At 47.1% G+C, this 72,089-nt stretch overlaps 1 protein-coding gene and 2 pseudogenes across 1 annotated transcript; all 3 read right to left on the bottom strand.

Moving 5' to 3' along the window:
- Positions 1-7,240: 7,240 nt before the first annotated feature.
- On the bottom strand, positions 7,241-7,421 carry LOC135372985 (U2 spliceosomal RNA; annotated as a pseudogene).
- A 29,504-nt stretch (positions 7,422-36,925) lies between these two features.
- LOC135372838 (uncharacterized) lies at positions 36,926-37,885 on the bottom strand. Its single transcript, XM_064606297.1, has one exon. It carries the CDS (start codon positions 37,883-37,885, stop codon positions 36,926-36,928), a length of 960 nt encoding a protein of 319 aa, XP_064462367.1.
- A 2,148-nt stretch (positions 37,886-40,033) lies between these two features.
- Positions 40,034-40,214, bottom strand: LOC135372937 (U2 spliceosomal RNA; annotated as a pseudogene).
- Positions 40,215-72,089: the final 31,875 nt, after the last annotated feature.

Genomic DNA, 72,089 nt, shown 5'->3' with positions numbered 1-72,089 from the left:
GTCGATCCTTCGAGGTGGAGCGAGATCGATTTTCTCAAGATTCCTCACGATTCGGAAGTGGGTTACATCTACGTAGTAGACTTGACGTATCCCGAAGAACTGCACGCGCTCACCAGGGATTTTCCCCTGGCACCCGAACACAGGTGCGTGGACGAGAACGAACTGTCCCCCTACCAGCAGCACATGAAAGATGCGTTGGCGCTGAACACACCTCCCACAAAAAAACTCTTGCTGACGTGTTGCGACAAAGAACGCTACGTCGTTCATTATGCATTGCTCGCACTGTACGTGAGGTTGGGCATCAAAATGTGTTCACAGCATCATCTCGTTCCGGCAAGACAACTTTTTGCGAACCTTCGTGCAGAGGAACGTCGCGTTGAGGAATGCCGCGTCCACGAAATTCGAGCGACTTCTGTACAAAACCATGTCGAACAGTACGTTCGGTAAGACGATACAAAATGTGAGACGCATGAAAAAGTATGCCCTAGCCTACGACAAAGAAACCGCACTCCGAAAAGCTAGCTCCGTCGACTGCCAGCATTTTCTCATTCTGAGTGACAAGTGCATCTTATACGAGATGAAACAGCGTCACATCAAATGCACGCACCCCCTTTACGTGGGCTTTGCCATTCTAGAAATATCGAAAGTCCGAATGTACAGTTTCATCTACGAGTCTCTCTTTTCTCGCTTGACGTGTCCAGTGCAATTGATCTATAGCGATACGGACAGCATAATTTTTTCTCTCACGTGTGAAAGCCTGGAAGAGCAGCTGATGAAGATTGAGAATGAGTTAGATCTGTCCTCCTATCCACCGGACCACCCACTTTTCAACGACGAGCATGCGAACCAGATGGGGTACTTCAAAGACGAGACGGGAGGTGGTGTTATTCAAGAGGTCGTAGCCATCCGAGCGAAAATGTACAGCATTCTCTTGGCTGGGACACACAAACAGATCGCGAGAGCGAAAGGAGTTAAAAAGGACGTGGTGAGGAAACATTTATTGCACGAAGTGTACCGAGATTCTCTATTCAATGAAAAGGCGGTCTCTCAGAAGTAGTGAACCATCCAGAGTATAAAGCAAACGATGTACACCATTTCGAGACTCAAGAAGAGCTTGGTCCCCTACAACGACAAGCGCTATCTCGCTTATGGAAGCTGCGAATACCGTAAGCTTTGTTATGTTTTGACGCGTATAGGATTACGATAGTGCTCTCTCTTTGTGCAGCAACGGAAAACCCGGAAGAGAGCCCGAGAGCGTCGTCGTCAGGCATCGAGTAACCGCGGAACAAAGAGCTGCACGCGCATGTAATCGAGAATAAAAGTTCTAATCGAGACATGCTTCTCTCTTTCTCTCTCTCTCCCTCAGACAGGAGAACCACGGGTCATCGTGGCAGTGTGGTAGCAGAATGGGTGTACGAAAAGAATGACCATTCCGTCATCGTGCTGGTGCAGTGACCCGCGCAATGACGACGCTGCGATGAAGATTCCCCATATCCTTTCTGTTGAGGCAAGTCAGGGAGGGTGCAGGCATCTATCGACCAACTATTTTGTACGTATTAAATAACCATGTTTCAGTGAAAGAAAACTCAGAGTCTCGTCAAAGTATTTCGGACTGTGTTAGTTAACCAATCGGTGTTTCAATAAATCAATGACAAGGTTGACGATGTAGACTGCTTGCAAATGTCGCTGCTTCCGTAGGGCATGCTTAATATGAGCGATGGCACGCGCGAGAAGGTCCACGATGTTTGCTGCGATGTAGTTGAGTTCTGCGTTAGCCAAGCTCACAAATTCGCTCATCAGCCCCAGGGGTCCGTCCGGAACCGTTATGCAGACGTTCTTGTAATGGGCGTAGATCCGACGCACCATCTCCTGCAGCGGCCCTGGCGAGATCTCTCCTATATTGCCAAAGCCTACCATGTCTATCACGTAGCGAAACGCAGTGATGACGAGCTCGTTGCGGGGACTTTCGCTCTTGAAACATTGCTTCTCCACTTCTTCCCAAGAAGCGTGGGTGCAGGAAGAATTTTGTTACGAGTGGTAGCTGAACATCTTCACGTAGTGATGACGCGAGCGCGGTGCGAGCTGCCTTTATACATATAAACGTGCGCGCGCAAAGAACGGAGAGTGAAACCGAAACTCAAACGCCACCCGTCGCCGCTAGGAGCGCGCGCGCGCGCAGCGGAGAGCCGAAACCGAAAATACCCGCGGGCGGCGCAGAGGGAGCGAGGAACGCGTGCGCGCATGCGCGGACGGGTGGAGCAGAGGGCGGGCGCATGCATAGCTGCCGCTGCGCGTCGCCTCAGTCAGTTTATCTCTGGCTGCCGTGGAAAGCAGACGTGCGCTCCCCGCGCTCGCTCAGTTTCTGCCTGGCTGTCGTACAGAGCAGACGTGTGTTCCCCGCGCTCGCTCAGTTTCTGCCTGGAAGTTGCCGCGGGGGAAAAGGTGAGTGATTTGACGCTCTCCTTTTCTCGTATGTTGGCCGTGTTTAGCGGTGACCAACGAGTGATTTGACCGCGCTCGTGTTAAGCCTTTTCTCGCATGTTTAGACTTGTTTTGCGGTGTCCAAAACTGTTGACACATGTTTAGCGATGCGTGCCCAGTGGTTCCCGCCTTGTGTTAGCTGCGTAGTGTTGAGGTTAGGCCTAAGCGATCGCCCCATAAGCCTTTTTCCTCGTATGTTTGCCGTGTTTAGCGGTGACCAACGAGTGATTTGACCGCGCTCGTGTTAAGCCTTTTCTCGCATGTTTAGACTTGTTTTGCGGTGAGCAAGCCTTTTGTTCGTGTTGACGCATGTTTAGCGATGTGTGCCCAGTGGTTCCCGCCTTGTGTTAGCTGCATAGTGTTGTGACGTTGAGGTTAGGCGTAAGCGATCGTCCCCGTAAGCCTTTTTCCCCGATGTGTACTGTTTTCTCCGTGCTGTTTTAGCAGTAGCGGTTAGACCTTTTCTCTCGCATGCCTAGACTTGTTTAGCAGTGCTGCAATTTTTACCTGCCGCTACTATCTTGTTCTCTGTCTTTCTCCTCTAGAGCTATGCTGGTGGCGCCATCTGGTGTGATGCCTTGCAACTAAGTGGCCACCTGTCGTCGATCTCTCCAACTACTCAACGTCAACAAGCGCTGGTCACCCCGGAGCCGTTTCTTCGCCGCGGCATCGTTGATTTTCGAATAAATTGTTTCTCTCCACCCTATTTCTATCTTTTCATTTTATTTTCTACATATTTTTTTTATTTTTTAGCAGCTCAACTAGCCCACAACTCACACGGTAGTCTGGACACGTCCTAGATGCTCCACAATTAGTGTAATTACTCCCTGAATTATCCTAATTACTGTGGGGGGTCCCAAATTGCTCTAATTGCTCATTAATGGCGTCCAGGCCACTGTGTGAGTTGTGGGCCAGTTGAGCTGATAATATACTACTGCCGTGTCCTAACATATTCAAGGACATCCCTAATCGCACTGAGTGTTGTACTGTTCCAGGGCGTTCAATGTATACATGTTTGTGCGGGATAAATAATATGTTCCAAAACCGGCTTTACTCGCTCCGCAAAAACAGAAGTGACCAACTTGTAATCATTATTTAAAAGTGTAATTGGCCGCCAACTTTCTGGCTTGAAAGTGTCACCACCCGTCTTAGGGATTAAAACAATTCTTCTCTTCCCAAATGAGCATGAAAGTGAACCACTCAGCAAGGACGTAATCACCACTTTATGAAAGAAGCCTCGGACAATTGGCCAGAAAGTGTAATAAAATTCAGCGGGTAAACCATCTGGTCCAGGGGATTTTCTGCGTTTCGCCCTGGCTACCGCACCATATAACTCTTCGATAGTGATCGGTTCCTTCAAAATTTCACACTCTTCCACCGGCACTTTGGGAAGGGAGTCAAAAATAGAACTAGACAGAACTCCTGAGTCTGGCAAAGCCTCTGCACTTTGTCGATAGAACCTCAAAAAACCTTCACGAACGACAGTTGGGTGAGATGATATTTCGCCATCTGAACTCCTAAAACCAGTAACCTCCTCCCGCAGACCTGACTCAAATTTCGTACAATGCAAATACCTGAACATTTCCCGTCCCCCTAACTGTGAACGGCGGTGGTAAAGGCACTTCGTTACCAAAGATGACTCCCGCAGCAAGTGCAAGCGTGTTGCTCTAAGTGTGTCAATATATTCTTGCATTCTGGGTGTCAGAGGTGCACCACGGCGTACGATGTGAATCCTCTCTGCCAGGTCTCGTAACTGGTCCGTTCGTTCTCGAGCTTTACGTTGTTTCCATTCCTTAAGAAGGGAGCTTGCCATATGTTTTAATTCCTCCCACGACTCAGGTCGTGCTTCATGTTGCTTAACAAATTCTGCAATGTGTTTGTTAATGTCGGTAACGACCTCAGTATCTGCTAGGAGGGACACATCCATACGCCATGGTCGCCCTGTGCGACTTCTTTGTTGTGGACATTCAACAACGAAAAACAGAGCGTGGTGATCCGAAATGTAGAAACTAACATCTGGCAGTGGGCGGATCTCACATCTCAAAACGCATTGCGAAAAAGGGCGTGTCAGATAGCAACGATCCAACCTAGATCCCATCCCCCTGGTGTTCTTCCATGTGACTTGGCATGACGTTGGGTGCAGTTCGCGCCACACATCCACCAGATCTAACTGTTCTATTATATTTTTCAATTATTACGTTTCACAATGTCGTCTTCGAGAGCGCGACCTTCCAATGCAATCACGGTTTGCATCAAGGACGCAATTGAAATCTCCACACAAAAGTACGGGGTAGGGCACCAGTAACATGGAATCTAGGTTGGAATAAAACTCATTCAATTGGCCTTTGTCTGCTGGTGCATAAATATTTAGCATTCTGAATTTGAATTCTTTTATCGTCCGATCTATTGCAACAACTCTGCCGTCCGCATCATAGTTACAGAAATATTTCTGAACCCGGTCTGGCCTCAAAAAGATCACTGCAACACCACGTGCTCGGCTGCTGCCAAAGCTGCAGAAGGAGAGCAAGTCAAATTGTTTTTCAAAACATTGTACGTCCGCTTTACAAGAAAAATGCACTTCTTGCAAACACAAGATATCGACCGACCAACGAGCGGGCGAAACTAATCACCTCAACTTGTTTATCAAGGTTGTGGGACCCATGAACATTCAGAGAAAGAAAACTAAGAGTCATAATCTGCCAAAAGATAAGTTGGCAAAACCTAGATAACCTTATCGTTTGTATACAACCTGCCATATCTTTAAGAAAACCAGACACAAGCGTCGAACCGCGTACACCTGATACGACCGGTGTACAACAGATTCAATATTCTTCGGCACTAGTATAGTTTTCATAGTCATTTTGTGGAATATCTTGAATTCTTGCCTTTTTCACACAGGTGGGGGCTGAACCAGGGACTGTGTCCGATGGGCTGTCGCTGCTGGTCGGTCGATCCCTCTTGCCGTCGACTTTACAGAGTGTGTCGCCTGTATCCTCGTCGTCCTCTTGTAGACGTTCGGGTTCCCCGGTCGAAGAACTTTTGGCATCTTCGTCAATCACAAGAGGGGGGGGGGCGTCGACGATCTAAAACCGCCATCTAGCCAGTTCTCCTCAACCGTCTCACTGGCGAGTGCACTGTCATCGGCTTCTTCAACCGGTACATCGGTGGTACTGGAAACACCACTGTCTCCCTGCAAAGGCCTCTGCGGTTCTTCGGTGAGAACACTTTCAGCAACGTCGATGCTCACGTGTCCCTCCTCCATAGGGGTCTGTTGTTCTGAATTGGCATCTCCTGTTTGCAGCACAGCAGAGTACAGCTACCGCCGTCGGCAGTCAACTGTGGCATGATCTCCCTCGCATCAGCGGCAACTTAGAGTGCAACTTTGTGTATCGTGCCCGAAGACAGCACAACGAGCACAGCGGGGTGTCGTACAAGACGACCGGAAGTGGCCTTCAGCTTTGCACCGTCCACAAACTTTCTTCATGCCTCTGTAATTCAGCATGACCATATGGCCAAGGACGTTTAAGAAGTTCGGTGGGGGCTTTTTTTCCTCGAACTTTACAAGAATGTTGCCCGTCCAGAGGTCTGGGTCGTCTTTGTAGCATAGATGAGTGATGTCGAGAACAGTGCCGTACGGCGACAGGGCTCTTACAAGATGCTCGGCACTGACATAGGCTGGTAGTAATGTCACGGTAATAAATATCACATTCGGACCAACCGGTTCAGCTTGCACGACGCCTCCTTCAATTTCAAATCCCTTGACGTCACGTAGGTTCTGCCTGGCAGCTTCATTTCTTACAACAACTTGGAACTTGTCCCGTCCTCGGTGCTGCAAGGACTGCACCGACTTGGGGCCAGCAACTTCACGCACTCGGCGCACTATCGGATCAATCGGAATATCCGACGGTGTAGACAAATTGAAGGCAAAGGCCTTCGGAAGCCCTGACCAGGCCATGCTTACCGAATGCTCGGCAGGAACCCCAGGGGCGCAGACAGACGAAACCCCAGGGCAGTTGATAACGTAGCGAAGAAAACCGGTTGTAGAGCGAAGCTGAACGTCGATCGTCTACACTTTGATCTTAGCCAAAAGGCCGAGAAGCGATAACTATTACACGTCCATCTTTCGCTCTGGTCACGGTCGCGGCACCTGCCTCCTCGGGTGTCACGTCGCCAAATTCAACATGATGTGGTGCGTGTAAGAAGCACTAGAATGATAGTCCGACTGCATGAAATGCGCATGTTAGTGGACGGAACTCGTGTTTCTTTTTCCCTTGTATCCGCCAAAAGACCGAGAAGAGATATACACTGCACGTCTCCCCCTTTCGCTTCTGTCGCAGTCTCGCCTTCTACGTCCGCGCGTGGCACGTCACCAGTTTGGGCATCGTGGTATATGGGTACGGAACACTAGGGTGTTAGTACTAATGCATCACGGCCCGTGAGATAAAAATGATTGATTGGAAATTACAAGAGGGAGGGAGGGAGGGAGGGAGGGACGGACGGACGGACGGATGGATGGATGGATGGATGGATGGATGGATGGAATGAATGAATGAATGAATGAATGAATGTGTACCCTAGTGGCCAGACAGGACATTTCCCAGTGGTTGTCTCCAGTGTGTTCTGTGTCTATGTCTGCTGTAGGTTCCCTGCTTTGCTTGGTGTTGTTTCTACGCTTCCCTCTTTTTTGCCTGTTTCTGGTCATCATGGCTGGTGCTTATTGGTGCTGTTTCCGAATTTTTCTGTTTTGTTTTTGATTTGAGACGGGTGGGCTACACCTGGAGGTAGTGCAATACCAGGGCAACCCTTGACAGTGCCGAGGCGAGCTTCAGACACACTGTCTCGGGCCAAAAATAAGATTAATATCGTGAGTCCAAATAGGGCTCGTATCAGATATTAAGCTGATAAGAACAGAGTGGTTTTATTAATGCTAGAAACATGATTTACAGGTAGCAATAATTACAAGAGTCAAACATGATTTACAGGTAGTAATATTTACAATACTCAAGTCAGTGAGACCTATGTGGGCGACTGTCCAGTCAGGTGATGTGCCGTAGTAGAACCATCCGTAAAAATCTTCTTTGCTGACGGGTGGGCTTCTTCCAGATAGCTCAGTGCAAGTTGCTTTAGCGCCACGGGTGGGAGGTCAGCTTTCCTTTTAATACCTGGGATTTCAGTCCTGATGGCCATCGTCGGCAGAAGCCACGGTGCCTTTTCACGAGTAAGGGTATGTTTTCTGCATTTTGGAAGAAACTTGTGTATAACTCCAAGGTGCCGATGCAATGCAGATTTTTTGCGATCTTGTATTTTTTTAACCAAGTGGTGCTGAGTGTGCCTGGTGATGATTCGGATCAGATGGCGTCGGGTTTCTCTTTTCCGATGTGCTTCGAGTGGAGGTTCTTTTGCCTCGACAAGTACCAACTGTGACCGCACTGCTTTCGGAACTCCGAGGACTATTCTTGCACTGCGAGCGTAGATAGCTTCTAGGGTGTGTTCCTGCTTCGCCGAGAGGTTCTGTATGACGGGGAGGCTGTAGTGTATACTTTGCCTGATCAAAGAATTATGCAAAGCTGCCAATGTTTGCGTGTTTCCCCAACGGTAGCCTCCGCGATACTTCATTAAGTTCATGTAAGCGTTGCATTTGTTGTTCAGGCGCTTAACCTCGTTTGTCCAGGACATCATTCTGTTAATGTGAACACCGAGGAATCTGTGTGTAGTTACTCGCTTAATGGGTTCTCCTTGCAAGGTAAGCTTGATGTTGCCGCGACGCTTGCGGGTGAAAGGGAGATATACAGTTTTTTTCAGTAGACACGTCCATGCCTCGTTCTTCAAAGAAATGTGAGACCGCTTCTATGGCGTACTGTAACCGGCGTCTAAGTGGCTCCGACTGCCTACCACATGCCCAGAGGCACATGTCATCAGCATAGACAGTACAGTGAACCTTAGGCGGTAGTAACGCTATGACAGATGCCATTAGGATATTGAAAAGTGTGGGGCTAAGAACGCCCCCTTGTGGGACCCCTTGTCCAATAGTGTGGTAGGGCGACTCACCATCTGCTGTTTTCATGAAGATGCTGCGATTGCATAGTAGATCTCTGATCCAGATGTATAGTCTTCCGCTTATTCCGTAGTATCTGAGGGCCCTTTTAATATCAAAGAAGACTGCAACTGTGATATTGCTGTTCGCCTTGTTATGCTCCACTGCACTCACTAAGTCCATGATACAATCCATTGTGCACCTGCCTCGCCGGAATCCAGCAAATTCTTCAGGTAGAATTTTTTCCTTCTCTATGAACCATTGTAAACGGGCAAGTACCATTCTCTCCATAACTTTAAGCAGGCAACTAGTAAGGCTTATTGGTCTGTATGAGTTCAAGGCTGCTGGATTTTTTCCGGGCTTAAGAATAGGTATCACTATTGCTGTCTTCCATATCGGAGGTATCTGACCAGTGGCCCAGCTTTCGTTGTACAGCTTGAGCAGAGCTCGAGTTCCGCTCGGGCCAAGATTGGCAATACAGTCGTAGGTGACGCCATCAGGCCCACGTGATGATTTCTTTGAATTGGCTAATTTAATGGCTTGTAAGAGTTCTGTGCGGGTGAAGTCCGAGTCAAGATCTCTGTTCCCGTGATTGGAGGCCAGGTTCAGCCTGACTGTAGCTTCCCTCTTTGACTGCTGGTGTATCAGCCCCTTGGAGGCCTCAGAAGGTGCAAGTATTACTCTTAGAAAGTCATTGGCGATTTCCTTTTCTGTCCGGCTTTCCTTTAGGCTGATTGCTCTGAAAGGGGATATTTGCCTGGGCAAGGATTTCAGACTTTTTACTATTTGCCAGAGCCGGGTAGTTGTGTTCGATGGCGTCATAGCTGAGCACGTAGATCTCCACTTTAGTATGGAAAGGTGTTTCAAGTGCTTCTGTATGCGGGCTTTAAGAGCTACGGCTTCTCTCCAATGACTTACATCCCCTGATCTCCTGTACCTGCGTTCAGCACGGCGCGTTTCTGCCCGTAGCTGTTCAAATTTGGCGTCAATACTTGTATAACTTGTTGGGATGTTTACCCTCTTCGTGGTCGCTTTGATGTTGTTTTGGATTGTTGTAGTAAACTCCTCTGCTGTTTGAGTCCCAGGCAGTGAGGATGTGTTCTGCTGCCGGAACACTTTCCAGTTGGTGAGTGAAACAGTTCTCCTTGTCTTCACTATGTCCTTCACGTCGCTATGTACAATAAACAATGGTATGTGATCACTGCCTCTTGTGTCAGTATCAGTATACCAGGTGAGGTGTTGCACAATATCCTGACTGCATAGTGTTAAATCCAGCACACTTCCATATGAGGGACCACGGATATATGTTGCTGATCCATCATTGAGTATACAAAGGTTGTGCTTACGGATTAGGAGTTCCACCTCTCGGCCCCGCTTGGTTAGCCTGGCACCTCCCCAGAGTGGCGAGTGAGCATTAAAGTCGCCACACACTATAAACGGCTTCTGAAGACTGGCCAATAGGCTGTCGAGGGAGTTGACTTGGAACGTGGAAGATGGCGGGATGTACACATTTGCTACAGTGTAGCTAACCTTCCTGATCTTGATCTTGCATATAATATATTCTATGTCCTTTTGGCAGTAACCTTGTATTTTGGTGCTCGATAATGTCCGATGTACTGCCAGTGCTGCTCGGGATACTCCCGCAGAAGAGTGATACAGTTCATATTGCGAGATGCGAAATGTTGTGTCTATGAGTGGTTCTGATAGGGCAAGTACTGGGACAGGGTAGCGGTACAAAAAATTCCTAATGTCTCCAATCTTTTGTTTGAGTCCACGAGAGTTCCACTGCATGATAAAGGCACTGTTATATATCCTATTCATGACTGGTGTGAACGAGTGCCTTGTACAGGATTGGCTCAAAGGCTAGAACGCGCTGGACATCGGGGAGGTCCTTGGCATTGGGAAGAGCAGCCATTATGGCCTTCAGAGCAGCAAACAGGAACGGCACTATGTAGACAACGAAGTCCGTGTCCTGGGACTTCTTCGGATCGAGCGGGACATTGCTCGCAGTTGGTGGCGGGGGAGGAGGAATTTTGGGGCACGGTTTTTGGACTTTCGATGTGACCGTGGCCCTGTCCTTCTTCCAGGCGTTAAGTTGGGGCTGCTGTTTTGGCTGTTGAGGTTTAGGTTTCCGATCGCGTGGTGGCAATGGGGGCCTTCCCAACTCATTGGCTTCGGGAAGACGTGGAAAGTCACTTGAGTAACACGCTTGTTGGTTTGGCTGTTGAGTACTCTCTGGCTGGCGAACCATCTTGCGATTCAATGATCCACTATTTGCTGCCCCTGAAACTCCATCATACGCTAGCTGTTTGAGGGCTTCGACGGCTGCGCGTCGACACGGACATCCTCCGTATGTTGCTGCATGTGGACTGTTACAATTCGCGCAGCGGCGTTCCCGCCTACATGTGCAGTCCTTGTGACTGTGCGATCCAGCGCAGGATTTACATTTCTGCGTTCCTCTGCAGTTTTTGGCTATATGTCCAAAGCGGAGACATTTATAGCATTGTGTTGGGGATAGAAATTCCCGAACCTTGAAAGTGTTGAATCCTAGGGTAACCTCTTCAGGCATGGACATGTCTGATCTGAATGTGATAATCACACTGTCGTACTGTCTGACTCTTGTGACACCTGTTTCGTCGGTGTTAAAGCCTCGCTGCCGGCGGACTTCGATAGCCCCGACTGGCTTTAGAAAGTCCAGTAATTGCTCATCCGTATAGGGAATGCGGAGACCAGTGATCTTTCCAACATTTCTTGCATAAGACTCTGGTATTCGGGTAGTTACAGCCACATTCGCAATGCTTGTAAGTGCCAGGAGCGCTTTCGCAGCTGTGGGCGACGCCACCGTAATGATGAGGCTACCATCTCGGGAGATGCGATTGCTTTTAATTCGCTCTTGGGTCGCCTTCATAACATCGCTGGCTATTGTGTTGGGGTTCACTTGTAGGAACGAGACATCTGCTTTTACTGGTCGCAGTATGACAGGAATACCAGACTTTCTGTTCTTCTTTGCAACAACAGTTACAAATCCTTCATCGTCTTCCATTTGGTTGTTGCCTTCAAGGTTTTCGTCACGTGATAATAACGGACTTTGACAACGTGAATGCGTTTCAGATGGAGACTGGCTCTCATCTGTTCTGAAGCGCTTGCACGCAGCAGATGACCTACCGCTATTAGCAGCTCACAGCGATGATTCCATGAGGGTCGGTACGGCTAATCCTTCCGAGGTGTCCTGCATGCTTCGGCTAAAAGCCCACAGGTCGTTGCAAACGACCTGACTGAAAACTGCTGTTCAAACTGAAACTAGGCCTAACGTAGGAGCTCGAACAAATGTCGTCTTCTTCACAGTTCTTCTTCTGTGCAGTCTATGTCTCTTCTCGGTCTTTTGGCGGATACAAGGGAAAAAGAAACACGAGTTCCGTCCACTAACATGCGCATTTCATGCAGTCCGACTATCATTGTAGTGCTTCTTACACGCACCACATCATGTTGAATTTGGCGACGTGACACCCGAGGAGGCAGGTGCCGCGACCGTGACCAGAGCGAAAGATGGACGTGTAACAGTTATCGCTTCTCGGGCTACAGGCTCCCCCCTCTAGAAGCTCGGAGAGCGCACACAAAAAGAGTCTAAGGCCGAAGGCAGGTAGGCGGTTTCGAGTCCCATTGCACCCGGCCAGACGGGGAGGAAACCGGGGTCACGGGGCGGGGGAGACGGGGGCTGGAAACGCTGAGCCAGACGGAATGTCCATGTATGCGGGCTTAATGCGATCCGTGGAAACCACCTCGGAGTGCCCATTGATGAGGAGTGTGAAGGATTTCGGACGGCGACTTTGGACGAGGTAGGGACCGTCGTATGGGTTCTGCAGGGGCTGCCGATGGCCGTCGTGGCGTACGAAGACATGTGTCGTGGTTGCCAGGTCGGGGTGCACAAAGACGCGACGATCGGATGAGGGTCGGTAAGACGGCGCCCGCAGGGTGGCACAGAATGAGGAGAGCCGGGTGGCAAAATCTTGCGGGTCGGGCAGGGGCTGCGTTGCGCCGGGAGCGAAGAATTCACCGGGGAGGCGAAGGGGGCCGCCGTACAGCAAATCTGCTGCGGAAACACCGCAGTCTTTGATGGCGCTGCGGATACCAAACAGAACCAGGGGCAAGTGCTCGGACCAACGTTCCGGAAACTCCGAGGTCCTCAGGGCTGCCTTGAGCTGTCTATGGAGCCTCTCTACGAGCCCGTTAGAGCAGGGATGATATGCAGTGGTGAGACGGTGCTGGGCTCCCAGGAATCTGCATACCGCGGCGAAAAGGCGGGAAGTAAATTGGCGACCGCGGTCGGTAGTGATAGTGGCAGGCGCCCCGAAGCGGGATACACATGTGGTGAGAAATGCACCACAGACAGTAGCGGCGGTAACGTCGGGAATGGGGTACGCTTCGGGCCATCGGGAAAACCGGTCAACACATGTTAGAAGGTAGGTGTTACCCGAAGAAGGTGGAAGGGGACCGACGAGGTCGATGTGGATGTGCCGGAAACGGGCTTTGGGTACGGGGAAGGCAGCGGAGGGCGACGACGTGTGACGGTGCACCTTGGCTCGTTGGCATGCTAGACATGTGCGGGTCCAGTGACGGACGTCCTTCTGCATGCTGGGCCACAGGAAACGGGTGGAGATGAGACGCTGCGTGGCTCGTATACCGGGGTGGGCGAGGCAGTGGAACGCTTCGAAGACCTGGCGTCGAAAGGCCTGAGGGACATATGGTCTGGGCGTTCCCGTAGAAGTGTCACAGAGAAGGGGTTGAGTGCTGACAGGCAATGGGACCATTTTGATGGTTAGGTTGTTCGGCTTCGCGCAGAGTTGCTGGAGTTCCGGATCGTCAGCTTGTGCCAGAGCAAGGGCAGCATAGTCAATGGCTGAAGGTGGAGATGATGTGACTGCCGATACATCGAGACGCGACAGCGCATCGGGCACTTGGTTGGATTGGCCAGAAATGTGGCGAACGTTGGTGGTAAACTCGCTGATGAAAGCGAGATGCCGGATCTCACGGGGCGAAAGCGAGGCGCTGGAGGATTTGATGACGAAAGTAAGCGGCTTATGGTCCGTGTAAACGGTGAAGGGTCGTCCTTCGAGGAAATGGCGGAAGTGCCTTATGGTTAGGTAGACGGCAAGCAGCTCGCGGCCGAAGGTGCTGTACCGTTTCTCCGTAGCCGTGAGCTTGCGAGAGAAAAAACTCAATGGGACGGGCTGGCCTTGATCGTCGAGTTGATGCAGGGCTGCGCCTACTGCCACACTTGAGGCGTCAACCACGAGGTACGTCGGTGCATTCGGGATAGGATGAGCGAGCAGCGTAGTCTCTGACAACATCTTTTTAACGTGCTGAAACGCTTGCTCAGCATCAGCTGTCCACACGAGTGTTTTACTGGAACGATTGCTGTCAGAAAGGAGGTCGAAAAGTGGGGCAAGTAGACGTGCACAGCCGGGAAGGAATCTTCGATAAAAATTGATCAACCCAAGGAATTGGCGGAGCTTGCGATGAGTTTGTGGCTGGGGGAAATCGTCAGTAGCTTGGACCTTCGTGCGGAGTGGCGTGATACCATCCGAGGTGATGTGATGTCCAAGAAAATTTATGCTGTGTACGCCGAACTCGCATTTGGCAGCATTTATGACGACCCCGAATTCCTGGCGACGCTGGAACAGTTGACGCAGGTGTGATTCGTGCTCCTCGGGCGATGAACTCGCGACCAGGATGTCGTCGATGTATGCGAAACAAAATGGTAAATCTTTAACAACCTGGTCGATGAAGCGCTGGAAGCTCTGGGCCGCGTTCCGGAGGCCAAATGGCATGCGGACATACTCGAACAGGCCGAAAGGTGTTGTGATGGCGGTCTTCGGGATGTCCGCAGGCTTTACCGGAATCTGATGATAGGCCTTTACAAGGTCGACCTTTGAGAAGGTAGTAGCACCATGAAGATGGCTGGTGAACTCCTGGATATGCGGCACAGGGTAACGATCGGGGATGGTTATGGCGTTAAGAGCTCTATAATCGCCGCAAGGCCGCCAGTCCCCCGGATCCTTCTTCGGGACCATATGCAAGGCCGATGCCCATGGACTGCTGGAAGGTCGGACGATACCGAGGGCAAGCATATGGTCAAACTCCCGGCGAGCGATCGCCAGGCGCTCGGGAGGGAGACGCCGGGGACGGGCGTGAACTGGCGGGCCTTTGGTGAGAATGTGGTGAGTAATCGAATGGCGCGCTGGAGCATCTGGAGGTGTAGGACGTGTGATCTCCGGGAACTCGTCCAGAATGGCGAGGAAATTGGGAGAAGTAGAGGGGCGGAGGAAGGTCAGACTGACGGTTTTCAAGGTGGTTGAGACGCCTTGGACCTTCAAACCGGTGACGGCGTCGACGAGCCGCTGGCGCTTCACGTCGACAAGCAAGTCAAAGTGCCGCAGAAAATCCGCGCCAAGAATAGGGTGGGGAACGTCAGCAACCATGAAGAGCCGCTGAAAGGTTCTGCGAAGACCGAGGTTCAAGGTGAGCGACCGTCGGCCGTAGCATGTAATTGGTGAGGAATTGACCGCCTGCAAGCTGAAATTGGGGTCGGGACGTAGTCGGTGAGGCGACTCTGGAGGCACGATACTGACGTCCGCTCCCGTGTCGACGAGAAATCTTGCGTTGTTAATCTTGTCCCGAATAAAGAACAGGCGGGTTCCCGAAACACCAGCTGCTGCCGCCCTCAGTTGCTGGTTGGACCGTTTCCCGGCCAGCTGCACGGGGGCTTGCATTTCTGAGCTCTGCCACCGAAGTTAAAGTGGTACCAGCAAAACGGGCTGTCCTCCGAATGCACGGGTGAGGGGAAACGCCGACGGCTGGAGTAACGGCGCCGTCGGGTATCTTGGCGACCGACGGGAGAGGGGGACCTGCTGCGGGTGGAAATGCCTGCCACCATTGCCGTGAGATTCGCCATGGCGGCGTTCATGTTCTGTAACGTTGCAGTCATGGCTGCCATTGCAACAGGTATGCCAGACAGGTCGATGCCAAGGCGCGCAGGAGGGGGCGTGTGGTCAAGTATACGGTCAGCAAGCTTGGCAAGGTTGTCTAAGGAAGTGCTGCCTGCTGCAGCAAGGATGCGACGTGCTTCCGCGGGCAGACGTTGCAGAAACAGTTCTTGGAGAAGCGAGGAATCTAGAGTGGCGTCGCCAACGAGAGCTCGCATGCGTCGAAGAAGTTGTGTTGGCTTCTGGTCGCCGAGCTCTTCGTTGGTGAGAAGCTGCTGCAGGCGACGTTGGGAAGACATTGTTGTTCGGGCGATTAATTCTGTCTTAAGGGTGTCGTAGGGCTTGTCGAGGGGTGGTTGGAGAATAATATCGCGGATCTCCGCCGCGGTATCGGCAGGCAAAGTCCCAAGGACATACCCGTACTTGGTAATCTGTCTTAATGTAATAGTGTCTCTGTAATAGTCTTTACTGCGTGGTGCCACTTCGACACTGCTCGAAAGGAACTGCCAGCTCGAGAGGGAAGAAGCAGTCCTCGAGGATCGTGACAATCGTTAGATGGCGGTGGCCCTACAACCACTTTGTGTAAGAGGTACAATTTGAGGATGAAGCAATGGCTGCGAAATGGCAGCCTTACACTATATGGAAAAGGTATCTGCAGGGTTGATGGCACACACTACAAGAAAATGTCTTTTGGCGTGTTCCCCATATGTACTGCAACACTGGACATATCACGGAGGGTGAACTCTTTCATTTTAGTAGACGACATGTTTGGTCGCGTACAGAACATAGTTGCCAAATGTTCGTTGGCACATTCAACATGTACATGTACCAGGGAGATCTTGTTCTCCGTTGAAGTATACAAGGTGTGCCGCAGTGTATTTAACACTATTTGCAGCAGTCCTTACCTTCATTTTGTTGAACTTGAGAGCACTGGAGAACACAGAGACTTGGGAATAACAGGGATAACTAAGTGTCTTGCATTGGCTTCGAGTAGCTCCGCATTTTTATGTGCTCCGAGAGAAACGCATGTTCTGGAGGCCAATTGAACCACTGTATGCAATAAGGGGATTTTTTAGTATTTTGTGCAATGACATCTACATACCAGTATGTACCTGTAAAAGAAAATTTAGGACCGTAGTGCAGTTCATTGACTCTCTATAGAAGGGTAAGAAACGGGAAATGCATGCGTTTCAATGAGATGGACAGCCAGATCAGGCCCTTTTTCTACACACGCATACAAATGGTGTAGCTTAAATTTAGCTATGATGCGGAAATGAATTTCGACTTCCACACAAAAAACATGTTCTTCCTACCTTGCCTGAAAGTCTCGCAAGTGACACTGTGAGCAGTGCTACTGAGCGTTGTAACAGGGAAAACGTGTGCGCTATATGCTAATATGTCATATTTTCTGGCCTTACGAAGCATTATTTTTAAGACTGTGCTCGTTTAGCAGCACGATAATCACGATCTAGGCTGCTCTACTGTACAATGGTAACTTCACCTGGCGTCACCATGAAAGTCGCATTCCTGAAAACGTTTTTTTTTCCTGCACGAAAACCATGTGCGTGCGGTGTCATGCTCCAGGCTTTTTTTCAATTTCTGCTGTCACACACCCAGAAATGATGCTAACAGGACATGGTGAAAAATTTTTTTCACCATGTACCAGCTGGCCTGCACCCTTGCCCTTTTGCCTGACAGGACATGCATGTAGAGTAGACACATGCATATATGTTACACATTGTGCTTTTGCTTTATTCGAGGAAACTGATCCGCAATTACTTTACCAAATATTCGCATGCAGCTTTCTCGTTTTGTGATTTTTCGACTTATCCCCTTATTGCATACAGAGGCTGAATTGGCGTTGTATCATAATTCTACGGACTTAGTGAGGTTGTACCAGAATTTGAAAGGAACAGAAGGAATTCTGCAATATAAATGGCGTAATATGATTATTTATCTGTTTGTAAATATGCATGCACATGATTGAAATACCAAATGTTGCTGGTTTGTTTTTATTGCTATGCTTAAAGTGAGTGTTTTTACAATGGCTTTGTTATGTTTGTGTAGTGTGAAAGTGAAATATGATAAATGTAGTAATTTTGTCTGAACATAAACATATTTTGGTGTCAGTCTATGCTTCATCATTCCAACGATGCATGCTGCTCAAAGTATTTATTTTGAATATGTAAATATATTCTCTAATATATAAAAATATATGTATAATAAAAATAACACCACTAATCTTAGATTTTGTTATCTGAAATATTTATATATGAAAGTAATAATAATATAAATATCAGCACAACCATAACCTAATGTGTTTTCACATTTAAAATTCTACAAGAAAGCTATGGAGCACTCTCAATAGAAAACTTGATGTCAAATGTCTTGTACATTGATGTTGAGACTGTAATGTGAAAACTCATTACATGTTGTATTTCTGTTGAGTTTCTGATGACTCATTAGGAACACATCAAGGTGTAAACAGAAATTCAATTTCTAATTTTATAAGGGATGGAACAGTATCTCCGAGTTGGGATTGTGTTTATAATGCAATATATTGTGTAATTTTGCTTTCGACCATGAATTCTGCTGTATCAATCTCACAAAGAACAGACGTTAGCGCATTCACACTCTGTTTATCATGCAATACTAAATTTTGCTTTGGACCATGCATTTCGCTGCGGCAATCTTGGAAAGAAGAGATGTCACCACATTCGCACTCGACTGGTCTCGGTTTCCTCCGGGATTTGTAGCCTTCATTTATTACTCTCCAGGTGACAGCGACCACCTTATCCATCAATTGATCAGGAACACTTGGTCGCCCCTTGTGCGACCCCGGAAAATCCGTTTGTCCGGTGAAACATGAATGTCACTGAAAAGGTTAGCCAGCTGTAGGGATCGAACCTACATCTTCTGGATTACCGGATTATTTCTGGATTATTTCATCTTTCATCTTTCATCGTTGATTTCTTAGGCAATTTGAGGCTTTGTTTGTATCCGTCCCTTCTATGTTGTTCCAGCCTCAGAACATCAGTTTCTCTCGTTTGTCCGGATTTCTAGGGTTAGGAACCGAACGTGCAACACCTGGAAAACGTTTTGTCCGGTCAGGCGTCATTCATAAGACCACGGAATAATCCCTTTGAAGGTTTCTGTTGACCTCGGGACGATCCATTCATAAATTGAGGGCAAAAACGCTGGGCAGCTCGTAGTTGGCTCCCAGCAATTCCATTCATTATTCGAATATCGAGGTTCATAAACCGAGGGAAAATGAATGTAAAAAGTTTGGTTCCCCGTGCTGGTGTTCATAAAACGAGGGAATTCATAACTATAAGGTTAATCAATCGAGGGTTGACTGTATTCGTTGGCTGCCTTCTTGTGCAGGTACAGGGTGCGCTTAATGAGGCGGCGTAGTTCTTTGTCAAATTTGTCCCACTGTGTTTTTCGAATGGTGCCTGTTCTCATGGTGAAGTTCGGCGCTGGGTAGAGAAATGTACGTATGGCGTCCAGCCGCTGCCAAGGTGCCAGCATAGATGACAAAATCTTCCGACCCAGTTGAGTGGCTGTGCGTATTTCTGAGTCGTCTTTTAGTAGCATGAATCCGTCGGGTTTTCAAAGGTACACCGTCTCTTCGATCGTCAGCACGGGTATGGGTGTCCACATGATGGTAAAGACAGATGGCCTCATTCCGAAGAGGGTCTTGCCGGAGAGGAGCATGGCCGCACATTTTGTGGCGTTGAATTTCATTCCCGGACGCTCGCCTATCTCCACGGTCTTGTTTACTCTTCTCCGCAGGCCCTCGGGTGTTCCAGCAAGTGAGGTGAGATCGTCTGCGTGTGCTAGGCAAGCGTGCTCCACTTTGTTGTCTTGGATGCTGCGGATTACGAGGTCTATAGCCAGGTTGAACAGGAGGCCACTTAACGGGCACCCCTGTCGAATGCCGCTGCATACGGTTATCCTTCCTGTCTGTCCTCCTTGCTTGGAAATTGTTGTGATGTTGTCTTTGTACAGATTTTTGATGATCTCTCGCGACGGCGAACAGCCTCGTCGATCACCTCATGTGGACCGGAGCCAAGGCCGTTGGACAGATCCAGGAATGCAGCACAGAAGTCATTTTTCTTTGTCGGGCCTGGACCCTTAGTCTCTGGACTAGGTAATGGTTTCATATACACCGTCGTAGGGCAAGAACCCTTTCTGGGACTTTCATAGAATGTTATGTTCCTGAAGCCAGAGTTGTAGCCTTGCAGCTAGGCACTTTGCATACAGCTTGTTGATGGTTCGGCAGAGTGATATTGGCCTCCAGTTTCCTATTACATCCTGGTCACCCTTTTTGTGGGTTAAGATGGTCCTTGTGGAGCGCCATTCACTTGGTATGCGCTTTTGGTGAAGGCACATGTTGAATACGGTGCTGATCAATTTACACTGAGGATCAGCAGATAACGAGTGGCGGTACGTAAGACGGTCGGAACCCGGGGCTGTGTTCTCGTATCTTACGGCCTTTTGACGTAATTCCTCTGGCGTAAACGAGCTAAGATCGACTTGCTCTTCCGCAGCGGGGCCGCTGCATGCCGTCAGGTCAGGAGGGTCAGAGGCAGCCCATGACTTCCAGAAATGTTGTTCCACTTCTAGAGCCGGGAGAGCACAGCGCGTCGGTGTGCCGTGTACAATGAGTCGCACCGCCTGTCGTCTGGTTCGCCTGTAGAGACGTTGGATTGCCCTTGGGTTCTCCGTGTTGATGGGCTGCGGTTTTCATCATCGTTCTCACGCGGCAGCCGGAGTTTTACAAAATCTGCCACTGCGGTGCTGCTTGGTCGAGGATCTGCTCCAACTTCCTTCACGAGTCTTCGTTGTTCGTTTTGGCCATGAGGTCGCGTATTTGGGACGCAACTTGCAAAGACTGCGGTGGTGCTGTGACAGGATCAGGAGCGTGGGATGTTGTAGTGGGGCCTTCGGTTTACAACAGCACCGTTTCGTCACTGTGGGTTGCTTGTTCCTCATTCTCGCAGTCTGTGGGTGGCAAGGGTACCGTCGGCCCGATTGGAAAAAACCGTTCGAGTCCGTACAATGAAACGTACGGGAATATATGGATACGAACGGAATTTGAATGGTTTCGTATGAAACCATATGGCTGTGTATGGATTTGCTATGGTATATATACCAAGGCCGTACATTACTCGTACGGGTCTGTGTAGTACCGTATGGATTCCATACATTGGTGTTACGGCACCATACCAATGTCCATATGGACAGCTCGAGGACCAGGTATGGATTCCATACAGCTGCAATGGCTCCATACATTTTTTTTATGGTCAGCTTACGTGCCGTACGGCCGCATACGGACTATATTGATTCTGCGCGTTGTGCTCGCACTCTCAGACGAAGTTCTATGGATCCTTGCAGAACAAACGGAACGGACGCGTATGATAAGCAACCGAAAGATAAATGCTGGTCTTAGTACGAATCATAACATAGCAATACTGATGGTAGGTTTTAGGTCGGAATGTTATTAATATAATCCACTCGTATTAATAATTTTGTTGTTCACTTGTGTTACCTTAGCTGCATGTGGTTAGAAAAGCCAGCACTTTTGTTTTTATAATTGTGATACTGAGAGACTTTTGCAGGGAAGTGCACTGCAGCAGTGCTCAGAAATTTATAGCTGTGTAAGCATATAATGACGCAGTGTGACTGTTTTCCTTCCCTTGATCGGTTGCCAGGGTCATAGCACGGGCGCCGTGAGCACGCGCACTGTGCGCAACGCTAAAATTAATTTATCGCGTTTAAAAAATATAACCCCCAGATTTTTTAATATGTCTGAAAAGAAGTGTTCTAGTAATCATCTGCACTGTCGGAAATTTTCTATCTCGGCCACAACAGCGGGAATTTTGGGGGTGAATGTAGACATTTTTGACAAAGTTGACGTTTTCTTCATTTTTTACTCTGCAACTGTTACGGCCGAGGCGTAAATTTTTCGTATGTAGCTTGGCATGTCTACTGGCTGCCATGTGATTTTTTTTTTCCTGATGATCAGTTTGAAGACATACGCTCAGCGCATCAAAGAAATATCACGTTTTTCCAGCATATTGGCGTATCAGAAAAACTATCGCAATTACAAGCAAGGTTAATTTGCATGACCATGTTATATGAACTTGATCTTTGCACAGAGTTCACAGTTTATAGTACGCTTCTAAGTCTCGTAATAGCTGCAGAAAAAAATTATACGTAAAATACGGTCTGCGGCATCTAGCGGAACTTGGAGAGGGCTGTAAACTCGAGAGGTTAATAATAAGACTCTAGAATTTCTGGACGATGATGTATACGTAATAAAGAGTCCACATGTGTTTTGTTTTTGTTTTTTCATTAAGGTCCGAGTGGATCGAGCGACGCCCCCGGGGCGTTTGGCGTGGAATGACCCTACAGTAGATAGACTGGTACACGACCTGTGAAATTTCCATGCGCACTAAGACTGTGCACTTTGGTGCGCATAGAATGGACTAGCATGCACAAAGCTTTACTATGTTGCACCATGTATGTGGCAGACAAATGAAACCTGTTACCGCGATGACGCAGCAGCCAAAGCAGTGACCGTTCCTCAGTATTTCGTGCTGTCCAAAGTTGTTCAAAATGGGACTCACATGCTTCCTTTGAATCAATTATCCAGTGGATGACAGTACCAGTTGAAGCGCTCGGTACTTTAGTGCTACTTGAAGTACTTTTTTGCGGTATGTTTACCATTGCGTCAAGCAATCTTCCTGAACAATACTTTATACTTTATTTGAAATGGATTTTGCTGTACTTTCCATTGAAGTTCTCTTTCGTAAGCAGGACTGACACTGCACTGCCTCTCAGTTTTTTTCAGCCACTCCACAATTGGGCCTTATATATTGGCATGTCTCAATACGCTTTTCCGTGTAGTTTGATCATGCATATAGTGTCCACACGTGATTTGGCCAAGGCTCCATGGGTTCAATTTGAAGATTTCTCACTGCTTTATACTTGAAGTACCTAGCACTGGTGGGACATCATTTTGCAAGTACTTAATACTATACTTTAAGTTCTTCTCCCAGATTATTGCCCATCATTACAACTTTCATTACTACATGAGTGACACAAAAAGGTATATTCCCTTTTGCTTATTCAAATTTAAAGAATGAACAATATCTCCTGGAACCACTATTGGCAGGGAGTATGCTGGCAGCAGAGTGCTGCATACAGTGTGCAACAACTGAAGACTCCCGATTTATTTGAAGACTGGGTCAAAATTTACGTGTTAGAAACAAGTGCAGCAACACAATTGTATAAAACTAGAACACAAACAATTGCAACATACACCGACAAATAAAGTGCAGTGAGCGCAAGGTCACACAATGAAGTGTGAGCAATTGCTACATTTTAAAACAAAAGCTTCCTTTTTTTCAGTGTTGGTACTCATGAATATATATACAGAAAATGTCATCACTGATATGACCTAGTCTCGTTCAATAACATTTGGCAGTTCACAGACGTATGATTTATCATCTGAAGGAAAGTTGATGAAGAGTGCTGGCCAAATTTCGTGGTCCATTCCAATTGCCTCTAGGGCAGAGGTGTGCATTTGTCCTCACTAGCCTCGCCCTCACTTCAATTTTCTGGGAGAAAAACTTTCCTCACCTCACCTCAAAATTTTTCTTACAATTTTTTCTCACCTCACTCACCTCAATTTTCAATTGAAAATTTTTCCTTACCTCACCTCACCTCAAAAATGTTTTTCGAAATTTTCCTCACCTCACCTCAAATTTTTTCTAAATGTTCCTCACATCACCTCACCTCAATTTTTTAAAGCTAATTGTGTATTCGATGCGCGTTGGCTTTGAGTGACTACCAATGTAAATGCATATATCTCAAGCGTGAGTGCATACAGGGTACGGCACGAAACGTGTCATTTGACCATCATAAAAAGCGGCTTAACGGAAAAATCTGGGGTAAACAACTTTCTTCCGGACATTTAGTTTGTTACCAAATACAAATAGTTTCATCAATTTGCCATTGAAATACATTTTCGAACTTGAACTCATTAAATTGCTTTGTCAATGTGACTTTCTCTCTTTTTTTTTCTTCTTGCTGGAGGAGTTCGCCTAGTCAATCACAGAAAACGCTTCGTGGAACGATTGTTATACCGATACAAGTTGCACGGAAATTGAGGTTCAATTGCGGGTATGCGAACGGCGCGCAAAGTCGGGCGTCAGATCAGCGGCGAGAGAGGAGGGCAGTCCTCGCCCAGATGAGAGACAGAAGCTGCGAAAAGAAGGAAATATTTTCATAAATAATAGTTTTCATAAAGTTTGCGTTCATAAATTTTTCCTCGCCTCACCTCAAAAAAATTTCCCATAGTTTTCCTCACCTCACCTAAAATAATTGAAAATTTCCTCACCTCACCTCAAAATTTCTTTTGAAGATTTTCCTCACGTCACCTCACGTCAAAAATTTTTTGAAAATTTTCCTCACCTCACCTTACCTCAAACATCACCAGAAAAATTGGCCCTCACCTCACCTCACCTCAAATATTGTGAGGTGAGGGTAAGGAAACCCTCACCCTCGCACGCCCTCCTGAAGGTGCCCACCTCTGCTCTAGGGTTGCCAGTGGAGAGAGAGACGCCTCCTTTATGTGACGAGGAAAGTGTGCTGCTGGTCTTTCTGAAGGAACTATTTGAATGGAACTAATGAAGGAAGAGAAGGAAATAATTGTCACTATCACCCACTGCCATTTTGAGCACCCTTTGAATCTGGTAAAATTCAAAAAGTTTTTGACGTTGTCTTCTAGGAACACATTTGAGAACACCATGTCAAGTTCCTGTGACACTCTCTCATGACCACTCTCATGACCACTCTCTTTATCACTTGGAGAGGTGCACCTTTAGGTTATTGTTTTTAGCAGTGAGCCATTGCTGCCCTCAAAAACAAAAGCAGAGTGCGCCCAAAGAGGTCCCAAGCGCTCTGCTGTCCTGGTCAAATGAAGGAGTTGGTGCATGTTGTAGGTCATGGCCGTGCATCCATAGAGGTGCTTTGCTCGTGACACAAAGGACCTCAGCAGATCATCTGAAAATAGAAGAGAAATGCTAAGTAATGAACAATGCAGGAGAGGGGTGACAGAGCGGTCAGGAGTAAACTTTGCAATATTGCACATGTTGTCACACGTGGAGCAATGTTTAGCTACATTCGTTAACATCATTATAATATTGTATATCAAAAGTGGGCGAACGTTACTGTACGTTTTATGATGTTTATGCAACGTGGCACTACAATGTTTCTGAAATCCCATGGCTTAGGAACAGTGTTTGAACATTCCTCAGTCACCTTCAAGGACCGTTAATCATCTTAGCATATGAACATACCCTAGTATAGAACAATGTTGCAAGGCCGCTGTGAAAATGTTACCTCAATGCAAAAAGATGGCTAATGTACTCTCACAATTTCTTATGGTAAATGATGCTCCATTGCAGTCATATTTCCTCAACACAAATAAAATATGGCATCGACATTTCTCGCACTTAAGTGCTGTCACAATGTCGTGGAAACATTTTCCAGCAAAGTTACTATAAAATATTTCCAGAAGTACATGAGCCACATTGTTGCAATGCTTCAAGAAAACATTGTTAAGATGTTCTGGCAACAAATTGTGTTACTAGGGTACCGGTATTGTGAGACGTGGTTGTTTACTACAGCTGAATATTAAGTCATAGATAGTGTGGTCATCCAGTCAGCACCAATGATTGCTTTTCCAATAACCAGGTTTTCTCTAAAGCGGAATTTCCTGAAAAAAGTTCTACTGTACCAGCGTGACGAAGCAGACTTGGTGTCAGCTCCATGGAGAGGAGGACGTACACTGCTTCAGCAAGCTTGCTGAAGTGCTTCCACACATCTGCTGGCAAGAGACCCAGCATAGACGGCAGACTGTAGAAAAGCAGCCAGTGGCGCCACTCGCTCGCTTTCCAGTAGGCCCTCTCATTCAAGGACCGTGGCAACCTCCCTCTAGGCGGCGGTTTACAGCTGCAAGTGTCGATGAGGTGCCTGCACAGAGTAAAGGCATCAGTACTGCAATTAGATGATAAATGGCGAAACCCTCTTACTTGACAGTGCATCAGCGGAATACTTACATGAAGTCAGGAAAGACTCGGTGATTTGTTTGGTGACCCCCAGCAACACAAAGTGCATGTAATCCACTGTTTGGCCCCACACGAGGTCGAAGTGTGGCAGGTTCAACAATGGTGACGGCCCCTTTACACCCGTCCCCATCAACTGCAAGAGCCATGTCACTCTGGACCGATGCATGCGTGCGTTCTGCATCTGGCGAGGCCGAGATGAATCTCATACTTCCTGCAAAAGTAGACCGCGAAGAATAAGGAACTGATAATGCATACACAGGACTTTCAGTTAGCAATGACAAGTACAAATACGTGAGCATTCCCCAAATACCTGCAATATTTACTAGGATGTGGGTTGATTAGGATGTACGTGTTTATTGCAGTATCATCCTAAAATAAGAGCTATTCCATCATACTTCCCTCCGTTATCTATGTGACGCTAGACACAAATTCTTTACTGGAAGCTGTAGGATCCCTTAATGCGTATGCACTTACTGCTCGGGAATGCACGAAGGCTACAAAATGCGGAGCCTCATTATTTAATAGTCACACCTCGTATGCTTGTTTGTAAACATGCACTTTTACAAATAAAATGCTAAAATATTTACCTTTTATGTGCTCCCCACACACCAGGCACCACGTGCATGGAAAAAAGCCGTTGAAGGAGATGTGATTTTGCACAAGGGCACCTGCTGGTGTGTCAACACAGCAGCAGAGGCAAAAAGCACGTGAGGAGATCATATGCAAGGCATGCTGCCAAGCAACTGGCGGTGTGTTCCTAACTTCCTCTACAAACTTCATCAAAAACAATGTCATATTGGGATGGGACTTCCCAAACCATAGTACCGCTAAAACAAAATTCTTGAATCGTATGGCAGGTGGAAGGTCATTGATTATAAACTGTATCGGCCAAACCGATGTTTTTGACGAGTTCCAGACAGGACTTATGTCGGTATTGAAAGTGAAGGTTATGTCGTGTGGCAGCATTACACCTTCCCTTTTTAACTTCTGACAGAGTCCAGCAGTTGTGATGTCAGTTATATTGCCCAAAGTTCCTGCACGCTCTATCTTGCTGAGGTTTTCATAGAGGGAGTCTTTATTTTTTGATATTACAAACTTGAGCTGTTGGTGGAAGTTCGTGATGCTGAAGAACGTTCCAGAGCTCCTGAGGAGCGATATCTCCCTGGATACACCACAGGTGGCACATGTGAAATGTTCATCTTCCATGAGGAGAGCCTTGCAGTCTTCACAGTAATAGTAGTGCTTCACATATTATCTTTTCGCGACCACAGTTTCCTAAGCATGTACTTGCTTCTTCGCAGCACATCTGAGCCAAAAAGGTGGTTTAGTAGCCTTAGCAAGTCCTCCACACTTGTCCATGTCAGACTGTGTCCAACAGCAAGTGACATAATTAGTGCTATTGCATCCGATATTTTCACTGTAGAATGAGGCAAAGTTTCGTCACCAAACTGCTGAAAGCAACCAGCCAACAATTCTGCTTCTTCAAAGGCAGGCAAAGCCTCCTGCTCTTCACTTACTTCTGCTTCAGCGCTGTTAAGGAGCCCGTGGTGTTCTGGACTGTTGTCTTCAAAAGCAAACAAGTCCTCCTGCTCTTCACATGGCACTGTTTCAGCGATGTTACGGTGTTCTGGACTGGTGTCTGAATTCTGTGTATTCGCTGCCCCATGAATCCAAGTCGTTTACCGGTTGCACATCCAGGGGCGGAGTGGAATCTTCGTGGGGATGGTAGCACGCCGTGCGAGCCGAAAGCTGATCTGTATGTGTGTCGTCTGTGCTCGGCCTTGGTAGCTGACCCACTGTTCGCGCTACATCTGCGGTATGGGTCGCATTTATGGCATCTGCTGCACATCGCTCTGTAGCGTTCAATGATGCAGGGCTTTGTTTGGCCCTGTAGGCCAGCGTTGATCGTGGAACTGTCAGTCGTCTGCCCTCGTACATGTACAGCCTTTTGAGACCCCTGTGTCTTCCGCCTATTTCCATCACACATCTGTCTGAGTTCTATTCATAAAAAGCGCACCGTTCGAAAACGTTCAAACCACGTCAGATAACGTAAACAAATGGAGACAGCCATGTTGGGTGACAAAAACCCTGTGGCCGACACGAATGCAAACAGGAACAAAATGCAACGTCCAAACGACTAGGAATATGCGACGCAATAAACCATTTTTTTAATAAAATAAAAGACCAGCATTGAAAACATTACGTATTGTCAACCAGAAACAAGAGAAGAACCATTCTTCTCCCGTTTTTTACGTACCGTCGAGTATTGCCGTCTCATGTTTTAAGTGAGTGAGCGGACAGCGCGGTCCGTGGCGTGTGTTTCCCTGTTTTGCTGCTGCTTCGTTATCCGTTTCTTCCTTCATTTACAATATCCGGGTTGATTCGTTTTCCCTTTTTTCATTTCCCAATTTGTGTGCCGTGTTGTGCATTGTTTTGTCCTAAATGCGATGTATGGTATTCTGCCCACTTCCAAGATAAAAAAAAATTAAGCCGAATAACATAGACGACATTGGGGCCACTCCAAAAGAAGTCTTCTGGACCGATGGCGTTTTACAGGGGTACTACAGTGCCCGTGTCATTCTTTTGAGAGATGAGTGAATATTCGTGACACATGCGTTTCGTTTTTTGCTAATGACAAGACGGACACCACCCGCTATTCTGTTTTACACCGCTCAGGAGAGGACGATTATACATCACGCACGGCAGGGGCGAAAATCACAGCCGCTCCAATATGACAAGTGCTGCTTGTGTATACAGATATGATCTTATTTTCCGTGCACTGCATTCATACAGAAACCAAGGAGGAGCTACGCCAGAGGAAACACATACCGACTATTTTTGATGACATGTTTGACGAGGAATCTACTCAGGTACGTTAATTGGAAAACGGGTTTTCTGGGATCATGTATCAGGCATTATGCAGATAAGTTAAGTTTTTGTGTGTTTTTTTACAGACATCTCAAGCACTCTGTGTGAGGGAGAAGCGTGCAAACTCTCGCACTACTCACAACAAGAATCTGAGGGACATCTTCAAACAGGGCGGAAGTGAGGAATTGGTTCCTAAGAGGCTGCTCGGAATAGCACAAGAAGAAAATGGGAGGCTTCGCAAGGAGCTTCAGGAAATGAAAGCCCAACTGAACTGTGAAAGAAACTTGTGCCACCGCCTGCAAGGGACTTTACTTGACAAGATAGGTATAGCTTATTGTACAATCTTTAGCTGAACAATTAAGAAGCAGATGCTGTCAATGTAACCCTATTTTGATAACTATCTTCGAGCCTTCATCCAAAGGCCGATGAGAGAGAGGTCGGTTTTCACGTGTTCACTAATTAAATAAATATGGCATCTTAAGGTTATTTTGGGCTCATTCAGTGCCTTTCATTCAGTGCATAAGAGGAGGGAAACTTGTACTGAGCACAAATAGTCTTGATCTAGAGGCTTTAGTCTCACCCTCTTGACTCGTGTTGTCCATGCTGCTAATACCTAATAGCTAACACCTAACAGCAGTGCCATTTAGCCCAACATGCATATTTAGTGTCCGTCTACACTGTTGTATCCTACAAACCTCTCCCGCAGACCTGTTATTTTGCTGTGCTACCATGTGGCCGGTTAGCCAAGCTGTTACACTTTGCAACGGCTTAGTTTCTTCCTGCCAGCACACATCACCCAACATTTTTCTGCTTGGCGTGCACTATGTATTTCGTGTATGTATGTATTTGATATAAGCACATTCCTGAGAACAGTTGGTTTTTACCCCATCCATGAAAGGCCTGAGAATGCACTGTACAGTGCATTGTGCAACATCACAAGCAATAAGCATATTAAATAACGTGCCACTGATTACCTTTATTACCTAGACGCTGTTTTCAAGTCACACGAGCACTGTATGTGCACCCCCACAGTGCCCCTGCAGACAGTGTGGCACAACCAGGAGCCTTCGAAAATCTGCAGACGGCGTTACGATGTGTTCGTGGTGACGACCCGCTTGGACAGGATATGCTTTTAGTTGAGTATTTGAGTCATTTTGTTTGAGTTTTACTTCATACACAATGATGTTGAAAGAAAAGAGCACTGGAAGTATGAAAGGGGGTGAGTAACGAATGCCACATTTCAGGAACACGAGCAACCGCTGCCTACCCCAGATATTCCTATGCAGTACAATACTGCCCAAAGATTGGAAGAGGAATCATTGCTCTTTATAATCTGTAATGACTTTGCTCACGGTGTTCCCAATAGAAGTTAGCATGAGAAATAATTTTGGTCAGGCTGAGCTTGCACGGACAGCTAAGGCCCACCTATAGTAAACTACAAAGACCAGGCTTCTCGATTCAGTGTAGCATTAGTGACAGAGTGGCTTCACAAAATGAGCTCAACAAGAGCTGTAACATCCCACATCAGTTTTTTGACGTATTGGGTTTTGAATTTATCCGTAAAGCATGTTGTCATTGTCTTGCTACAGTTTGCGGCCCTGTTTTAGCACCCCTTTTGTGCATTTAAAGTGTAGACACCTGTTACATTTATGTTATTTTTGTTATTTTACTGGCAGGTTGATGATGTGCTGGAAGATGTGCCAAACTTCCAGAATATTGCTCAGTTAAACACCACAGTAGGCAACGACCTGACTGCAAGCACCTCCTCGGCTCAGAGACAGGTTTGCTTGAGGCCGGTCTTAAATTGTGTTTTTCTTGTTTTTCTTTGTCAGCAGTCCGCATGTTTACTTTCCAAAGCATGTGTTTGTCTCAATATATGCAGTGTTTGTAGTGGCTGCCTACAAGATTTTGATGGCATATTTTATTGTTTATCCGTATTCTATCAAGTGTCACACCAACGCCGAATGACCATGAATCGAAACCAGAGATACAAAATTGTAGTTAGCTCACACATGTATTTGAATAACGTTTCAATAATTTTAGTGACATAATTTTGTCTAATTAACTAAGCGAACAGAAATTTTTGTAATGTTAGTCATCATTACTTTATGAGAGTTGAGTAGTAGTACGTAGTTGAGGAATACTTCATCCAGGTTCATATTTTATTCAGACAAACTGCGTCAAGTAACTGATTTAATGTGACCAAGGGCATTGTGTTTCATGACAACTGCTAGAGGTTACTGCCTTGTTTTATGCTAAGAATCAGATTCATTACTGACAGCAGCTCATTTGTATTACATTTGTAGGTCCAAGAGACAGAGGCAGCTGTGCCTAGCCTTCATGGGGAGTTGCAGTCTGCACTACAAGCAGCAGGGACGTTGCAGGGACCTCCACCTCAGCCGAATCTCAGGTAAGCGCACATCGTGTTACACTTGGTGGTACAGTAGATTCTTGACGATATGAATCTCACAGGGTAGGGGAAAACATTTGTATCGAAAGAATTAAACCAAAATAAAAATTGAGGCTCGAAAATAGACCTTTCTGAATGTCATATGTAGTCCCTTTAAGTCTTATACATAAGCAACAACTTTGCAATGCCCCCTTTTTCTTTTATAAAGCACAGCTTATTAATGGGGAAGGTGCAACGTCGGAAGGTTATACTGCACTGCTAATTGTGTTTAATTGTGTGTGTTAATCTCCTTTTTATGCCTCAGGTAACGTTGGGAGCAGAGGCATGTATTCCCAGGGAAAAACTGGCCCTCGTCATGGGCCTCGTCAGATTCCATTTTTGTAGCGAAGTGGGTCGTGCCCTTTGGACGCCTGAAGAACTAAGTAGAACTGAAGTAACTGGCAGGCCATGCCAGCGATTTCTTAAACAAGGCACAACAGGAAAACGTGCACTGTCCCCTCAGAAACTTGCTGCAATCAAGAGTAAGTGATGAACACACAACTACTTGTTGCTATACAGAGTGCTTCATGAAAATGCCTACTTCAATAACTCTTGAACCCCTAATGGTGCCTTGAGGAACTTGCTTTTCGGTGCTTCCTGCATTGTCAGGAGCCAACTGGTGAGTTACTCATTTGCACTTACAAAAGAGTGTCAATTGTGCAACCTATGTTGTGCAGCACATTCAGTGCAAAATGTTTGGACCATTCAAAAAAAAAAAAAAAGAAACGTTGCTGTAGATAAATTGAAGAACAAATTTGGGCTCACTGGTATTCTTTCATCTCAACGTACAAGGTGTGTCCCTCCCATTGAAACAGTGACTGAATCTGTCTCCACAGCTACCACAGCGCTATCTCTGAATCAGTGTCAACCATTATGTCAATCATTATGTAGTGACACCGTTTAGCTATTCGGCGCAACAATTTATTGTGGCCCCAGTGCGTTTACTTCATGCGTTTTGACATGAAATGTGAGCGTACCATCCGTGTCATTGTCGAAATCCGGCGAGGGAACAACATGCCAGCATTAAATTTTGTTTTAATTTGAGGAAAACTCGCACTTAAATGTTTCATATGATTCAGACTGTTTATAGTTTATGTTTAGTTTAGTTTATAGGGAATTTTCCCCAAGTTGAAACAAAATTTAATTTTGGCATTTTGTTCCATCGCAGGATTTCGAAAATGTCGCTGATGGTACGCTCACATTTCTCGTCACAATGCGTAAAGCAAACATGGTGATAAAATATCGTACCGATAAAAAGGACGCACTGCAGTTTCAAGAAATGTTTGATGAAAGTGCAGTGCGTCCGTCCTGTTATGTTCTTTGTGTTTTTAGCACTGGCATTAGCTGTTTTATCATGTGCGACCAACAGGCCCAAATTGATATTTTATCTAAACATGCTGGCAACGACAATGTTATTACTGCGAATAGTTATATGTCATTTTGTAATGCGTCCACCAATTCATAGATAGTGCTGCAGTGGCTGCGGAGACAGATTCGGTCACCTTTTCATTGGTATTCACCTTGTATACTGGACAAGAAGAAACCTGAAAGACAGCGCCCTGGATCCCTGTATGTCTTCCTGATTTCTGCTTCTCCATGTTGCAGGGCCCCTGTGCGTCTTCCTCGTTTCTTGTTGTCCATGTTGTTGAACTCCATATTATGTCAAGATCTAGATAAAGATGTTGCTCAACACAAACTTGTTTCTTGTTACAATTGTAACGATTTTTCTTGTTATCATCATGTAGCAGTTAGTCTGTACTCTCTCACTCCTGTTGAATACAAAATATGTTTCAGGGATTTAAGTAATTCATCCATTTAAATAGAGTGCACAACTTAGAAGATTTCTCAGTGAACTTTTGTTGTAGTGAAAAACAAAAAAGAAGCTTATGTTTTGTTTTGTACATTACAGGTTGCTTTGAGGTGTATGCGAAGAAAAAAGCATGCAGGAAAGGCAGTAGCCTCAGTGAACGTATCCACTCTGTAAATAGCTACTTAGCACATTTCTTAAAGAAAACGTAAAGAATTTCTCTGTGATTATGTTGACATCTATTGCCTGTCTTGCTCTCAGATCGGAAACACTATGCATATACGTTACATAGCTATTCAAAATGGTAACAGGCTCCGTACAAAGCCACATGGCCACGGAGTCCGTGTGTGGCCATCCTATGGACTCCGTAGATGAAAACATCTACGGAGTCCATAGGAGGCCTTACATGTATGGACTCCACACAAGGCAATGCATCCTATGGTGTCCATAAGAGGTCGTTCAGTTCTACCGTACAACTGCCAAACGGACAGTTGTATGTTTTTTTTTCCAGTAGGGGGGCTTCTACTTCCGCTGGGGCTTCTACTTCGCTACTTCCGTGTTTTCGTCGGCGTCGTTGACTGAAGATATGCGTCCAGGTTAGCGATGTACATTTCACGCGGATGGGCAAAACCTGTGCAATGGATGGAGTTCTTTGATGCTGTGATGTGTTGTTCGCCACTGCTGACTGGTTTGGCTGATCTGGAGCGACCGAAGGAGGTTGTGGCACACCATCTGGCTCGTCTTGTGGTCGACTCGGGTTATCGTGTCGGGTGGGGGAGGGGGGTTTCGGTTGCGGAACCTCAATGGCATCTTCCATGGCAGATTCGGTCCTTGAGGTGTTAGGGAGAGCGTCGTTTTCCCGGAAAGCTTCGATCTCGTTTTCGCGCAAGTTGGCCTCGGAAGTTCTGCTGCGCGCTCTTCATTGTTTTGACTTCTTCTCGCCTGTGCCACGCCAGGTTCCTAGATGATGGTGTCCTCATGGAGGACATAGAGGCAAGCACCTCCCCGTAGTGTAGAGGCCACAAGGCTGCGGTGACTGTAGATGATCGGGGGGGGGGGGGGTCCGAGTAAGGTCCAGGGAGAGAGCATGATGTGGACCGTCGGTGGGGCTGATGGCCATGATGTCCACTGAGCAGTCGGAGGCGGTGGTGCGGCGCCTGGTTCTCATGGCTGTCGATGTGGTGCCCTCTTCGTCAGGGTACTCCTGGGCAGCAGAAGGAGCCGGGATCTACGGCGAGAGGTCGGCCGCTTCACGGTGAGCGGTGGTCGTGAGGCGCTTCTCCCGAGGCATGGGCATCGGGACCATGATAACAGGGTGTCCAGCACTGGGTCAGGCTGCTTCAGAAGGGGGCCATGGACCACGCCCAGAAGAGGGCCCTTCTTCAGCTAGTGTACAACGCCCTGAAAGGGGAGGTAGGTGGCGAGCCACCTACTTAGCACCACCTGCGAGAGTGGCTGCTTTGCAACGAGGGACGATGAAACCGAACCCGCAAGCGGGCCTCGTCCTCGGCTGGCACCGTATTCGCCGCCATTTCAGGTGTTTTTCGGGCGTTAGAGCAATAGAGCTCATAAGCCCACACTCATCATTAATGGGGGGGGGGGGGTGACGTTGGCCCACAGGTCTGTGCTTTCGTTCCTGTAAGTAAATTCAAGAGAAACTTTAGTGATCGTCATACACTCAGCCTACATGTATGTCGTTCATACGCACAGTCACAAAATGGGCAGAGCCACATTTTCCATGCACACCTCATTCTTTCTCTGATTCGTTCATGACAATTTGTTTTGTTACAGCCCCTGGGAAAAATAAGATAAGGGGACTAAAAAGGGTATGAAAGTCTCATTTGCTGGCTGTTTGTGTACCTTACGCCGCGACAGTCGCCACTCACTCACTGGCTTGCTAAGCGTTACGCCTCCGCAGCTGCCACTTTTTCACGCCAGAAAAATTTAAAAAGAATAAAAGAAGCTCACATTTACTGCCTTATGAGATTGACTCTCCGACAGGGGCCACTCTTTAGTACTACTACAGGGGCGTCAAAACATTGCCTGAGGTGCATTCACGGTGGCTTTTCAGTCACCTTACTCATGTGCTGGCTTGCGTGCTTTACGCCGCAGTAGGGGCCACTCGTTCGTTCCTGCATACACGCGCCATTCATACTGGAGTGGTTATGACGTTTAGTTCACTAGTTTTCTTGTTTTTCGACCTGCTTTTATATTGTTTTCTTTTTCCTTTATACAATATCGCTACTCTCTGCATAATGTCAGCAGTGAGTGATGATTATGGTGTAATGAGTGGTGAATTCCTGAAGGGTGATTGATGACAGGTGATAGCGATGAGGTAAATTGCATAAAAGTAAGTAAAGGTGAAAAGATTAAAAGTTTAGGGGCTCAGTTAAGATAAAATTTATGGTATGAAGATGAGAATGGTAGAAATAAAGGGGAGGTTAAAAGGGACTCAATATAACTAGTTAAGAGTTAAAAACCACGTAATAAAATAATGTCTGTAAACTGGACAGCAGCAATAACACCACTCTCATGTCCAAACCCGAACAACATTAGCATTCAGGGTAAAAGATACGTGAGTAATTGAGCAAAAATTTAAAAAGAAATGTAGGGGGAAAAGGACACGAGGGGGTTAGATTTTTGTAGTTGGAGTTTCATAATAATTCGATTTTCGTGCAACTCAAACAGTGCAGCAGGTGCCATCCATTTGTTTCCAAATTCAGAGCGTTTAAAGGGACAGTCCGGGAAAACCGGAAGTTGATTTTTGCCAACTGCCACGGAGGCTTAGATGCTGTGTCGAAAGTTTCAGCTCAGAAAATGGCGTGGTTTTCGAGATATCGAATAAAAAAATACTCCTCTGAAGACATCCGGTTTCGTTTTTCTCCCTCGCATACTCCTTGCCCCAAGGATCCTCTATGTACGTCAGCCGTCACGTGAGCATGACGTCCCCAATGGACAAAGTGGAGCGGAGGACTGCGCCGTTGCTGGGAATGCAGAGAGGTGTTTTTGTGTATGAGTGTACTGAACAGAAGGCTGCGTCGTGATACCTGTCTTTACATTGACGCTACTGTGCATTTTAGTCTACACAACGCGTGATTACTACTCAAAAACATCATAATGGACAAATGCTAGCACGCAACAATCAACTATCGCGCAAACGGGCTTCCGCAAGTCACGTGCGGCATTGCTCTTATGCACGTCACGCGAGAGCTCGCTGCGGCCTTTACTGAGGACCAACTGCGGCATAGAAAAAAATCGATTATAAATCGTGCGATACAATTTCTTCTGAAATATTTTGCACAGTTGTTGTGAGGAGTATTAGAAATCACAAGGTGATGTTTCCCAGACCTATGTTTTCGACCGGACTGTCACTTTAAGTCCTTTTTGTTCTCTTCGTGGGGCCCATTTGATTTTTTGCTTGCACCTTGAGAATAGTGTTACAGCGTCTACGGGAGGCTTGCCGTGAGCAACATTACACCTCATTCTCCACGCCTGGCAGGTAAAATTCTCTGTGCAAACCTCAAGGGTGGCACCGCAATCGCCCTGAAAAGGGCGGTACACACCGGCAGTACTGGTGTCACCTCTATCACGCTTTGATCTTAGCCAAGAGGCCGAGAAGCGATAAATATTCCACGCCCATCTTTCACTTCCGTCGCAGTCGCGGCATCTGCCTCCGGGGGTGTCACGTCGGCAAATTCGACATGATGTGGTGCGCGTAAGAAGCACTAGAATGATCATCGGACTGCATGAAATGCGCATGTTAGTGGACGGAACTCGTGTTTCTTTATCCCTTGTATCCGTCTTGCAGACCGAGAAGAGATATAGACTGCACGTCTCCCTTTCGCTTCGCTGCTTATTGGTGCAGTTTCCGAATTATTTTTTTTTTGATTTGAGACGGGTGGGCTGCACCTGGAGGTAGTCAAGGCCTGGCAAGACCTCGGGCTGATTCTCGATAGGGCAGGTTACATCCAGGATGATGGCTTCCTCCCCTCTTGCCAGGATCAAGTCAGGACTCAGACCAAGCCCTCCGGTGTCTTGATTTTCCTCTATTATAGTGAACCAGGTCAGAGCAGCCTTCTTTAGTCTGTCTACAACTCTGTTGTGCCTCTTTGTCATGGCCCTGCTGTGCACCATGCAATGGTTCACGACATGTGGCAACGTCTATGCAGGATGGTTGCCGCGCCTGCATCTGTTATCGTTGGCTGGGGCCCACTGCCTGGCTCCATTCACCGTGAGTAAATTCAACCTCGCCCGATGTACAAACCGCCAGTGCGCAAAGCGCGTGTAAGCACCAGTCCTGATGAAGTGGCTACTCGCCCGGTCTGCTGCAATGCAGGTCATCACCTTTCCCTGGCTTGGTAGGGACTGCAGGCGGCAATCCCTCTCAGAGTTGAGCTGGGCCCGTATGCTAGCTAGTAGTTTTGTACGCGTTCGAGGCGTAATAGTAGTACTCCGCCGGCCTATGCATGGGTCGCTCTCCACCAAGGTCCAGGTGATGTTCAGCCGTCTGGACGCTTTTCTCGCCTCCGTCCAGACACTCCGTAGCTGGGTGGATACTGCTCTTAAGTCTCCCTCGGTGTCCCCATTCAGGTATGCCTCGGCGTCGGCTGTATTCACTGGGCGCCGTAAGTGATCCCCCACAATGTCAATGAGATCTTCCATCGACAGTCGGGACAATCCCTCATCCCTCGAAGTTAGTAACTTATATGCATTGTCAACATGGCAGATATCGCTGAGCTCAGCAGCGATGGGGACTCCACACGCTCCTTTCTTTGCGCTGCCATAAATGTATTCATTTGATGCATTTTTAGGGAGGTATAGAGTGCGCTTAATGAGTGGTCGTAGCAGCGCGTCGAGTTTTTCCCACTGCGTCTTGGCGATGATGCCTGTTCTCATGGCAAAATTTAATGCTGGGTACAAAAATGTTCGTATGGCATCCAGTCGCTGCCATGGAGCCAGCATCGAGGACAGCAGCTTTTGCACTAGGTATATCGTGTTGTGCACTTCTGAATCGCCGTTGAGCAGCGAAAACCCCACCGGCTTACCGAGGTACGCAATTTTTTCAAAGTCCCTCAGCGGAGGAATGGCGTTTCCATTGACGTTGAAGATGGCTGCATGCATCCCAACTGGCATACACAGCATGTATCCATCTGTGTATGATGTGGCATTCCACATCATACACAGATGGAATACTGCAGCGAGAAATGTGCACTGCGGGTCGGCTGCGAGTCAATGACGGTATGTAAGACGATCGGAGCCCGGCGCAGTGTTCTCACAACGTGCAGCTTTCCTAGGCACCTCTTCCGGCGAGAACGGGCTGAGGTCTACTTGCTTTTCAGCCCTAGGCCGTCGGCAGGCCGCAAGGTCCGGCGTAGAGCTCGCGCTCCATACTCCTGAAAAGTGTCGTTCCACCTCGGCTGCTTCGATGGAGTAACGCGTATGTGCTCCCTGTACGATTAGACGCACCGCCTGCCGGCGGTTCCTTCTGTATAAGCGTTGAATTGCCTTCGGGTCCTCCGGGTTAATGGTCCTGCTGGTTCCTTCATCTGCTTCCCGCAGAGGTGGTAATTTTACATATTCTGCCACAGACGCAGTCGCATCTTCAAGGAGGCGTTCAAACCTCTCCCACGATTCTTCTGTTCGTACTCCGTTCATAATTTGGCGGACCTCAGCTGCCAGGTCCCGCAGGAGCTGTAAAGGGCCTGTACCTTCACCATGATTATTTGTCCCCGTGGTAAGGCCCTCTACTTCCGTGGTTGATTGTTCTTCTGGTAGATCGTTGTCATCGTTGCCGATCACTAGGGTCGTCACGATGTGCGAAGGCAGCATTCCATCTTGGCTGTTGCGTATCTCGTACGCTGCTACGTTGTCACGTGGAGTCAGCACAGGCCTTGGTTCCTCAGTCAGCGTAGGGGCCAGGGAACTGAATGGGTTCGCCTGAAGTGCGCCGTTTATGGTCTCGGCGGGCTCCACTGGATCGCCGTCCACGTTCGCCGAACCGGTTTGAGCCCGTTCCGCGCTCGCTGGTGTTCTCTCCGGGTCATGCCCCCCATATGGTCAGGTAGGCCTACTTGCTCTCGGGATAGAGCAGGCTCCTGGTACTCCGCACCCGCGCCGGATGACGGCGGAATGCATGACGACGGGGCGGAAAACACGGCGGCGCTTTCCGGTGTCCTCAGTCTATTTCCCGTGGGGCACGTTGCATCTTCTTGCGGTGACGTATGGTCAAGGCACGACGATGTTGGAACAGCTCCTTGCGAATATATCAGTTCATGACCTGAAGAAGACCTATCGGTAGTTGAAAATACAGTCATGCTCTGACGGGCGGCAGCTGGGCTGACTGGACTGCGTGGGTCATGACGGAAAGGGGCGTTGCTCCCCTGTGGGGGTTGAGCATTGCCAGCTGACTCACATGTTCTTGTTGTTGTTGCTCGTCCGCCTTTCTCCTCTTCCTTTTGGTGCCAGAGCATATGATTCGAGAGTCCTTTCCTTGAGGGGAATGAGCGGTCACACGTTGTACACAAGTGCGGGAACTGTCGTGAGGCCTCATTAGGAGCGTCGTGATCTTGAAGGCACTGGTGGTAGAGTGGCCTCGGCCCCAACGTGCGGTTGCATATGCGGCACCGGTATACCGTGCTCGTAATACTTGCCTTGTGGGCTAGCTCCAGGTGCCGTTCCAAGGAGCGCCGCTGAGACGTCTATACTCCTGTGCGAAAGGCAGTAGAGCAGTCATCCTCGGGGCAGGTGAAGTCGTCCGGAACAGGAAACCATACCGTCAGGCAGCCACCAGAGCATTGCGGATGTCGCTGCTGAACGCTGTCTCCAGGACTACGGGCTGCCATCCGAGTGATTCGCAGCTCTTGTCAACATCTCTTGTACTTTGCTTTTGCTTGTACAGCTTTGTATTCCGATCTTAGCCAAAAGGCCGAGAAGCGAAGATATTGCACGTCCATCTCTCTCTCTGGTCACGGTCGCGGTACCTGCCTTCGCGTGTCTCACGTCGCCAAATTCGACATGATGTGGTGCGTGTAAGAAGCACTAGAATGATAGTCGGACTGCATGAAATGCGCACGTTAGTGGACGGAACTCGTGTTTCTTTCTCCCTTGTATCCTCCAAAAGACCGAGAAGGGATATAGACTGCATGTCTCCCCCTTTCGCTTCTGTCGCAGTCTCGCCTTCTACGTCCGCGCATGGCACGTCGCCAGTTTGGGCTCCCTTTCGCTTCGCTGCTTATTGGTGCAGTTTCCGAATTATTTTCTTTTATTTGAGACGGGTCGGCTGCACCTGGAGGTAGTGCAATACCGGGGCAACCCTTGACAGTGCCGAGGCGAGCTTCAGACACACTGTCTCGGGCCGAAAATAAGATTAATATCGCGAGTCGAAAGATAAGATATCTCGTATAAGATATTAAGCTGATCAGAACAGAGTATTTAATAATGCTAAAGATATTTCTTAGAGCAATAGTAATAGATAATAATAATGTAGAATTAATATTAATAATAAATTCTAGTAATACAAGTAAAGACAATTCTTAGCGGTAATTGCTGCAAGGTGCAGAGGTCATGGGAAGCATTAAAAGGTATTTAAGGCCCTTCTTTCCCAGTTACGAGGTGGACGTATATTGTCACACAACGCAGCGATGATTTCACTCACGGCGAGCGGCTTCATCTTCTTTAAAGTGACAGTCCAGTCGAAAACATAGGTCTGGGAAACACCGCATTATGATTTCTAATACTTCTGACAACAACCGTGCAAAATATTTCAGAAGAAATCGTATCGCACAATTTATAATCCAGTTTTTTCTATGCCGAAGTTGGTCCTGAGTAAAGACCGCAGCGACCTCTCGCGTGACGTACATAAGAGCAATGCCGCACGCGACTTGCGCATGCCTGCGCGATAGTTGGTTCTAGCGTGCTAGCATTTGCTCATTATGATGACTTTGAGTAACAATCACACGTGATGCAGAGGAAAATGCGGAGTAGCGTCAATGTAAACACAGGTATCACGACGCAGCCTTCTGTTCAGTACACTCATAGAAAAAAAAAAAAAAAACTATCTGCATTCCCAGAAACGGTGCAGCCCTCCGCTCCACTTTGTCCTTTGGGGACGTCATGCTCACGTGACGGCTGACGTACATAGAGGATCCTTGGGGAGAGGAGTATGCGAGGGAGAAAAACGAAACCGGATGTCTTCAGAGGAGTAGTTTTTATTCGGTGTCTCGAAAACCATGCCGTTTTGTCGTTTTCCGGGTCCCCGCTTCCCAGGGATCCGACAATCACCGCGTCCAAGTGTACCGTTTGGAATCGTCTCAGTACGTGGTTGCTTACGGGTTGGTACTTTTGTACCTTAGCTTCTCATGCTTTGGTGAAGGCTTCCCGTCTGTTTTCAAAGGGGATGGTCACGTCTATGATTAGTGCTTCCTCTCCTCTTGCAAGGACGATGTCTGGACGAAGGCCTGTGTCGCCTTTGTTCTGGTTTTCCCTGATGACAGTGAAGCGTCCCTTGGCTGCTTGCTTTACCCTCTCGACGAGTTTGTTGTGCCTGGCGGTGTAGAGCGTGCTCATGCGCATGCAGTGAGCCATGACGTGGGGTAGTGTCTCTCAGTCGTGGCCACATCGCCTGCAACGTTTATCGTGCGCATGACTCCAAGGCTCCGTTGAGTGGGAGGAGGTTTAGGCGCGCTTTGTGGATAAACCGCCAGTCTGCGAACGTAGTGTAGCTGCAGTCGTTATAAAGTGGAAGCTTGCACGGTCTAATGCGACGTGTTCCATGGCTTTACCCTGGTAGCGCAGACGTTGGAGCTGGTATCTCTTTCGTCTAAGAGCTAAGCTCGGAAGCGTGACATCAGCCTTATGCGGTGTTTCTTGGTTAGGGACGTGTCCGCACGGGTGACTGCGGGTCCAGCTTCTCCACTCAGCTCACATTTCACTGCATGCTGTCCTGATGCTTTTCTTGCCTCAGTCCACACGCTTCCTAGGTGGTTGCTTGCTTCGCGAAACTCGCCTTCGTTTACGCCATTTACGAAGGCCTCGATGTCGTCTGGTCCTACTGAGCGACGAAGTCGTTTCACGGAGTTCATTGCTCGCGAGATCGGCCACCGTTGGGTCCCGAGAAGTGAGGAGCTTATAGGCGTTATCAATGCGACAGAGGTTGCTGAGTTCTGCTGCGATCGGAATTCCGCAGGCGCTTGATGTTCTGCTCCCGTACATGTTGATTGTGGCTGCCGATTGGGGAAGATATAATGTCGTCTTCAGGAGTGGTCTGAGGTGGTCGTCGAATCTGGACCATTGCGTCTGGTCAATCGTCCCGCATCGCATGGCAAAGTTTAGTGCAGGACAGATGAAGGTGCGGATTGCGTCGATGCGCTTCCAGGGAGCCACTGTTGAGCTTAGGATCTTAGTGGCTGCTTCCTTTGTGGCCTTGAGGTATTCGCCGTCCTGCAGAACTTTCAAGCCAACCGGCCGTCCAAGGTACTTCATCACCTCAAACTCCACGATGGCTTTGAAAATGACGCGCTGTTTACGGAAAACGCCGTGTTCCGCAGACCAACTGGTTGCTGTCCAGACAGATGGAAACTGCGGCATTTTCTCGCGTTCAGCTTTCGGCCCCAGTCTTTTGGCCATGCTTGAGATCCTGTCGATGGGTATTTGGAGTGCGTCCGGGTCTTCTGCCATCGGTGCCCGGTTGTTAGCGTATGCCAGGACGTTGTGCGTGGAGTTGTCTTCTTGTACGGCTGTTACGATGACGTCTACCACGAGGTTAAACAGGAGACCACTCAAGGGGCAGCCTTGCCGAATTTCAGCCTTAAGAGGGATTGGGTCTGTTTGGCTCCCTCCTGTGGATATGACAGTCCTGTTGCCGCTGTAGAGGTGAATATGCTGCCTGCTCCACTGCGCTTTGCTGCATGGCCCAAGTTGCACACAATATTCGGCCCATATTGGCTGGTCATTGGCGATACGGGTCCAATATGGGGCCCGATTCGCCAAGATTCCCCTCATATTGGCTGAAACTGGGCAATATGGACGCCATATTGCCCAGTTTGAGCCAGTATCAGGAAAATGTTGGCAATATGGGCCCCAAATTGCCCGTGTACACCCCATATTGACTGGAAATACAGAAATGGTACGTACCCGTGTTGCACAAATCCCCAAGCAGCACGGCAACATTGGACGTTGAAGCGTGTGAAATGCCCAATTCAGTACGTATACATCCAACAAGTTCCAGCAGATGATACATATTATTCGAAACAATCAACATACGTGGCAATCCCATTGTAACGTTCACTAGAAATCGACAACTCAACTTTCCACGTTATGGAAGCAGCCGCCACCTTGCTTCGGTCCAATGCCAATCGGTCGAGCAAAGAGAACGTCGTATCGCCGTCGAGCGAAATCCCGCGACCTACAACTAATGCGCGTGCTCGACAGTCCGATCGGACGTTTCATACGAGCTAAAATATCGCTGGTTCCTGTAATGATAACGGAATTGCGCTAGGTGAAATAAAAACAATGTTTGATAGGAAGGAATGGCTCTTCTGTAAAGTTTGGTGCCTTCAAGTTGCTGCAACGAGGAGTGAATTGCTCTGGCGTATGTCCGTCACCGTCACGAAAGTGTTTCGCTCCTTTGTACTCTCGGAGTGGGTTGGAAATTTTTGGTGCATAGACTATTGGGGTCCCAACAAAGGCCTCTGAGGGACATTTTGCATTGGTAGTTCCGTGCGACAATGTGTGCCCTTCAGCAAGACGGGCGTAGCACCAGTTCTTCGTTGTTGGGGCGATGCAGTGTTTTCTTTTTCTTTTCTTTTTTGCACCTGTACGCAACGTGGACGAATGAGATCTGCAGAAATGAAAAAGCAAAAAGAAGAGAGAAGTAATATCAGTGGTGGAAATTAAGCCAGATAATGCTGTATTATTACGCAGACTCCCCGTTTACGTTATGACAGAAATATTGGCCATATTGACGCAAAATGGGCTTGCCAATATGGGCAGCACATATTGGACCAATATGTGACACAATATTGGACCCATATTGGCAGCCCATATTGGCAATCTTGGCAGCTCATATGCGTCCAATATTGGACCAATATTGGTATGCTGCTTGGGGGATTATCGCTTAATGAGGTACCGATCCGAATGCGTTGCTAAGGTCTAATAGCGCATGGCAGATGTCCTTGTTCCCGGTGCGCGCTGCGTCGAGGCGTGTCTTGAGGACGAAGTTGTGCTCGAACACACCGTCATATGGTAAGAACACTTTTTGACAGAGGATCATTACATTCTTGTCAAGTATCCATTTCCTGAGTCGATTTGCTATGCAGCCCGTGTAGAGTTTGTTTATCGTCCGCATTAGAGAGATGGGACGCGACTTGTTGAGGTCGTGTTCGTAGCATTTCTTGTGGATCACAATCGTTCGGGATGTCTTCCACGTGGCAGGGACTTTTCTGTATTGTGGACAGGTGTTGAATATCGCTACCAGGAACCTGCATTCTGGGTCAGCTCTCAGCTAGATGTAGTATGTCAAGCGGTCGTCTCCAGGAGCAATGTTTTCACATTTGCGAGCTTTCGCAAGGACTTCCTCCGGAGTGAACGGGTGCATTTGTAACTCATTGTCAGTGGCTGGGTGTTGCTGCAGGATCTCAGTGTCTGCCTCCTTCCAGTCCCATAGGTCTCTATAGAACATGTATGCGTCTTGCGGGGGTATTCGGCACTGGGAACTAGTGCTGTTTATGATTAGGCGCAGCACTTGTCTTCTGTTCCGTCGGTAAAGCCGCTGGATTGCAGGTGGGTCCTCGGGGTTTGTTGTTTGGCGTGGCATCAGGCTGTGGAATGTTTGCTGATGTTATCACTGCGGTGACTGCCCTTGCGACTAGATCCTCGAAGAGGTCCCAGTTGTCATCGTTTTTTTGGGGCGGACTGTAGAACAAAAGCTTCTTCCGCGAATGCATGTAGGGGTAGGGTGGTAGGTGCGTTGCCCACTGTTTCTGTGCATACAATTTGTGACAATTATGAACAGCATAAGTGTCCCAAAAAAAGGCGTACGCCTACCGTTTTAAACAAATCAGGGCACATGGCGATATCATTCGAGTAGTTGGTTGGCTAGGAGCGTGCTATGCGGTGAAGCTCATTTTTAATTATGTAGGGCTGGCTCCCGTTCTTTTTGGGCTCCGTGTGAGTCATTTCCTCGCTGGTCTTCGGATATTGGTGATTGTGTGTTACCGCTTTCGTCGAGTGTGCCTGCTCCAGCCGGATGGTTAGGGTGCGGCTCCTCCTCGTAGGTTGTGTCCGGTGACAGTGGTGAAGTTACTCCACCTTCTACTGCTGTAGTTCCCGGGTCCCGTTCCTCCTCGCAGGTTGTGTTCGGTGGCAGTGGTACAGTAAATCTGTCCTCCAGTGTCGTATTTCTCGGTCGTGCTGCTCTTCGTTGTCGGCTTGTGAAGGGTACTCCGGCTCATCATGACACGTATCCGTAGTTCGAGGGGACCGTGCGCGCTCTTCTCTTCGTAGCTCATTTCTTCGCAGTGCACGGGCATTTTCCCTTCGATGCCATACTAGGTGGTTTTCTAGACCTCTCCTAACAACAACAACTTTATTTTGAGATGGAGAGTGGGGAGGTTCATCGCCAGAGACGCTAGATGGGAATGTGCCGTTGCATTCATTGAATTTGTGGTCATGTGTTCGTCGTGGGGGTGGATTCGAGGAATGGCTGGCGTGGCTGCCCTTTTGCGATGTAGGTCTTGAGTTCAGAAGTTCATTACAGTCCGCGCAGATGTACCTTAACGTGCCGATCCGGATGCTGTGGTCTCGTTCAAGATGCCTCGTTAGTGAGCTTCTTTGGAAGGCCCAGGTGGTCGATCGGCACGCTGACAAACACGCTTCCTCACAGCATTCCAAATGGTCATGGAGCGGGAAATATAATGTGAACGTCGTAGGCCTTGGACAACGTAGAAATATTGACTTTTTTCGGCGCGTTGCAGTGGCGTCGTAGGCCTTCCCTCGTCGTAGAACAGACACATTCCCATTTACGAGAGGTCTAGAAAACCACCTAGTATGGCACCGAAGGGAAAATGCACGTGCACTGCGAAGAAATGAGCTACGAGGAGGAGGGCGCCCACCGTCCCCTCCAACTACGAATACCTGTTACGATGAGCCAGAGTACCCTTCACAAGCCGACAACGAAGAGCAGCACGACTCGGGAAATACTATACTGGAGGGCGGAGTAACTGTAAAACTGCCACCGAACACAACCTACGAGGAGGAGCCGGAAACGGGAACTACGGCACTAGATGGCGGAGTAACTGCACCACTGCCGCCTGACATAACCTACGAGAAGCAGGAGATTGAGCGCATAAACAGAGGCGGCCTCAGAACTGCTCTTGGCTTACCACGAGGAGCAAATAACGCTGAGACTTATCTGGAAGCTAAAACCCTCCCCCTCCAGCTAAATGCAACCGAAAAACTACTCCTCTAGTTTGATCGACTTCGGAGAACACCAGTTGGGACAGACATTCATCAACGCGTCAAGGCACACAAGCACTCACGCTTCGCAAACCTCGTGCACACCTTCTCCCTGTTAGCATAGAATAAGCGACATCGAACACCGCTTAAAATAGGGGTAAAAAATTTGACGATTTTTGACCCTTACTATCAGGTTTCTGTGTGAGAGTGTACAAAGCTGCCCTCACCTGACAATACGTGGAAAAAATTCAGTTGGATATATCGCATAGTTATGAAGATACGCGTTGTTAAACTTTGTAGGAAGCGCAATGGTAGAAATGCCTGAATGACGATTCATTAAAAATAACCACCAATTATTTTCAACTACTTTCAGCCCCAATATGCCTCCAAGGGACAAGGCTTTAATATATGTCTGAAAGAAAAAAATTGGAGAGGTTGATTGGTCCACCCTGCCTGGTTCGGTGTGAAATCACCCTGGTACAGCATATGACGTTGCTTGTCTGGAATCGACAGCTTGTGGTTTATCCTGTCTGAAACCTACAGGTGGTGCAAGAAAAATTCTTCTGACTAATAGACACGTACGGCATGCTTCCCAGTAAGTGTATATTAGTCGAAAGAAACAATCTTGCTATGCCTGGAGATTCCAAGCCAGATAAACCGCAAACTCTCGATTACAGACAAGTATGTTGCAAGCCCTACACTACTATGAAATCTGACACAGCAAGGCTGGCAGACTTATTTTCAGCATGCTTCTGGACAGTTTCAGATCAACTGACACTGTGAAAGCAGTGTGCCGCACCAGTACCTCAAAATGACGCCCGTCTTATTTGGCTTCCTTTAAGTATATCTTTTTTGCATTGTGCATGCGAAAAGAAAAAAAAGCCATTTTGAGAACAGACAGCAGCAGGACTAGACCGCTTCATGAGTGTGGACGTTGTTTACAGGTGATCATCCATTTCTCCCGCTAAACGGAGTACATGGCCACTAAAAACGTCAAGGCAGACATCAGCAGCATCGATCAGTATTCGATTTTTCGTACAGCGGAACGTGAACTCAACAGCAACAAAATCCAAGTAACGCGAACCCAAACCCGTATTTTTTGCTGTTCTACAATCTGATTTGAACAAGGATCAAAGGAACCCTTAACTTTAATTTAACAGTTAATACTGCTTCACTAAAGGTACTGATTGTCAGTGAAACATTCATCACATCAACTAACGTTTGCAAAACAGAATTCACTTCAGTTTAAGCAACCCTGATCTGGGTTCCAAGACCTAACCGGGCCTAACTTTTCTAAAACCACTGGTATTCCTTATGTTGCATATACTCCATGGAGTAATACTCACGGATGATAAGCTGTGGAAGTTTCAGCTGTCCAAATTTCCGCTTGCCCTTCTGATCTAACCAGCTGAATTCAGCTGCAACGTAGTCTGTCAGGAGATACTCAAATATCTTTCTGGTTGATTGCCTCACTTCGCTGCCCCCAAGCTGAGCAAGCTCTTCAACTTGAAAGTAGTAAATGTTTCAAAAGCTCACCACACCAACACAAAAAAGATTATTACTGACTTAACACAACACAAAACTGAGACTTTACGTGTCCTATGCGAAAGACTGTGTCCTTGCGGTCTACATTTTCTGCATATATTTAGTGCCTGATTTTTTTCGGGTTTTATTTTTCAGCAAAATGTAGTAAATATTGGGTAATATTTTGCTTCAATAATTCGGCTGTAACTGGGCTTAACTGAACCTGATTCAGCCCAATTCTTGTTGAATCGGATCCAACCAGGCATAAGTCCTTGGTTGTGTCAGCATAATACCAGTAGACAGAGTCCATGCATGTAAGACGCAGCAGGGTCTCTGGTTTGAACATTTGTATGTGCATATTTATGAAATAACAAAGGTTTCTAAAGTTCTGTGTTGGCTGTGATGACTTCAGATCCCCCTGGTCCAGCAGTTTTTGGTCAAATATCAGGTAAAACCCTGTTCTTGCAAATTTGATTCGGGGGTAAATATCGGGCGTAGTCTGGTATGCCTCCAAGAAGTCAGGCCCTACATCTTTCATATATATTTAGGTTTGCCTTTGTTGAGCAGGAGACGTCTTATGAATGATCTGTTGTTCTTGTATAAGCTGGACCATAGCCGTACTAACTGCTCTCACCTATTATCTAATCCACATTTTTACTGTACTATTCGTCTTAGTAGAAAGCTCGTATTATTCTACCCACCAGTTAATGAGGAAATGATCCCTACGTTTCGTATCCAGTTTCTCTTTAATGGCTTTAACCATCTCGACATTGCTATTTCCATGAATCTTCATCAATACAAATGTTCTGCCCATCGTCTATTTTGCAACTGACTATTTCCCGATTGTTATTTTCTTTAATCCTGAATTGATATTCAGCTGCTCTTTCAGCTGGTTGTACGTTCTTCATTTCTTATGAATTCAATTGCATATGATATTTTTATAGTGCACTGCCCAGTAGGCTGTTGTCAGCCATTGGTAGGCACGATACAAATAAATCAAAACAAACAAACAATATATTCTATTCACCATGAGTAGAGCCTGAAGGTTTAGGGTTCACCTGATTATTCCCTAAATTTGCACCCAAAAATGAAGGTTGCCTCTTTAGGGTGAAACTTGAGTTTACCAAGAAAATTGTATTCGCTGAAACCTACCGATATTGAACTGGAAAACGTGGAACTGAAAAGATGCACACTGGCTTGTTTTACAGCGAACACAACTATATCATATTTCGTATCAAACCATGACTGTTCGTTGAATTTCCGCCAAAATTTAGCATGAAGGAAGGTTTCTACCTGGAATCTGCATCATTTTACAGCATATTCTTATTTCTTCTCTTTTTACTCCCCAAGTGCGGAAAAATTATTTCTCACAATCTTCTGGCTTGTGAGATAAGCTCATGTATTAAGAATTATGTATATAATATTATAATTATTAATGATAATTATGTACACTAATAGTTTTTGCAGTTTCTGCATAAGTAGCAAAAATGCCTGATATAAATGATTCACTAGTACCACAATGCTCGTAGGATTATAGAGTTGGAAAGAAACTATGCAATGCAAAGTAGTATTTTCAAACTGTGTACACAGAACATAAGCATTTCATGCATTATTGCATCATGCAAAATGTTGGGAATTGAACACATTTTAAGAGCTACGAATGGTGCACGACTACAGCATTTACAGGCAGCTCGGATACAACTCCTTGTTGTATTAACGAGCAGCTAGGGAATGTTAACAGAATTGGTCCAAGGAAGAGCATACTGCTGAACTGTGGTTTACAATGGAAAGCTAAACACGTATAGAATGCTATGCTATTCTATGTTATAACAGCCGTTGACTAATTTTTCGGGCATGCTCGATTATTCGGACAAGTTCGCGGACGGAAACAGCGCCCGTGAGTTAATGTATAATAACTTTCAAAATTTCGGTTGCCGCACAGCCCCAACACTCGATATTTTGGACTCTCTTTGTCCAACCAGCGAGAGTCCCGAAGGGTCACCAGCCCCCGACATGTGCATGATGCAATGCAAAGGTCAAGGTATATCACATATATTCCTTGTGACCCACTGACATCAGATGATCTACATACGAAACGTGTCTCCATTTGCTCATTAAGTGAGTCGTTGAAGTCCTCCAGAGCTTCACAGGATGCAAATCGAGTTGATACTAGAGGGGCTTCAGCAACAATGAGGTCTGAATGCACAAGTTGCCTAGACACTTCATGAAGGAGATCGCCTTGCCCCTATTGTGCAAGTCGCATGATGTGAAGGATCCGCAAAACTTGTTTCTGGAAATCTAGTGCAGTATAGGAAAAGAAAATTGTGAAACAGCTCAGATTTACATTACACGCAAGGGAAGGAACACTCCATCCCATCAATTACCTCCACAGTTACAGCAACCAGTCAGTTCAGCACCAAATAATTATTCTTAGTTGTTGCCACTGTTCCTGTCTTTTATGGTACTACCACTAGTTTGCATCAATTGGTTTGCTCTAATTGGTAGTTGGCTAGACGCACAACGTCAAGGCAATGTAAAGTCACCCGTTGCAAACAAGAAGGGCCAACACCAATAAGACGGTGTTCATGCAGCCCACTGCTGACAGTTCCGATATGCTGACACAGCTATAGCTCGGCCTTTCGGGCCTACGAAACTTACTATCACAATCATCTGATAATGCGTGAGTTCGGGCCCTGCTACGAGCTCAAGCGAAGGTCGACATGGCGTGTCGGTGTGCTCGATCATGCGCATATAAGTGCACTCACCAGATAACATCACACTTGCAAAACAGAGCAGGTGTTGCGTTATTTGGTGAGTGCATCAACATCCGGCATGATCGAGCTCACCGACACGCCATGTCGACCCTCAGGTGAGTACCTAGCGGGCCCGAACTCACGCCTTATCAGATGATTGTGATCGTGAGTTTCGAAGGCCAGAAACGCCGTGCCATGGACACAGCAAGACCGGCCAGAATCAGTGTATGCAGAAGCCAAAGTGGTTGACAAAAACAAAAGTGGTCAGAAATCTAATGAATAGCCCTTCTACACTTTTAGTATTGCAATCCAGAGGCACACAACTGGAAGGACGAATGGCAGCACAGAGACACTCTCGTTGCCAAATTTAGTTCTACACTTAATTTTCGTGCAGGAGAGCGTATATGTAATGCAGGGTCTAGAGCCACATGCATGAAACATATGCTTAAACTTGCGATGCCCTTCGGATTAAGCAATTACCTTGGAGGTGACATACCTGACTGTGGCATGACTTCATGCTCGTTGGCTCGTTCAGCTGCTAGTTGTACTGTTGAGGACCTACCACTTCGTGGGCTGCCGGGGTCTGCAACGTGAAATAAAGGCTTGTAACAATTTGCCTCAAAGCACCTGAAATTAGCCACATCCCACAGATGCCATCCAAACACCGGTGAAACATAGCAGGTCTCTGCTTACAGGAAGAATGTGAAGAAGCTGCTTGTCTTTCCTGCCTTTGGCACTGGATATCTGGTGGCAAGCTTGAGCAGTATTCCACCATGCTACCTAAAAATGTGCAAGAGAAATAATATTAGTACTTAGCATCGATACTAGACTCGGCAGCAACACATGATGTGCTTTAAAGGGGTTGGGACACTTTCATAGATGTGGTGCATTACATTTTCGATGCATCGTTCTGCACGTCTGAATCAGAATACTGAAGAAAAAAATACTCTATGTATTTTGCTTAGACAGGTAAAAACCCAAACACACTCCCGAACAAAGTGCTGACAGAGCTGCATCAGTTTGTATTCGCGGCGCACATTTTCACCACTTCCATTACTTTTCGCTGTGGAACTTCCAATGCATGTTCATATTGGTACAAAGAACAGTCACCTACTTTCATGTGAGATACTGTCTGTCTCAACCCCTTTAAGGTTCACAAAGCTAAGCCATGAAGAATACAAATCCCACTGATGAAAAAAAAAAAAAAAGAACTGGCAGCAGTGGGCTTCTGATATGGTGAAAAACAGTAAGTGACACGAGCACAACAGCGGACAGGCTCATACTAGGACCAAGCCAGTCTCAACCTATTCGCATGTGTATTCACTCAACATTTTTCGACATATCTGTTAACCAAGTAGCCCAGCTCTCCATTACCACTGCGGGCTTGCAATACAATGTAAGAACATTAAAAAATTATGCTGCAGAATGAAACTGCACCACATGCTTACCATGATCTGCATCCAGAGAACCACCAGCAGGGGTAGGGCATGGGAAGTTTGATGGCATTCATGATGGTGTCTATGTCATCATCAGATTCTGGTGGCAACTGTCTCGACTTCTTCTTTTTGGCTGCCATCATGTGTTGTGCAAAAGTTATACAGGATGTCCCAGAAAACTTGTCATTGAATCATAATAAAGAGCTACATCACCTAGAATCATGTGGTCAACGACATTTGTTCTTACTAGGATTTTGCCACAACCTGATGGGAATCTCATCTAACTTAAGTTTTGTTATGTAAAATTTTACAAACAGACCTCAAAAGTTGGATCAGTAAAGCCCACTTTTTTACCCAACCAATGTGAAGTACCTGCTAAATGTAATCTAACCCATGCTAATTATTAGGAACCGAACTCAAAAATTTGCCAAGCAAAGGTCAACCGAATGCCAAATTTACCCAAATTCATGATGAATAACAAGGGCATTGAGCAGATATACCAGCTGAAAAAAAGAAAGATGAACATCATGCATTTGGAGCGTCCAGAGCATAGTGCCCGATGACTTCTTAGGGAGCCTTGTGCAGTTCGATGGAAGGACGCTGCTAAACCCAGCCCATAAAGGGATAGTAGAAAAAAATTTCATTTTTGAAACTGAGAGAAGAAAAGCATGATTCCGGCAGAAGCCGAATGCGATAGGCCATCCCTGTCTTATCTCTTTGTACTATGCCTGTGTGGGCTGAGCATAACAACCTCCTTTCATTGGGCTTAAAACAAAGGTACACAAAGACTCCGCACAAATGCTCCGAAAAGCATGGTGTTGAGCTATGTTTTTCCCAATGAGGTAACTCTTCAATATCAGTGTCAATTACCATGAACTTTAGTAAACTCGACACGCACTTCATATTGGCGGGATTAAAAAAAATACCTTGTGAATTTTTTCAGTTCAGTTTATAAGAATTGATACAAAACTTAATGTAATGCATTCATGCCAGGATGTGGCAAAAACCTAGTACAAACAAATGCTGTTGACCACGTAACTCCAGACGGCACAGCCCTCTCAACAATGGCATATAATTCAATGTCACGTTTTCTGGGACATACCAGGTAACAGTACTGTGCCATTGGTAACACTGACTATACAAATACACAGTGGGAAGAAGGCTGTTGAATTACAGCAGCTGGAAACAAGGGAACATGCATCTTGCCCATACACATGCGGCCACTTTAAAGGGACTACGAAAGCTTAATTAGAATGAGCTTCAGAGAAACTAGTGTGTCGGAGTCGTTCCGTACGCTGCAGCTCCCAAAGACATGGCGATGCATTTTCTGACGAAGCAGCAGCTCAGAGAGGAAAAAGTGCTCCAGTAATAGTAGTGACGATCAACAGCCACATTAAACTTTCGGTAGGCTTAATTGTCAGTCAAATGCCATCTTACCTCCAACTCAAAATAATATAGTAAAGTTCGCAAGCCACTTATAGATTTTCAAATTTGGTCGCATATGACCGTTCGCCAATCGGCAAAATCACCAGTGTTTGACGCCACGGCCAGATTGCCTCTGTGCCGTGTCGTAGCAGCTGCAATTCACAGCATGGTTAATACAGATTATTTTTGCTCTCTGAACGATTTTGTACATATTACACAGGATGCATTCTTCAATACAGACGTAAGTGGTCATGCTTTTGTGAAATATCTCTTCATGGTCGCTTTAAATATTGTGGTTATTTCTGACCCCTCAGCTTTCAAAACTAAGCAAATGAGTATACACTTTGCAAAATTACCCTTCCTTGCTTCATGTGACTTCAAAAGGCTCTGGTTCACATGTTGTGATGATAAAAGGTGTGAATGCTTGTCCGTTTCTGTCAAAAGTGTGAATTTATGAAGAAAGAAGACAAACATTCTGAATTCAAAAAGATGTATTTACCTTGCATGAGCTCCTCAGAGACGTCTTCAATAAAGCGTTTTGGTGGGAAGCAGTTCAGCAGTATAGTTTAAGACGGCATAATAACCGTACTGTACAACGACCACTTTTTCTAATCCAAGATGGCCTATTCTAATCCAATTCTAAGCCAAAATCCAGCTCTAAGCCAACAGAATCCAGTTCTAAGCAAACACAATCCACTTGTGATCCAACACAAGCCAAATCCAAAGCCATCTGATTGGCCGCCGTTAGCCCCGCCCACTTCACGTTGATTGGTCCACGCCAAGCCCCACTGATCATCATTGATTGGCACGTTATTGGTGCACACCGAGCCTACTGATCGTTGATTGGTTGATCGTAGCTCCACCCCTTTATGCTAATTAGTTGGCTCCGCTCACTTCACGTTCATTGAACCATGCTAAGCCCGCTGATCGGTCATTGGTTCACGATAGCTCTGCCCCTTTTATGTTAGTTACTTGACTCCGCCCACTTCAGGCTGATTGGTGCACGCCGCCCCCGCTATGCTAATTAACCGGCTCCGTTGATTGGTCCTACTCTCCACGCGCTCCGATTGGCCCAACGGCAGCCAAGCTGCGGCTTTATGTCAGATGTTCAAACTTACCTTGTGGCGTGCAACTTTCCGCCCACTTCATGCTGATTGGTCCATTCTAAGCCTACTGATTCAGACGTGTAAGCCAATGCCTACTGATCACCCTCCCAGACTTTCCTGACGCTCTTATTGGCCGTCCCCAATGTAAGCCTACCGATTAGCCCTCGCTGGCCCGTTCTAAGCCCACTGACACCAGATGGCGCAACTCTTTACTGGTTTCGCCCACTTCACGCTGATTGGCCCTTCACAACAATTGGTCCATTCTAAGCCTAACGATGGCTGGGCCTGATTGGTCCACGCTAAGCCTACTGAACGGTGATTGGCTAACCTGAATTTATCGCTCCTAAGCCAGGCAGCACCTTCAGACAAGACACGCGACAATTGTTGATTTCAACCTTTATTTGGTACAACAGCCTCCTAGTCCAGCCGTGGGTTGGTTCAGCTGCATCAGAGAGATCATTGGTCCCGGTCATCTCTCACGCTCATTGCTTACTCAGCTCCCTCGGTAGATTCCAACTGTTATTGGTTCATCTAACTGCAAGTGGTCTGCTCGTTAGTCCATCTGACTGCAAGTAGCCGCTCACCCAGCTCCTTATTGGTTCTAGTTGGTCACAGCTCCCTCATAGGCTCCAACTCCGATTGGTGCATCTAACAGCAAGTGGTCACTGACCCACTGCTATTGATCCATTGTACAGCAAGCCACTCATTGATCACTCACACTCATCTCTAGATGAGATGTAAATTTAACTGTGGGAGAGAGAACTTTTACGATAAGATAAGTTTAGTGGGGTCATACGCTGGTAGGTTCCAACTGCTATTGGCCCGTGCTAACCGCATGCCTCCACCCTGCTGCTGATTGGTTCATAACGTTTCTGCACATGCTCTGACTGCGCCAAAGAAGGTTCCCTACACATTTAATAGAAATTATGCTATTGGTCCAGCTGCGTCATAGGGCACGGCTTGGTTCTGCTGTGTCTGGCCCTGATTGGTCCATGCTACTTACCTCGTGGCGCAACTCTTTACTGGCTCCACTTCGCGTTGATTGGTCCATTTGAAGCCTACTGATCACTCTACCAGACTTTCTAAACGCTCTAATTGGCTGCTACCGACTGGCCCTCACTGGCCCGTTCTAAGCCCACTGACACCAGATAGCGCAACTCTTCACCAGCTCTGCCTACTTTATGCTGATTAGTCCATTCTAAGCCTACTGACTTCTAAGCCGAACCACGCTAAGCCTTCTGAACTGTGATTGGCTAGCCTGTCGCTCCTAAACCACAATGCAGCAGCTTCAGACAAGACACATGACAATTGTTGATTTCAACCTTTATTTGGTACAATAGCCTCCTGGTCCAGCTGTGGGTTGGTTCAGCTGCATCAGAGAGTTCATTAGTCCTGGTCATCTCTTGCGCTCATTGGTCACTCAGCTCCCTCGACAGACACCAACTGCTATCGGTTCATCTAACTGCAAGTGGTCTGCTCATTGGCCCATCTGACTACAAGCCTCTCATTGGTCACTTATGTCTAGAGCTCCCTAACAGGCTTCAACTGCAATTGGTCACTTCCACTCATCGCTAGACCCAACTGCTACTCCCTCTAATATCTAGATGAAATAATATAAGTTTAACTGTATAAACTTTTACCATAAGATAGATTTAGCCTGGGGCTGGTAGGCTCCAACTGCTATCGGCCCATGCCTCCATCCGGCTGTTCACTGGTTCACAATGAAACTTTTTCACATGCTCTGACGGCGTCCTTACATATACAAGAGATGGCGCCGCTTGTGATTACCATCTTTGCAAAGATGGACAGCTGCGTCGCGCCATTGCATTAGTGACTCATTTCTATCCAACTGGTTCATACTTCTAGAGAGCCAGCGTTAAAAGGCTGAACAGCTTACATGCCGCCGCCTCCCGCTGTTCACATAGCCACAGTTGCTAATGGGAAATTAAAAAACGTGTTTAGGGTACACATCTCAAAACACACTCTACACGAGTAAAGTTGGCTTCATCTGGTTGCATGCGTGCGTTAGGTCAAGCCCACCCCTGAGATCAAGCTTAGGATCGTTTAGGCTGTGTGTGCTTTGCAGTTCAACCTAAAAATTATTTCAGTCAAGCAGAATGGCAAATGATGCAATGGAGCGCGTTCATTCTTGACGACGAATTTTGTGACAGAACCACGAAAAAAATCAACGTGTATTAAACAATATGCAAAAAACTCATCGTGATGCTAATCAGGGAAGCCAGCAAGCCAGCACGAAATAAGCAGGAAGAAGCACATGATCGAGAAAACATCGATAGTTGATGGTGTGCAGAGAAGCTGGTTTGAAAGAAAAACAACTTGAATGATCAAGAAACCCAATAGAGCTTGGGTCCGTTTTTATTTTAGACAGCGCGCATTCAACACACGGAATTAAATAAATCGAGCAGAATGACAATAGCATAGTGGCGCTATGTGGTGAATCTCAAGACGCACTGACTCTCCAACGCTTATTAAACAATGCTATGCATGCACGTACTGAAGCTTAAAAAAGAAGACTCAACCCAAGCTGAGTATGAAGAAACACAATTTCACATTGCTCTCCTCAGAATGCTCCTGTTCAAACATAGCCAGCGCACGCGACACAGCTCGTACGCAGAGCACATCTGGAAGCAGCCTTAGAAATATAAGTTCAGGGCACAACGTCGCGCTATGGTCTTCATGAATGTCTTCTATGAAGTTCATCTCGGAAAAAAAGCGCTCACCTTCGCAGACGGGCACATAGATTCACGAGCACCATGCAGCAATATCTGAAACATGCGGCGCGTGGTCAGCTCATAGATTCACGAGCACCATGCAGCAATATCTGAAACATGCCGCGCGTGGACAGCTCACGCGGCTTTAACCAGCTCATGTTTACGCATATTGCAGTTTTGGACGGTGCACTTCAACATAGGATATTAATTAAATCGAGGACAAAGCACAGTGATGCTATGTCGTGACTGACGCTCCAATGCTTATTAAACAAATTGCTTGGTGCTATGCACGCATGTACTCAACTCAAGCTGAGTATGAAGAAACACAGTTTCAGATTGCTATCTCCCCGAACATCCCGTGCAGTCGCACCTCCGCGTTCCTTCTCTATAGTGGAAACACCAATATTAAAAATATTAAGATCGCCGCACTATGAGCAAGTCCATCTCATAAAAAAAAAATTGGCTTACCTCATCACACCGGTATGACGCACGTAGATCCTTGTCGCGCGAAGTGCTACAGCAGGGTAGGGAAACACGGGCGCGTGGACAGCTCACACGATTTCAGCCTGCCCGCGCACACAGGCTCAATATGCGCCGACACACCAAAATGCCGCGCACGTTCCTGGTTCACCCGCATGTCGACCACTTACCGTGCCAGCCGCACGGAAAACTTGATAGCCGAAACACAGGCGCGTAACACACCCCTCCGGTTGGGGCCATCTGTTTTATATCAATGCTCGCTCGTTTCCGCAAGGTTGCAAGTCCGAGAAATTGGGTCGCCTTGAAGATGTGTTCGAGCCATCTGTTTTATATCAAAAACGCACTTCCACCCGTCATGGCCAAACTGAGTACTCTGCGGCGGACCCTAGCGGAAAAAAATGTTGCGTCATGTTGCGTTCGTGCATCAGCAGGGCAGTGCTATTCCAGAGACACTGTCGACTCTCTCGTTAAAATCAGTGTATGGCGAAAATACCTGACAAAAAAAAGTCATCAGATAAGCCGCACCGGTGGATAAGCCGCACAGCGCCCATGAGAAAAAAAAATCGCGCATAAGCCGCGGCTAATACGCGTGAAATTACGGTAGTCTTTCTCCGAGAAACTGGGTCACCTCGTAAATCATGTTTTCCGAGGCCGCGCGTATTAAAACCAAAAGTAAGCAGTGATCACACCACGCTATGCGAACAAAAAAAATATCCCTATGAGCCCACGTCACCACCTGCTCATTGCCGAAACAAGCACTAAAAACAAAGGGTTCGCTTATGAAGTTTCCAAGAAGTTCCAAATGTCCTTCGCGCGCGCGCATCGGGCCGTTCCTGCGTGATTGTGTAAACAAAATCGTACCACCCTCCATGGGCGCATTTGAGTTCCGTCCGTGGGTCGACTCTGGGTCAAGCGCACAACGAGGAAGATAAGGAAAGTTCTAATTTTCAGTTCATTCGGTGTGCGTAGAAACTGAGAAGTCGTCTGTTTTCGAAAAGTCGGATAAACCCAGTGATGGGAGCATTGTTCCGGAGAACGAAAAGCTGGACGCGTTGGACTTACGCAAGGTCGACACGGGGAGGCGTACTCCTGATGAAAAGCGATAAACGCGTTTTAAGCGATTCACAGATGAAGAGTTGCAAGAAATGCGTGAATTACCGGATCTGAAACTGGACAAGGGACTCATGGATGGATCGGCCGAAATCATCTTTACTCACACGAAGTGACGCATCCCACCGAGACGAGCGAAAGTGCGCGCGTCTCATATGTAATCATCAGTAAAATAAAAGTATTTCCTGTTTTTGAGGGGGAAAATTCTGTGTTGTGTGATGGGGGGGGGGGGGAGAAGGTATATAGATAAGTGATAAGGAGAAGGATTATATAGCACGTACTCATCGACTAAGCGAGTATAGTTTGTAGAGAGCGCCACGCTATATTAAAGCCATTTTATATCATATCCCAAACGCTCTGCGCGATCAAACAGCATTATGGAAAGAAGAAAACCGTTTCACGCATCACGGTGCGTGCGCGTTTCAGCGTGTTCAAACAAGTACTGGCTATGAGTAAACGAAGTAGTTTTGGGTTCCCAGGCGGGTTCTGCATGGTGTTTCCAGCGCATCAGGCGATATTCTACAACAACGTAAATTGTTCTGCGCGATCAAACAAGTCCCGCTCCCCTTTATACACATGACGCGCGTGCCATATCATATCTTGTTTCAGCGTGCTCAAACAACTCTGGCTTTTGTGGTGAGACGTCGGACTCGTATGATGGTGCAGATTTGTAAGAAACACTGAAGAGATTCAAGGGATGATCCTCCGACATGAGAAAAGTGATGAGCAGCGACTTGACTACCGCGAAAGTGCGAAGCCCCGGTGTGTCGTGTGAGATGGATCAGTTCGTATGTAAACGCATGCTGGGAGATTTACAATGCCTACACAACTTTTTAAATCGACGCGGAGAAGAGAGTGATTTTAGTGACATTTTGAGAGCTATTCCCGTGCAGAGTACTCATAAAATGAGACAGTTTGTAAGATACAAGTTGGAACTGTTGGAGCGATATAGAAACGGAGAACCCATCAACGAGACAATCATAAATGCCGGGTTTTCCATCCCCGTGGTGCGTGACTACTGGAAAAAGAATCACACGAGCTTGCACATTACCGTCGTCGAGGGAAAGGAACGTTTTGTTTGCACGTTAGAAGACATCCTCGCTAAAGTGTTGTGAATAGCGTGTTTACCACAAACAATTTTTTCATTATCTTTATTGATTTTAGCAGCGAGATGGGAAGCGTATCTTTGTGACACTATGCTCGGCTTCTCGTTGAACGATTTATATGCGAGCGGAACCAAACCATACGGTTGCGAGAAACCTGTTGTTGCTACTGCCTCCGCGGAACAGAAAAAATTCTCGATGTTGCCGTCGCTCCGCAAATCGCGTACTGGTGAACGCGCCATTTCGCAAAATCGAGCGAGAACGAGGAGTCTCAATTCTATTCAAAATATCACGTAATCTCAATGAAGTCCTAAAGAGGTCGGAATACGAAGACATTGTACCTGTAGATATCTTTCAAGCTCTCCTTCAGCTATGCGTGCCCATCTATCGGTGGAATCAACGTTGTTGTTCTATGATTTACGAAGCGAGCGGTCGGTTATCTTTCCAAGAATTGAGTGAAATGGTACTTTCGGCAAATAAACGTTCAGTTGCATCAAAAATCTCTGAATGATCTCAATGTGCGTAAACAATGAAGAAGAAGATGTCGAAACAAATGTCGGAGGGTAATCCCCCTGAATATCATCAGTGTTTCTTACAAATCTGCACCATCATACGAGTCCCACGTCTCACCACAAAAGCCAGAGTTTGTTTGAGCACGCTGAAACAAGTTATGATATGGCAAGCGCGTCATTTGTATAAAGGGGAGCGGGACTTGTTTGATCGCGCAGAACAATTTACGTTGTTGTAGAATATCGCCTGATGCGCTGGAAACACCATGCAGAACCTACCTGGAAACCCAAAACTACTTCTTTTACTAATAGCCAGAACTTGTTTGAGCACGCTGAAACGCGCACGCACCGTGATGCGTGAAACGGTTTTCTGCTTTCCATAATGCTGTTTGATCGCGCAGAACGTTTGGGATATGATATAAAATGGCTTTAAAATAGCGTGGCGCTCTCCACAAACTATACTCGCTTAGTCGATGAGTACGTGCTCTATAGTCATTCTCCTTATCACCTATCTATATAGCTTCTCCCTCCCCCCATCACACAACACAGAATTTTCCCCCCTAAAAACAGGAAATACTTTTATTTTACTGATGATTACATATGAGACGCGCGCACTTTCGCTGGTCTCAGTGGGATGCATCACTTCGTGTGAGTAACGATGATTTCGGGGCGATCCATCCATGCATCTCTTCTCTAGTTTCAGATCCGGTAATTCACGCATTTCTTGCAACTCCTCATCTGTGAATCGCTTTCCATCAGGAGTCCGCCTGTCGACCTTGCGTAAGTCCAACACATCCAGCTTTTCGTTCTCCGGAACAATGCTCCCATCACTGGGTTTATCCAGGTTTTCGAAAACAGACGACTTCTCAGTTTCTACGCGCACCGAATGAATTGAAAATAAGAACTTTCTTCATTTTCCTCGTTGTGCGCTTGACCCAGAGTCGACCGACGAACGGAACTCAAATGCGCCCTCAGAGGGTGGTGCGATTTTGTTTACACAATCACGCAGGAACGGCCCGATGCGCGCGCGCAAAGGACATTTGGGGCTTCTTGGAAGCTGCATAAGCCAACCCTTTGTTTTTGGTGCTTGTTTCGGAAATGGGCGGGTGGTGACGAGGCTCATAGGGATATTTTTTTCTTCGCATAGCGTGGTGTGATCACTGCTTACTTTTGGTTTTAATACGCGCGGCCTCGGAGAACATGATTTACGAGGTGACCCAGTTTCTCGATACATCACCTTGACGCAACATTTTTTTTCCGCTAGGGTCCGCCGGAGAGTACTCAGTTTGGCCATGACGGGTGGAAGTGCGTTTTGACATTACACAGATGGCTCGAACACATCTTCAAGGTGACCCAATTTCTCGGACTTGCAACCTTGCGGAAACGAGCGAGCATTGATATAAAAGAGATGGTCCCAACAGGAAGGGTGTGTTACGCGCCTGTGTTTCGGCTATCAAGTCTTCCGTGCGGCTGGCACGGTAAGTGGTCGACATGTGGGTGCCTGGAAGGTGCGCGACATTTTGGTGTGTCGGCGCATGTTGTGAGGTGTGCGCGGGCAAGCTGAAATCGTGTGAGCTGTCAACGCGCCCGTGTTTCTCTACCCTGCTGTAGCGCGTCGCGCGACAAGAATCTACGTGCGTAATACCGGTGTGATGAGGTAAGCCATTTTTTTTTAATGAGATGGACTTATTCATAGTGCGATGATCTTAATATTGGTGCTTCCAGTATTGAGAAGGAACGTGGAGGAGCGACTGCACGGGATGTTCGGGGAGAGAGGAATCTGAAATTGTGTTTCTTCATACTCAGCTTGAGTTGAGTACGTGCGTGCATGGCACCGAGCAATTTGTTTAATAAGCATTAGAGCGACAGTCACGACATAGCATAAATGTGCTTTGTGCTTGATTTAATTAATATCTTATGTTGAAGTCTAAAGCTGCAAGTAAACACCAACTCGTTAAAGTCGCGTGAGCTGTCCACGCGCCGCATGTTTCAGATATTGCTGCATGGTGCTCGTGAATCTATGAGCTGTCCACGCGCCGCATGTTTCAGATATTGATGCATGTTGCTCGTGAATCTATGTGCCCATCTGCGAAGGTGAGCGCTTTTTTTCCGAGATGAACTTCATAGAAGACATTCATGAAGTTCATAGTGCGACGTTGTGCCCTGAACTTATATTTCTAAGGGTGCTTCCAGTTGTGCTCCGCGTACGAGCTGTGTCGCCTGAAATATACGCTGGCTCTGTTTGAACAGAATATTCTGAGGGGAGCAATGTGAAATTGTGTTTCTTCATACTCAGCTTGCGTTGAGTCTTCTTTTTTTAAGCTTCAGTACATGCGTGCATAGCATTGTTTAATAAGCGTTGGAGCGTCAGTGCGTATTGAGCTTCACCACATAGCGCCACTATGCTATTGTCATTCTGCTCGATTTATTTAATTTCGTGTGTTGAATGCGAGCTGTCTAAAATAAAAACGGAACCAAACTCTATAGGATTTATTGATCATTCAAGTTGTTTTACTCTCAAACCAGCTTCTCTGCACAGCATAAACTATCGATGTTTTCTCGATCATGTGCTTCTTCCTGCTTATTTCGAACGCGTGCTGGCTTCCCTGATTAGCATCACGATGAGTTTTTTTGCACTTTGTTTAATACACATTGAAAAGCTTTTTCTTTGTGGTTCTGTCACAAAGTTCGTTCTTAAGAATGAACGCGCTCCATTGCATCATTTGCCATTCTGCTTGATTGAAACAATTTTTAGGTTGAACTGCAAAGCACACACATCCTGAACGATCCTAAGCTTGTTCTCAGGGGTGGGCTTGACGTAACGCACGCATGCAACCAGGTGAAGCCAACTTTACTCGTGTAGAGTGTTTTGAGATGTGTACCCTGAAAACGTTTTTTCCCATTAGCAACTGTGGCTATGTGAACAGCGGCAGGCGGCGGCATGTAAGCTGTTCAGCCTTCTAACGCAGGCTCTCTAGAAGTACGAACCACTTGGATAGAAATGAGTCACCAATGCAATGGAGCGACGCAACTGTCCATCTTTGCAAAGAGGGTAATCACAAGCGGCGCCATCTCTTGTATGTGTAGGGCACAGTATGTGAAAAAGTTTCATTGTGAACCAGTGAGCAGCCGGATGGAGGCATGGGCCGATAGCAGTTGGAGCCTACCAGCCCCAGGCTAAATCGATCTTATAGTAAAAGTTTCAATATCCCACAGTTAAACTTTTATTATCTCATCTAGAGATTAGAGGGAATAGCAGTTGGGTCTAGCGATGAGTGGAAGTGACCAATTGCAGTTGGAGCCTGTTAGCGAGCTCTAGACATAAGTGACCAATAAGAGGCTTGTAGTCAGATGGGCCAATGAGCAGACCACTTGCAGTTAGATGAACCGATAGCAGTTGGTGTGTATCAAGGGAGCTGAGTGACCAATGAGCGCAAGAGATGACCAGGACTAATGAACTCTCTGATGCAGCTGGACGAGGAGGCTGTTGTACCAAATAAAGGTTGAAATCAACAATTGGCGTGTGCCTTGTCTGAAGCTGCTGCATTGTGGTTTAGGAGCGACAGGCTAGCCAATCACTGTTCAGTAGGCTTAGACTGGACCAATCAGGGCCAGACATCGGTAGGCTTCGGTGTGAAGGGACAATCAGTAGGCTTAGAATGGACCAATCGGCATGAAGTAGGTAGAGCTGGCGAAGAGTTGCGCCATCTGGTGTCAGTGGGCTTAGAACGGGCCAGTGAGGGCCAATCGGTAGCGGCCAATTAGAGCGTTTAGAAAGTCTGGTAGAGTGATCAGTAGGCATAGCGTGGAATGGCTTAGAAGTCAGTAGGCTTAGAATGGACCAATCAACGTGAAGTGGGTGGAGCCAGTAAAGAGTTGCGCGCCGAGCATGGACCAATCAGGGCCAGCCACAGCAGAACCAAGCCGTGCCCTATGACGCTGCTGAACCAATCGCATAGTTTCTATAAATGTGTAGGGAACCTTCTTCGGCGCCGTCAGAGCATGCGCAGAAACGTTGTGAACCAATGAGGAGCAGGGTGGAGGCATGCGGTTAGCACGGGCCAATAGCAGGTGGAGCCTACCAGCGTATGACCACGCCACAAGGTACGTTTGAACATCTGAGATAAAGCTGCAGCGGGGCTGCCGTCGCGCCAATCGGAGCGCCTGGAGAGTAGGACCAATCAGCGGAGCCGGTTAATTAGCATAGCGGGGTCGGCGTGCACCAATCAGCCTGGAGTGGACGGAGTCAAGTAATTAACATAATAGGGCCTGAGCTATGGTGAACCAATCAACGATCAGCGGGCTTAGCATGGTCCAATGAACGTGAAGTGAGCGGAGCCAACTAATTAGCATAAAGGGGTGGAGCTACGATCAACCAATCAACGATCAGTAGGCTCGGTGTGCGCCAATCAACGTGAAGTGGGCGGAGCCAAGCCAACTAATTAGCAAAAAGGAGCAGAGCTACGATTGACCAATCAACGTGAAGTGGGCGGGGCTAATGCGGCCTATCAGATGGCTTTGGATTTGTCTTGTGTTGGGTTACAAGTGGATTGTGTTGGCTTAGAACTGGATTCTGTTGGCTTAGAGCTGGATTTTGGCTTAGAATTGGATTAGAATCGGTCATCTTGGATTAGAAAACGTGGTCGTTGCACAGTACGGTTATTATGCCGTCTTAAACTATACTACCCAGTTCCGCTTTCTTCCGTCCCCTTCACAATCAGAGTTAACATCAAAGGTGTATTGCAGGTCATTAAGTTTCCTGCGGGCATCTGGATACATTGCTGAAAAACAAAGCAAACTTATAAAACTAAAGTTTAGAAAATTTGCCATCCAGACTCACAGATGTAGAATACATGCACAGCTATTGTCTACAGGAATTCAACAAGCCCTTCCAAATACTTGGTACACTGAACGGAAACATCTCCTTGAGTCTCAGGAGCAACGAAGGGGGGGGGGGGAACTACACAGGACGGACACGGGACAAGACCCATCCTGTGTAGGTTCCCTCCCTCCCCTTCGTTGCTCCTCAGACTCAAGATGTTTCCGTTCAATCGTATACACCAGCTCGATTGTCTACTCTACTTATGTTAAACTTAGTACATTGCTCAGCATATGCTTGTACCACAGAGGATTGATTGGGAAAGCCAAATGAAACTAGAACATGCAATCACCTTTGCCGTGACAAAATGCACTGCTGCGAAACAATTAAACACCGTCTTTTCTTGAGAACGTGATTTTCTGAGTTGATGTTCTGTGCACGTCTAAAGCATGACAAGCTACCATGCAGACCGACGTCCAGCTGAGGTACAGTAAATTCCACGTACAATGACTTTGTACACATCCCATGATTCCTCAGGAGGTGCTGACTTCATGACCAACTTTTTGGCCTTGTCCGATGAAACCTTTGGCCACTTGCATGTTGTACCGGTTATCCAAGATGCAGGAACAACATCAATTTCATTGTTCGTCGGGAAGTGTGCAATTGCAAACATTGTGGCACGGACCTTCACCAAAAGCACACATCACAACCACGTGACGGCCCTTAAAAGGCAATTTCACCAATTTTTTCACATCAGTTAGTCGCCACCATTTCAGGTCAGAGAGCTTGGAAATGATGTGGATGCCAAGGCGTGATGATTCAAATGGAAGCACATACAAATCCTCTTTGTGGCAGAACTCTCGTCCAACCACCACCACCTCCTACGTAGAGTGCAAAGTTGCAAAGTTGAATATCACAACAATGTGACCTCCCACTGCGCAGCAGTTATCCCCTTCATTTATACCCAGAGTATATCCACAGTGTTTAATAGATTTATACTGTGGGCTTGTGCATCCTGTGGGAACTGGACCGCTAGAGTGAGGCTGACACATCTTGTTTTGCTCTACATACTTTTCCTGCGACAAGGTGGTCTGTTCTGCGAACCGATTATACAGCTGCTCCAAGGGCAGCTCATGTTTTCGAAGCAGTTGTGTTAAGAATTTCATATTGTTTTCAAATGGAAATGCGCTAAAGCTTTCAAGATTGCCGTGCTTCTCTACGTCTTTAGCCAAATGTATGCAGCAGTGCACACTGAATGATACTTGATGGTCACCGTAAAGTGCAGCAAACTGGCTCACAAAGAATCGCAGTTGAGTTTCCGCATACGAGCAATGAACCTGGCATAGCTCTGGGCTGGCAAGAATATATATTGCAGAGTGATGGGTGACAAAATTGCTGTAGACGTCGTCAGGCAGGTGACCTTTGAAAACACAGGGACCAGTGTACAAGAGTATCAACATAAACTCTGTCGCCTTCCAGCGATCCAGTTCATCCAGTGCCCTTGGCTTCCTGCTAAATTCTGATGGCATGTGCTTAACAAGAGATACGTTTATCTCTGATATCATCCCTCTGTCGGCTGGCCCAACTGCATGGCGGTGACCACGAGTCCACAACATTAGCAAATACTTCATCACGCCTAAGCAGATCAAGTGCATATAATCAAGAGGCACCGCAAATATGCAGTCAATGTTAAGTTCAGTGAGAACTGAAGTCCCTCTATGGTGCTCCATATCGTGTTGCTCGCGGAAAGTTGTGTCCGTTCTTAGGGGTGCACTCATGTTTAGGAAACGCATTCTGTTGGTTTTGTATCCGCCCTCAACTGTGCACTTGGGGCACCCTGAACGAGCATTGCGGCCTTTCGTCAACATAACAAACGCTCGCGCTGGTGCATCACATACGATGCAACTACATACGATTAACTTCTACATCGTGATATTTGCCATTGATCCTTATCGCATCAGCACAAAGCTGTTTCGCTTCGCTGACAAAAGGCCGCAAATACTCGTTGGGATCTGTTGGCTTCTCTGTGCCTGCATAAACTCCAACCAGAAACACTCCATTACAGGAGAGCCCTTTCACTCAGCACTGGATGGGTCAAAGCTGAAGTTTCGAGCTGTTGCTTATTGGTGTCCATCAACGTTTATAATTAAAGGCAAGACTCTAGGTACCTTTCGCAAGCGGCACAGCAGAGACTGAAGACCAGGCGCTATACCGAAATGGCAGTATTTCCCAAGGCATAGTGCAGAAACGTTAGTTGATGTACTGCGGGGAGTGTTTAACAGTGTGCATGCATCGGAAAGGAACTCGGCATGACAGGAATGTGTGCCAAGAATTTTCAGGAGTGCAGTGACAGCTGTTTGCGGTACATTTTGCGTTGCGGCCCAGCGTCTAATTTGGTCATGTAGCGTAGTGTATTCCATTGAATGCGTGGGTACTTCTAACTGCGAAATTGCTTCCACAGGTGTAGTACTGAAAGTCTGGGAATCCGTAGCTGCGATACTGGCAACGGTTTGACAAGGCTCGTCAATTACAGAAGATACTGACTGCGAGGTATCTTGAGCTAGCGAGGCTGGCGAAGAGCAATCGTCATGCTCCGGCATATCCTCGTTGCTCGAAGATCCACCTAGCTCAACCGATAGCTCTGTGGACGTCGAAGGTTCTTGTGAATGTTCACACCCTTTAGAATAGCCTGCAATCACTCCCTTACACTCTCTGTATGCCTTGTGGTATATGTAGCGCTTGTTCTTCGCTTTAGGCATGGCTCTGCGTTGTAGAACCACTACTTCGGGTAATATGCAAGCACTATTGAGAAAACCGCTATGTGCAGTGCAGTGATTATAATCGTAAACTCTCAAAACGGCAGACGTACCAAAAAGCAGATGATGTTGAAGATTACTCATGAAACAAAGAAACCATGCAACAACAAAGCACGCACAGCGCAGGGTGCAAGAACAGAAAAGCGGATGTGGACGGCGATAACGATCCGCCTTCCGGATTCCTTTGAAGCTTTCAAGCGAAGAAGAGAGAAAACAAAACCATTGTGAGAAACAGTAATCGCGTGAATATTTTTAGATGATTCAAGCATAGGATATATCTCAGTGCACACCGCTATGATGTTTACATGGAATATGATCATCATCGCCTCTGTAAAGTTTATACTGTACCTGTTCTGCATATATGATAGGTGCAGAATTTGTTGGAAACGAGTTTCAACATTACGCGGTTTCTGAGCATTGTCGTGTCTCCCAGGCGTCTGACTGAGTAACTGCCAGCTTTGAGCAGGGGAAGGAATCCTTTATTTCCGTGATACGCCGCTTAAGTATGGCATGCCCAAGTAAACAAGTTCAAGGCTAACCGCGTGCGATGGCAACAGATAGCACACGTTGATAGTGATTAAACACATGATAGGCCATAACACGACATCCCCCTTCAAATAAAAGTAAGGAAGCCAGAGTTAAAGAAGGCAGGGAATATACTTCATACAAATGCTTCATCAAACACTTCATTAAACTACATCATCTACAATGCTTCATCAAATTCTTATACTTCCCGAACGGTTTGCGAGAACAAAATAAATTTGCACACTCAAACCTGCACTTTCAAAGCATTGCAAACGCTCATTGCATTTCACAATATTAACTCAATTTCATTATTTCAAAAGCACTAAGAGTTCTTTGTGCAAACTAAAAAAAAGTCAAGCATGTCTCGGTGCTCACGCACCACGCTCACTTATTACTCAACCCCGTATCGTGGCGGTCGGTATACGTGTCTGCCGTACCGTGTCACAGCGATTGGACTTCTCCGTTCCTGGAGTTGATGATCACTGTCACTACTAATGTCCTCATGCACTTCGTAGGGTGGCTCGCACGTTCCTCGCATAGGGCTTTGTATGTCGTTCCCTTCTTGTTGGTTAGGAGGAGGTTCATGTCGAGGCGGTTCCAGTTCAGGACAGTAGATGTCAACCATGCTTCTTCTGTTCCTCTTGATGTCTCCCCAGGAGGTACGAAAGATGTACGACCTATGTGCGTCGGCCTTTCTGAGGACGGTTCCCTGTTTCTTGGAGTCTTTAACCCAAACATGTTCGCCGGGTTTTAGCGAACGCAGGTCTCTTACTGCGTGCCGCTTGTCGAAATCCGCCGCTCGTTTCCGACGGTAACTTTTATCTTTGTTGCGAAGCATCTTGAAGTTAACTTTCTGAGGTCGAAGCAGTCTCGGATGTATTGGCAGTCTTGATCGTAGCCTTCGTCCCATCAGTATCTCGGCAGAACTTTTCCCAATGGGCCCCGGCGTGTCTCGGTATGCAAGCAGTGATAAGTAGGGGCCATCCGCCTCCTGCAGCACCCTTTTGATGGTTTGGACCATTCTTTCTACTTCTTCGTTAGCTTGCGGATAGCGAGGACTAGAAGTTCGGTGCGTAAAGCCGTAAAGACGGGAAAAGTTCGCAAATTCTTGACTTGCGAATTGAGGTCCGTTATCGCTGATTAAGGTGTCCGGTATCCCATGCCTTGCGAATATGCTTTTCATATGTTCCACGACGCACTTAGCGGTCACCCTCTCCAGAAGAGCTATCTCTGGAAAGCGAGATAGATAGTCCACAATCAGTAGGTAAGTCCGTTAGTTCAAATCAAACAAATCGGCGCCCAACTTCTGCCATGGATGCTCAGGGGTTGGAGAGACGATAAGCGGTTCGCTATTTTGGTGACGCAGCTGAGCACATTTCGCGCACTTCCTTATCATTACCGCAAGCTGGCTACTGAGCCCCGGCCACCACACAGTCTCTCTCGCTTTGGCTCTTCAGCGGACGGTTCCAAGCTGACCGTCGTGAAGAAAGCGTAAAGTCTGGAGCTGAAGTTCTTTTGGTATCACGAGACGAGTTCCTCTAAGGAGCACACCCTTGCAGCACGTAATCAAGGCGCAATCTTGCCAATACCGCATTAGTTCGAACGGAAGAGAGTGGTTCTGTGGCCAACCGTTTTCACAACATTGCTTCGAAAGCCGACATGTGCCGTCTGACTCTTGGGCTCTCTTGACCATTTCTAGCTGGACACTAGACGAGATGCTATCCAGTGCAGCGTGAGCGAAGGCTTCTACTTCTGTTGTACCGATGCCATATTTTTCGTCCTTGGGATTACTGGCTGGCGCTCTGGATAATGTGTCTGGGGTAACCATCTTTTTGCCGGGCACGTACACCACGTCGTAGGTGAAGCGCATGAGTCTCATCCTAAAGCGCTGAATGCCAGGCGGTAGAATATCCAGAAAAGCGTAACCAATGGTTGGTGATCTGTCTCAAATGTCACTTTAAGTCCACACAGGTACTCCTGAAATCTTTCTGCGGCCCATGTAAGAGCGAGCGCCTCTTTTTCTAACTGTGCATAACGTTGCTCTGTCGGGGTTAGTGACCTTGAGGCAAACGCTACTGGCCGTGTTTCGCCATCGGGTTGAATTTGCATGAGAACAGCGCCAATTCCGTATGAAGAGCAGTCCGCTGACAATATGGTTGGGTAGGCGGGATTATACCTAACGGTGCACTCTGCCGATGCGATGGCGTCTTTAATGTCCTTAAAGCCAGCTTGTTGTGATGGACCCCAGGTCCATTCTGTGTTCTTTCGCAACAACTCTCGCAGCGATGCAGTTTTGTCGGCTAGATGAGGTAGAAACCTTGCCATGCAAGTTGCCATCCCTAAAAACCGTCTGACGCCCGAAACATCCGTTGGTGGCGGAAGGTTTTTGATTGCAAAGACTTTGTCCGGGTCTGGACTTATTCCATTTTCATTGAGGAGATAGCCCAGGAAATTTATTTCTTTTGTTTTGAACACGCACTTTGCGGCATTTAGCGACGCGCCCGACGCTTGCAGTCTCCTCAGAACTTTCTGGAGGTTAGAATCATGTTCCGCTTCGGTCTCCCCATAAACAGGAATGCCATCCATCATGTTCGCTACCCCTGGAACGCCGTTAAGTATCTCGGATATCTTTGTTTGAAAGTACTCGGGCGCTGAGGTTATACCAAAAGGCATTCTCGTAAAGCAATATCTGCCAAAAGGCGTGATGAAGGTCGTTAATTCCTGGCTTGCTGGCGACAACTTGATCTGGTAAAAGCCAGAATTTGCGTCAAGTTTAGAAAATACACGAGGGTTTTGAAGCTGCCCCAGCGTTTCTTCTACCGTGGGCAATACATAACGTTCTCGCAGGACTGCTTGGTTCAACCTCGTAAGGTCCACGCATATCCTCACGTCTCCGGAACGTTTAACAACCGGTACGATGCCTGCACGCCAAGAGGTTGGGCCTTCTACCGCTCTGATAACCCGCTCTTTTTCATATTGCCACGAATCATCATCGCGAAACTTCCAGGGCAGGCACGAAACGGTGCGTCTCATCTCGGCGCATGCTGAAGAAGAAGCAAGAAGCTTCCAGACACATCGCCTGCTCTTTGGCAAACGCACGTGCTGTTTCTAGACTTTTCGGCGCGACGCTTAAATGCTTTTGCGCTCAAGGCTGGAGCATTCATGCTTTGGACTTAGTTGTGTTCAGAGAGCTATCACTCTTGTGTTTTTGCTACCAAGTAGTTTAATAAACCGTTTGCTGTTTATTCGACGACTCGCCGACCCATTTCGCTTCGTGACATTTCTGGTGGAGGTGCGGGGCATTCCTTGTCCAACGGTCGGGAAGACCAACTGTGAAAAAGCAGAAGACAGCTTGGTCTGCCTGCAGAATTCGGTCCATTCGAACCCTCTAAACGCAAGAAGAAGATGACTGCGGAGAGCAGTACCCAAGTGGCGCAACCTGTTGCCACGCCCATAGCCCCTGCACGGTCGCCGAAGACATTCAGCGGGGAGTATTACGACGACGTGGACGATTGGGTCGACCAGTATGAGCGGA

The sequence above is a fragment of the Ornithodoros turicata genome, unplaced genomic scaffold, assembly GCF_037126465.1.
Source record: "Ornithodoros turicata isolate Travis unplaced genomic scaffold, ASM3712646v1 Chromosome17, whole genome shotgun sequence".
Lineage (NCBI taxonomy): Eukaryota > Metazoa > Arthropoda > Arachnida > Ixodida > Argasidae > Ornithodoros > Ornithodoros turicata.
This window is presented reverse-complemented; position numbering and strand designations above follow the sequence as displayed.

Bases quoted from the DNA above. Each gene is read 5' to 3' on its own strand.
- LOC135372838 (XM_064606297.1), bottom strand. From the start codon at position 37,885: ATGCATGCAGCCATCTTCAACGTCAATGGAAACGCCATTCCTCCGCTG.